The 72,089-nt window shown below is 38.3% G+C and overlaps 1 protein-coding gene and 2 pseudogenes across 2 annotated transcripts; all 3 read right to left on the minus strand.

Annotated features, from left to right (window-relative positions):
• Window positions 1-983: 983 nt before the first annotated feature.
• On the minus strand, window positions 984-1,921 carry LOC140609988 (olfactory receptor 6C2-like; annotated as a pseudogene).
• Window positions 1,922-19,305: 17,384 nt separating this feature from the next.
• LOC140609994 (olfactory receptor 6C1) lies at window positions 19,306-23,550 on the minus strand. 2 transcript variants are annotated; one of them, XM_072785415.1, is made up of 2 exons: window positions 23,351-23,550; window positions 19,306-20,281 (listed from the first exon to the last, which is right to left on the minus strand). In XM_072785415.1, exon 2 carries the CDS (start codon window positions 20,242-20,244, stop codon window positions 19,306-19,308), a length of 939 nt encoding a protein of 312 aa, XP_072641516.1. In that variant the 5' UTR covers window positions 20,245-20,281; window positions 23,351-23,550. The 2 variants fall into 2 exon arrangements, with proteins under 2 accessions (XP_072641516.1, XP_072641505.1); XM_072785404.1 differs by having other exon boundaries at window positions 23,323-23,550.
• Window positions 23,551-55,653: 32,103 nt separating this feature from the next.
• On the minus strand, window positions 55,654-56,888 carry LOC140609223 (olfactory receptor 6C2-like; annotated as a pseudogene).
• Window positions 56,889-72,089: the final 15,201 nt, after the last annotated feature.

A 72,089-nucleotide genomic window follows, 5' to 3' on the forward strand; every position in this document is an offset into this window, starting at 1 on the left:
TCTAGATACCTTGCTCCCTCACCTTATTCCTTCCTGAAATCAGAAGGGATGAGGAAAGTTAAAAGATTTGTCTGAATTGGTGGTAGTAAAAGCCTGCCTGCAACCTGAACTGTATGATTCCTGGTACAGCATATGTCTTCCTAGGTCATCATATAAACAGAAAATTATGAGGGAAGAAGGAGGTTGGGGGAATAAGGCACTAAACTGAAAGGCAAAAATTGGGCACTTAAAATTATTTTCTATTCATTGGCTAAATTTGTAAGTTTTTGTGATGGAACTTGGATTTTTTGTGCCTAGAAAAATAATTATAGTGAATAACTTGGATAGGAGAATAGAATGCAAGTATAAGCTCTCACTTATATTTTATCTGTCCCATTTATCTTTTTAAGCCTGCTAAGCAGACATTCCAAATATGGGAACAAATGCACAAACACATACACAGAGACATACAGATAAGAATATGAAATTCTATTTAGAAAAAGGTTGGGGTTTATAAAAAGAACTTGTACAATTTTTAAGCAAATGATATTAAAGGAAACTTTTAGCCTACATTTATATCTCCCTGAAGAGTGGGAGAGAAAGAATAATGAGTTTTATCCAATAGAGTGATTGTAGGGACATTCTTGTAGATATAGATAATCATACTGAAGTTCCTGGGAATTGTGGGACTCAGATCATGACATATCAGTGCAAGAGGGGTAGTTGAATGCTAATATGGTAGTAGATTGATACTGTCTAAATTTATTAGTTCTGTAAGTAATAACAAGTGTGTTTTTATAAGTATTTACTGGATATTTATTCCCATGTATTTCTGGGAATAGATTGAGCTAATTATATCTGGGAATATATATATATCAGTAGTGAGCACTAGGTATAATAGAATGGAGTTGTGATATATGTAAATCTATGAACAATATATAATTAGGGAAAAAATGGAGATCAGCAATTCTTTTATAATTTGTCATTCTGTCCTCACTAGTCTTTTAATTCTTTGAGATAGATGCAACTCTTTTGATCATGTCTTTGAAAGCTTGTACCACTTGCTTGTTCCTCAGAGTATAAATAAAGGGATTCATCACTGGGGCAACTGAAGTGGTAAGCACTGACACCACCTTATTAATAGCAACCCCTTCTTTTTCATGAGGTTTGATATAGATAAAGATGCAGCTTCCATAAGTAATAGAAACCACAATTATATGGGAAGAACAAGTAGAAAAAGCCTTTTTCCTTTGCTGGACAGAAGGAAATCTGAGAATGGTCCTAATGATGTATGTGTAGGACAGAATTACACACACCAAGGTGAAAATGAGGTCAACACAGCCAGGACCAAGACAAATCGCTCGATAAACTCTGTGTCTGAGCAGGTAATCTTCAGGATGGGAGCAGCATCACAGCCAAAGTGATCTATGACATTGGAGTCACAAAACTCGAGCTTGAAGCCCATGATATAGGGTGGGAGGACGATGAGCAGAGCTAACATATAACATCCAATAAGGAACTTGATGCAGACCCTGTTGTTCATGATGGTCATGTAATGCAGGGGTTTGCAGATGGCCACATAGCGGTCATAGGACATGGCTGTGAGGAGGAAAAATTCAGTCACACCCAATATGACAACAAAAAATAATTGAGTGGCACATGCATCGTAGGTAACGGTATTGTCCCCAGATGCCATTGTGTAGAGGAATCTAGGAATGCAGACAGTGGTAAAGAACACTTCCAAGATGGAGAAATTCTGGAGGAAAAAATACATGGGTGTTTTAAGGTGGGAATCCACCAACGTGAGGCTGATAATGGTCAGATTCCCTACAACACTCAACAAGTAGGTTAGAAATAGAAAAATAAAAAGCAGAATCTGTAGATGTGGGTCATTTGTTAATCCCACCAAGATGAATGTTGTTATTGCTGTATAATTTTTCATCACCGATTCCTGACTATGGCCTTGTCTGTGTGTAAAAATAAGAGAGACATTAGGTCAGAGAGACTGTCAGCTCAAGTTAGCAGTGGGTTGAGGTGAAGATGTTAGATAAGCCAAGATTTGATTTTGTCACCTGTTAATGAATGTTATTGCTGTGGTAGTTGATTGATAAACACTTCTACTGGACTTTCACGGTTGAACATTATACTGGATACCAGCCAGAAGGCTCTTATTAAAGATTTTTAATATCGTGATGTAGTATTAAGACAATAGTAAAAGGATTCTTTGACAACCCCAGAAATGAGGTTATTTTATGTTATCTATGTTAATGAACAGAAAAGCCCTATCGTAAAAATATTCATGGTTTGTAATTTCATGACAATAACTCAAGGTTTGCTTGTCATTTTGGTTGCATGTGAAGCGAACAGGACTGCCAATAGTTAAGGTTGTGAAGTTAAATTTTTTGTCCTCTCAGTCTCTGCTTGCTACTCACTGTGATAATCCACATTCTCCTCTAAAGTACTTCATGCCCTTCTGCTTTCTTCTCTTCATACATTACACAAAAACACTCTTGCAAGTCCATTCTAAAGACAGAACCAGAGTGATCTTTTAAAACCATGCATGAGGGGCACCTGACTGGCTCAGTAAGTAAAGTAGGACTCTTGATCTTGAGACTGTGAGTTCAAATTCTACATTGTAGAGCTCACTTAAGAAAAAAAAAACCAAACAAACAAACCAGGAATTAGATCCATTTCTGTGTTTAAAGCCACTGAATAGGATTTCATTTCCTGTGGAATAAAATTCAATCCCCTTAGTCTGTTTTATATGGTTCTTTATGATTTCATGGCTGTATAATTCTAATTCATCTCTTGCTTATCCCGCTGTATTGGTCTTCAGTTCCTTGAAGATGTCAAGTTTTTCCCACTCCAGGGCTTTTGCAATGCATTTTCTTTGCTTACATTCTTGCATAGCTGAATCTTATTTTTCAGGTGCCAACTTAAACATAACCCCTTCAAAGATACCTCCCTGGAAAATCCTATCTACGTTCTCTCATCCCTACTGTGAAAAGAAATGATCTGTTTATTTCATTTTGAGTATTTACCATAATTGGTAATTACAGATTCTTCTACTTTTTAGCTCAATAGCAATGGCTATTTCCTGTGAAATGAAAATATTAGTGTATGTTTTTCACAGGTTAGAATAAAGATTAAACAAACTAATTCCTTTAGGCTGTTAGCTTCATGCCTGATTCTTTTGTTTCTTCTCCTAGGATCTGCTCCCTTCGTGAAGGATTTCACACATTTTTCCATACTTTATTTTACCTTCCTTAGATTTGCCCCCTCCTCCATATTCCACATATGTATTTTAAGTTTTCTACTGTCCTCAAAGTTAGATACAAAATTATAAGGTTCTCTTAAATTCTAAAAAGAGTAGTATTTGTTGACAGGTCTATTCAAAATGGGTGAACAACCACATACAATGTGGAACTTGTTTCTGAATCTTTTTTGCATTTTCTAATGTGATTCTTTGCCCAAATATCTTAATTCAAACATTGGTCTTTGGGATATTCTCTTCCAATCTGCTCAGTAACCACAGCTTTCATAGTCTCTTCTGAACTTGTCTTAGGGCTCTCTTGTTTCATCACATAGGATTACTTTAGAATACTTCCCTTAAATTCTGTCTACTAATTTATAAAAAATCTCTTTTATGCCCTGGACATGTGCCCTGTCTCTCCTAGAACAAGAAAGAAACAAACAGGTAGGAACAAGAGAGAAAACAATCTTAGCCAAATGGGTTTAGGTTACTATAAATAAAATAATCAAGTACTTAAGAGAACTATATAAATGAAGAGAGAAAGCTCAGTAAAGATGATTTTAGCCAATCCCCTAACTTTATAGATGGAACTCAGAGGTTCTGCAGTCACTAGGCTTGTCAGGAACAAAGTCTAAGGAAGAATCCACATTTCTTAAATCCTAATTCCACGCTTTTCCTCTCACTCTGCCAAGTTAGGGGCGAGTTTCAGGAATTTTTTTGTGGGGGTTCCTGGTTTTCATTTGCCCATCAGGAAGTTTGCCACTTCTGTGTTTCTTCATCTTCTAAAGATACCCAGTCCATTGCAACTAGTCTCTTAGTCTCTGTATTACTTCAGGGTAAACTTCCTATCAGAGCTGTAGGAAAAGTACATTCACTTAAGGTGTTAGAGGCTGATAATAATATTTATGTTATTCATACCAGACACATTTATGTTTTCTTTTTTTTAATTTATGTTTTCAATTGAAGAACACATTCTAATGAGAAATTTCCTGGGATAAGAATAGATTTTCATGTGAGATGGTAGGACAAAGAATCCCTTTTTGGTTGTATTTAATTTAATTCACAAACCTGTCTACGATTACGATGATCATAGGTAACATTTATAAGGCAGTTACTAAATGTCAAATACTATGTTAAATACTTACATGACTTCCTTTAATTCTCAAAGCAATTCTCTAAGGCTAGTTGTTATTAAACTTTCATTTCAAAATTGAGGAAACTGAGTCCAGAAATATTAAGAATTGTGCCTGAGATCATTGACTTAGGATGGAGCGAAGCAGGAATATGAATATAAGCAGTCTGACTGCAGAAACTAAGCTCATAAGCACTACAGAACACAGCCTTCTCAACTATTTATTTGATTAATTTATTTTTCCCCTTTATCTTTTGAGAAAATGACCAATATCTTCTTGGTGATACTATCTGTCAAGTAACTTCCTCATGGAACTAGATAAATCAATGCCCAGGGCTGCCTTATTTCTGAGTTAGGGGCTGTAGTAGAGAGATAGCCTTCAATCATAATAATTACATTTGTAGCACCTGAAATGTTTCCCAATGCAGTCACTGTCTCTAAGGTTTCCAATTTCTGTTATTGCTGGGGTGGAACAGGCTCTTCCCAGGAGACCTCAGTGTGGAATATGAATGTTCCAAATTGGCTCCTGGCTGTTTCAACATATTTCCCACAATGATATTGAGGTGAGCTTTTCCTGAGAGTGGGGAAATATGTATCTTTCCTTCTGTTGAGGATGCAATGTCCATTTCCAACATGTGCCCAGATCACACTTTAGAGCTTTCTGACTCTGGATTTATGGACAGGAATCTGATCTGGGTGTGAATAAATGGCTGATCTATCAGCTACTTCCCTCCCAGGTACTGTAGGGGAGGATCACTCAGGGAATGACCAGAGAAGACTAAATGTCAATGTTGAGACAACCCTATTATCCTTTCTTGTCTTCTGATCCAGATTCCACAAGCTCACATATGGTGCTACCAAGCTCTCTTCAAATTGACCTAACTCCCATGCACCCATAACATTCTAACTTCTGTCCTTACAAAAGTCCAATATCTGTTAGTGTTTTTAGTTTCATCTGGAACATACTGGGTAAACTGATACAGAATAGCATATGAAAGGTCATTGATATATTGTGTTGTCTTAATAACAACAGAATGTTTTACCCTTTCCAGTATGCTTTGTGATACTGCTCATTAAGTATAGGGAATTATCTCTAGTTGTAGATACAAAAGCCATGTAGCAAAAAAGTAAACATTAGGGAGTCAGTTTTTGCTCAATTGAGAGAACAGAAACATTTTCCTAGGATCTTAAACATGAGAGACTATATTCTAAAAATTTACTGTCTTTTCTTTAAAACTTCTGAGGATATGTTACTAAAGTCTTATTAAACTTTAAATGTCACTAGTTAGAGAATAAAGTAATACTGGAGATAACCATTGATTCCTACTGTGAAACATTATTCATAATTATTTAGGATCTGGGCTTTGTAACACACAGGTCAAAATCCTGTACTTTGAACTATGTGGGTTCTGGATGGTAAACAACTGACTTGACTAAATAAATCACACTCACCTTTCAGATGGCTGTTCATAGCTTCTGTGTACAATTTAACCACAAAGATCTTTAGAGTAACTCAGAGCAGGGCATGAGTTTGGTAGTGATGGATCCTACAATATTTTTCATGTACTCACACACTTGCACGCACTGGCAAGTCTGTGAGTGTGCAGAGGTCATTTAGGTTCGCATTGCCCACAATTTCCCAGAGGTCTTTTTAAAAAATGTCCTTTACCTTCTGTAATCTTATAAGGATATCAACTAAAAAAATAACTCCTGACTTTAATTCTAGGAAAAGTATTCATATAACCTTCAGGGTCAAAAGAATTAAAGACTGTTATAATGGTGACAAACTCTTTGGTTTGGGCAAAGCTGATGTCTTGACTTTGCAGGAAAACAGATCTCCCTGCAAATTACATACTAATAAGAATGGTATAAGTCATATCTTATACCATTCTGTTTGGTCCTCAACAGGTATGCAGAGATCATTGGTTAAACAAACAAAAGAATCCCTTGGGATCCTAGGTTCAAAAACTGCTAATTAAACTATAGTATAATGAACTTTAATGAACTTTGTGAGAACAAAAACAGCTATCAATTGGGACTATTGTCCTCGGAGAAAGGAAGATGCAACAATATAATCAGAAACAGGTCTTGTGCTAAACAGTGTGTCAGATGACAAATCACAGCGTGGTTTCTTTCCTTGATTTTGGGCACCCCTTCACCTCATGTATGTCTTGCCCAATCATGTGATTCATTATTATAGGTACCTACGAGATTGCATACTCACTTTACCACTGTTTGCAATTAACTTTAATATTCGATTTTTATTATTATTTTTAAACAACTAACCTGGGTGGAAAAGAGCAAAGCTAATTATTTCAGGTCTACTTGGACACTCCAAGATTCACTTCCACTCATAGCTTGCTAAATATTATCATAAATGCATGTTGAATTTTTTTTTTCAGGAGGTGTAAGTGAATTTTTATCAGGAAAGGAAGCTGCCAACTTAACAGCAAATGAAGAATGAATAAAGAAAATTCTTGTTGTCACAGATACACAAGACCTCCATCATATATGATATGGGAGGCATTTTAATTTAGGACCCATAGCACAGAAATGCCAAATACTTATCGATTCAGTCTAATATTTCTGGATTCCTACCAAAAAGGAATACATTAAGAGCATGGAAAAGTTGCTTACTGAAAGAAAACCCCTGAAGAAGAGCAAGGGAGGGAATGTAGAAATTAAGAAATTGTGTGGAACACTTTTTAAAATGTAATGAACTACGTTTCATATCTTCACAGTAATACAAAACACAGTTGCTTACAGAACTGGTTCAGATTACTTAAATACCATATACATTTTTAGGCCTCTACATAAGTGTTTGGAAGTTACTTATTATATGAAATGAAACTTATATGAAATAAAACAATTAGTGCTACAGGGTGCCTGGGTGGCTCAGTGCGTTAAAACTCTGCCTTCAGGGCAGCCCTGGTGGCGCAGTGGTTTAGCGCTGCCTGCAGCCCAGGGAATGATCCTGGAGACCCTGGATCGAGTACTACGTCAGGCTCTTTGCAAGGAGCCTGCTTCTCACTCTGTCTGTGTCTCTGCCTCTCTCATTCTGTCTCTATGAATAAATAAATAAAATCTTTTTTAAATATAAATTTATTTTTTATTGGTGTTCAATTTGCCTGCCAACATACAGAATAACACCCAGAGCTCATCCCGTCAAGTGCCCCCCTCAGTGCCCGTTACCCAGTCACCCCCACCCCCCGCCCTCCTCCCTTCCACCACCACTAGTTTGTTTCCCAGAGTTAGGAGTCTTTATGTCCTGTCTCCCTTTCTGATATTTCCCACACATTTCTTCTCCCTTCCCTTCTATTCCCTTTCCCTATTATTCATATTCCCCAAATGAATGAGAACATATAATGTTTGTCCTTCTCCGATTGACTTTCTTCTTTTTTTAATAAATTAAATTTATTGGTGTTCAATTTACCAACATACAGAATAACACCCAGTGCTCATCTCGTCGTGTCCCCCTCGGTGCCCTTCACCCACTCACCCCCACCCCCTGCCCTCCTCCCTTCCACCACCCGTAGTTCGTTTCCCAGAGTTAGGAGTCTTTATGTTCTGTCTCCCTTTCTGTTATTTCCCACACATTTCTTCTCCCTTCCCTTATATTCCCTTTCACTATTATTTATATTCCCCAAATGAATGAGAACATACACTGTTTGTCCTTCTCCGATTGACTTACTTCACTCAGCATAATACCCTCCAGTTCCATCCACGTTGAAGCAAATGGTGGGTATTTGTCATTTCTAATAGCTGAGTAATATTCCATTGTATACATAGACCACATCTTCTTTATCCATTCATCTTACGATGGACACCGAGGCTCCTTTCACAGTTTGGCTATTGTGGACATTGCTGCTAGAAACATTGGGGTGCAGGTGTCCCGGCGTTTCATTGCATCTGCATCTTTGGGGTAAATCGCCAGCAGTGCAATTGCTGGGTCTTAGGGCAGGTCTATTTTTAACTCTTGGAGGAACCTCCTCACAGTTTTCCAGAGTGGCTGCACCAGTTCACATTCCCACCAACAGTGTAGGAGGGTTCCCTTTTCACCCCACCCTCACCAACATTTGTGGTTTCCTGCCTTGTTAATTTTTCCCATTCTCACTGGTGTGAGGTGGTATCTCATTGTGGTTTTGATTTGTATTTCCCTGATGACAAGTGATGCAGAGCATTTTCTCATGTGCTTGTTGGCCATGTCTATGTCTTCCTCTGTGAGATTTCTCTTCATGTCTTTTGCCCATTTCATGATTGGATGGTTTGTTTCTTTGGTGTTGAGTTTAAGAAGTTCTTTATAGATCTTGGAAACTAGCCCTTTATCTGATAGGTCATTTGCAAAAATCTTCTCCCATTCTGTAGGTTGTCTTTTAGTTTTGTTGACTATATCCTTTGCTGTGCAAAAGCTTCTTATCTTGATGAAGTCTGAATAATTCATTTTTGCTTTTGTTTCTTTTGCCTTCGTGGATGTATCTTGCAAGAAGTTACTGTGGCCGAGTTCAAAAAGCGTGTTGCCTGTGTCCTCCTCTAGGATTTTGATGGAATCTTGTTTCACATTTAGATCTTTCATCCATTTTGAGTTTATCTTTGTGTATGGTGCAAGGGAGTGGTCTACTTTCATTCTTCTGCATGTGGATGTCCAATTTTCCCAGCACCATTTATTGAAGAGACTGTCTTTCTTCCAGTGGATAGTCTTTCCTCCTTTGTCGAATATTAGTTGATCATAAAGTTGAGGGGCCCCTTCTGGATTCTCTCTTCTACTCCATTGATCTATGTGTCTGTTTTTGTGCCAGTACCACACTGTCTTTCTGACCACAGCTTTGTAGTACAACCTGAAGTCTGGCATTGTGATGTCCCCAGCTATTGTTTTCTTTTTTAAAATTCCCCTGACGGGATCCCTGGGTGGCGCAGCGGTTTAGCGCCTGCCTTTGGCCCAGGGCACGATCCTGGAGAACCGGGATCGAATCCCACATCGGGCTCCCTGTGCATGGAGCCTGCTTCTCCCTCTGCCTATGTCTCTGCCTCTCTCTCTCTCTCTGTGTGACTATCATAAATAAATAAAAATTAAAAAAAAAATAAAATAAAATTCCCCTGGCTATTTGGGGTCTTTTCTTATTCCACACAAATCTTAAAATAATTTGATCTAACTCTCTGAAGAAAGTCCATGGTATTTTGATAGGGTTTTGATGCCTTTAATGTCTTTTTATTGTCTGATTGCTGAAGCTAGGACTTCCAGTACTACGTTGAATAGCAGTACTGAGAGTGGACATCCCTGTCTTGTTTCTGATTTTAGGGAAAGGCTCCCAGTGCTTCCCCATTGAGAATTATATTTGTTGTGGGTTTTCGTAGGTGGCTTTTAAGATGTTGAGGAATGTTCCCTCTATCCCTACACTCTGAAAAGTTTTGATGAGGAATGGATGCTGTATTTTGTCAAATGCTTTCTTTATCTAATGAGAGGATCATATAGTTCTTGGGTTTTCTCTTGCTGATATGATGAATCACATTGATTGTTTTACAAGTGTTGAACCAGCCTTGTGTCCCGGGGATAAATCCTACTTGGTCATGGTGAATAATTTTCTTAATGTATTGTTGGATCCTATTGGCTAGTATCTTGTTGAGAATTTTTGCATCCATGTTCTTCAGGGATATTGCTCTATAATTCTCCTTTTTGGTGAGGTCTTTGTCTGGATTTGGATTTAAGGTGATGCTGGCCTCATAGAACGAATTTGAAGTACTCCATCTCTTTCTATCGTTCCAAACAGCTTTAGTAGAATAGGTATGGTTTCTTCTTTAAACGCTTGATAGAAATCCCCTAGGAAGCCATCTGGACCTGGTCTCTTGTGTCTTGGGAAGTTTTTGATGACTGCTTCAATTTCCTCCCTGGTTATTGGCCTCTTCAGGGTTTCTATTTCTTCCTCTTCCAGTGTTGGTAGTTTATGGTTTTCCAGGAATCTGTCCATTTCTACTAGATTGCCTGATTTATTGGCGTATAGGTGTTCATAATATGTTTTTAAAAATGTTTGAATTTCCTTGGTGTTGGTAGTGATCTCTCCTTTCTCATTTATGATTTTATTAATTTGAGTCTTCTCTCTCTTCTTTTTAATAAGTCTGGCTAATGGTTTATCTATCTTATTAATTCTTTCAAAGAACCAACTCCTTCACAGATAACATGATACTGCTGTACATAGAAAACCCAAAAGACTCCACCCCATGATTGCTAGAACTCATACACCAATTTGGCAGCGTGGCAGGATAGAAAATCAATGCTCAGAATTCAATGGCATTTTTATACACTAACAATGAGACTGAAGAAAGAGAAATTAAGGAGTCAATCCCATTTACAATTGCACCCAAAAGCATAAGATACCTAGGAATAAAACTAACCAAACAGGTAAAGGATCTATACCCTAAAAACTATAGAACGCTTCTGAAAGATTGAGGAAGACACAAAGAGATGGAAAAATATTCCATTCTCATGGATTGGAAGAATTAATATTGTGAAAATGTCAATGTTACCCAGGGCAATTTACACGTTTAATGCAATCCCTATCAAAATACCACGGACTTTCTTCAGAGCACTGGAACAAATCATCTTAAGATTTGTGTGGAATCAAAAAAGACCCCGAATAGCCAGGGGAATTTTAAAGAAGAAAACTATATCTGGGGGCATCACAATGCCAGATTTCAGGTTGTACTACAAAGCTGTGGTCATGAAGACAGTGTGGTACTGGCACAAAAACAGACACATAGATCAATGGAACAGAATAGAGAACCCAGAATTGGACCATCAACTTTATGGTCAACTAATATTCGATAAAGGAGGAAAGACTATCCACTGGAAGAAAGACAGCCTCTTCAATAAATGGTGCTGGGAAAATTGGACATCCACATGCAGAAGAAGGAAACTAGACCACTCTCTTTCACCATACACAAATATAAACTCAAAACGGATGAAAGATCTAAATGTGAGACTATATTCCATCAAAATCCTAGAGGAGAACACAGGCAACACCCTTTTTGAACTCGGCCACAGTAACTTCTTGCAAGATACATCCACGAAGGCAAAAGAAACAAAAGCAAAAATGAATTATTCAGACTTCATCAAGATAAGAAGCTTTTGCACAGCAAAGGATATAGTCAACAAAACTAAAAGACAACCTACAGAATGGGAGAAGATTTTTGCAAATGACCTATCGGATAAAGGGCTAGTTTCCAAGATCTATAAAGAACTTCTTAAACTCAACACCAAAGAAACAAACAATCCAATCATGAAATGGGCAAAAGGCATGAAGAGAAATCTCACAGAGGAAGACATAGACATGGCCAACAAGCACATGAGATAATGCTCTGCATCAAATGCCATCAGGGAAATACAAATCAAAACCACAATGAGATACCACCTCACACCAGTGAGAATGGGAAAAATTAACAAGGCAGGAAACCATAAATGTTGGAGAGGTTGGGGAGATAAGGGAACCCTCTTAAACTGTCGGTGGGAATGTGAACTGGTGCAGCCACTCTGGAAAACTGTGTGGAGGTTCCTCAAAGAGTTAAAAATAGACCTGTCCTGCGACCCAGCAATTGAACTCTTGGGGATTTACCCCTAAGATACAGACAGATGCAATGAAACGCTGGGACACCTGTACCCCGATGTTTCTTGCAGCAATGTGCACAATAGCCAAACTGTGGAAGGAGCCTCGGTGTCCATCGAAAGATGAATGGATAAAGAAGATGTGGTTTATGTATACAATGGAATATTACTCAGCCATTAGAAACGACAAATACCCACCATTTGCTTCAATGCGGATGGAATGGAGGGTATTATGCTGAGTGAAGTAAGTCAATTAGAGAAGGACAAACATTATATGTTCTCATTCATTTGGGGAATATAAATAATAGGGAAAGGGAATAGAAGGGAAGGGAGAAGAAATGTGTGGGAAATATCAGAAAGGGGGACAGAACATAAAGACTCCTAACTCTGGGAAACGAACTAGGGGTGGTGGAAGGGAGGAGGGCGGGGGGTGGATGTGAGTGGGTGACGGGCACTGAGGGGGGCACTTGTCAGGATGAGCACTGGGTGTTATTCTGTATGTTGGTAAATTGAACGCCAGTAAAAAATAAATTTATTATAAAAAATTGAACACCAATAAAAATACATTTATTATTAAAAAATATAAAAATAAAAATAGAATAAAATAAAGCCAAGTACTTTTTCCATAAGAAAAAAGAAAAAAAACAGAAAGGCAAAATATTTATTCAATCTGAAGAGATACCAGAGTATTATACTGAGTGAAATAAGTCAATTGGAGAAGGACCAACATTATATGGTCTCATTCATTTGAGGAATATAAATAACAGTGAACGGAAATAAAGGGGAAAGGAGAAAAATGAATGAAAAATATCAGAAAGGGAGACAGAACATGAGAGATTCCTAACTCTGGGAAACATACTAGGGGTGGTGGAAGGGGAGGTGGGCGGGGGGTGGGGGTGACTGGGTGGCGGGTACTGAAGTGGGCACTGGATGGGATGAGCACTGGGTGTTATTCTATATGCTGGCAAATTGAACACCAATAAAAAATAAATTTATTAAAATAAATATATAAATAAGTTAATTAATTAAAAGAAACAAAACCGAAGAACATATGGGAGAGGGGAGAAAGATAAAAGAGAGAGAGAGACAAACCATAAGCGACAGAGAAGAAACTTAGGGTTAATGGGAGGATTAGGGTGGGAGATGATAGAGATGGGTAATGGATTTTAGGAGGGCGCTTGTTATGAGGAGGCACTGGGTGTCATATGTAAGTAATGAATCACTGAATTCTACTCCTGAAACCAGTATTGCAGTATATTAACTAATTAGATTTAAAAATTTTTTGAAAGGAAAACATTATTAAAAAAACAGGTAAAATTTTTAAGTGTAATTATGTCTTTTTCTGAGTTTGTACTTGCTTAGCATCTCCTCGTAATGCTAGATTCTGATACATATATGTCAGAACCAGGCTAAGAATGGTGAATGTACACAAAGGACAAATTTAAACTTAACTACCTGAGGTGAGATAATTACAGAGGTTCTAAATGATACATGGTCAGCTTCATGAAGCAGAACAAGATGGTCCTTCTGCTGCCAAGGGAATCTAGGTGGTGCTTTCATGTTCAGGTACTCAGAATCATCTGAATCCACAGAGATGCCTTCCTTCCAATGATCAGTTCCCATTTTTCCCAGTCAGTGTTCTAACATTAACGTAAGACATGTGAAGAAGTTGTGAATTAAATCAACTGGATATTTAAGGAACAGGATTTAATATTTGCAGGATCAGAATTTAATATTGGTGACGTCATCTCTTCATTTATGATGCTAGATAGGATTTCTTCTCTACCAATGCCAATGGTTCTTGGTCACACCACTTAGAAGAATGAAGAGGTAGACCAGATAGAGTGATGGGCAGCAAAGCAGAATTTATTGAGTGATAGTACAAAGCTCCCAAAGAGGGAGGGGACCTGAGAGGGTTACTATCAGAGTCTCTAAGTCTAGGGGTTTTATGGGTTTGTTGGTGAGCTGATTCAATATAATTAACCCTCCATGAGCTTGTCATCCAATCAGGTCGTGGTTATCTACCTATCACATGGGGAAGAGTGAAGCACTCTTTCCAGGGAGGTGTAGAATCCTTTTAAGGGTGGTTTTCTCCTAGGGTCCCTTGTCCATGCCTGCTTTTCTTCCAACTATCCTTCATCAATGAGAAGATTGAAGCAAAATTACATTTTTTTCTTTAAGCTGTCTAAGGGATTTAGAAGCAGCCAGCTCCTACATAAGCCTTGTATTCAGTATTCAATTTTATTCAACTTTGCTTTTAGTAGGCATTTATTCTTGGTGATTTCTGCATTGTTAATGTGTCCATGTGGACTACCAGTGTTTCAGTGTCTAATGGAATCGTTGCTGACTTCAAATCAAGCCAGGTTAATAAATTGGCTCAAAATTCTTATTTCTTTGAGAGCTGTTACCTGGATAGGCTTTGTATATATATACAACTGCAGTTGTAGAGAACAGAATTTATTATAGCTAGTTAAATGTAAATCAATTTAATGTAATGTACAAATTAAGGAATTATCAAGAGAGTTAAAGGCAGATTTTAGGAAGAGCTTCCTGGAGTGATCTCAAAGCTGCTTTACAAAATTGAGTCCTCATGAGAACTGATCCTCAGGAATCTAGGGCTATTGTTACAAAATTTATGGTCATTGGAATCTGCTGTGATCTACACCACCAATGTAGATGCTTAACTATAGCAATGTTTAAAGTTTGTATCTTTTATGAATGCATCTGGTTGGCAGAACTAAAATTTACATTTATAATTCTAGCTTTATGGACAATGGAAAATGTAGTCTTTGCAGTCTTCGTATATAGACACATAATTGACGGAATTTGGTAGATGCAAAATGTGTAAGTCCATAATAAAATATTTTTAGAGTAGTGATGTGTAAAAAAGAAATAATCATTATTGTCATCCCCAATTTATGGATGAGGGAGTACCACATGATGTACTATACAAGGACATTTGTCCTACAGACAATGTTGTGATACATAAAGCCAAATTGTTTTTGAGTAAACTGCATGTCGTTGGCTGTATGACATTCAAGTAAAGCTGATATTATTTAAGATCATAGTAATAGTTTTAATTTATTAAGCATTTATAGGGTACCAGGCATATTTGTAAGTCTTTTGCAAGCCTTATATAAATCAATATTTACAACTACTCTCTGAAGAAATTCCTATTATCCTCCCTAATTTTTATATTAGGAAGCTGACTCATGGAGAGTTTAGCTAATTTTTCCAAGGTCACACAAATAGAACTGTGTTTCTGGGGATTATATAAAGTGAAAGATGGAGTACATGAGTTGTTACTGAGACTTGAAAGGATCTGTCTCAAGGAAGCCATTGATATGTGCCAAGTAAATGGCATTGTTGTGTACCATTGTGATATTTCACTATCGTCTATATGAAAACATCTCAAATTAAGAAAACATTGAAAGTGTGTTATCTATAGGAGTCTAATCATAGGGTTCCATCTGGTACCTTAATGATTAAAATATAAGATTTTTCCCCATATATGTCCGCAGGGGAGATGCTGGGAGGTAGATCTAAATAGAAAAGAGAGGTTCTTTCTGTTGAGTAAGGAGTTTAAAGGTTCTGCTATTGTTACAAGGGTTATAGAGATTTTTGTCTATGATTCTGAAAAAGAAGGGGTTCTAGAAAACCCAGGCATAGAAACTTACTTAAACAAAATATCAGGACAGAATAATTATAATTATTCAAGGCAAGAGATAAAAATAGTTTAGATAGGAATAAGCATTTTGAGACCTCCATCCTTTGTTGACTAATTTAACAAATATTTTAGTTAATGGCTACACTACAATAAGCCTTTGGTATGCAATAATGAACAAAGTATTCCTTTCACTAGAAAAATACTCATAGTCCATTAATATAGTCAAGAAAGATGAAATTCCTTTATATTGCAAAAACTTCTAATTATATGATAAGCATACTGTACTATGAGGCTCATGTGATCCTATATGACTGTAAATTATAGCATTGTGGGCAATGCAATCTTTATGGAGTTACTTACAGGAAAAGCGGGTGAGTTTCTATCTCACAAAGCACTGCACTTCATTTGAAATATCCTTTTTTAAAGATTTTATTTATTTATTTATTCATGAGAGAGAGAGAGAGACAGCGACAGAGACAGAGACACAGGCAGAGGGAGAAGCAGGCTCCATGTAGTGAGCCCCACGCGGGACTCGATGCTGGGTCTCCAGGATCATGCTGAAGGTGGCGCTAAACTGCTGAGCCACCTGGACTGCCTGTGAAATATCTTATTAGATATGTTTCCTCTCCATATCTTTCCTCAAACTTCTAGATGCTGAATTGTCTCTCTCTTTCCTCCTTGATCACTCTCTCACTCACTTTCTACCTTTACTGTTTTATTCCTAGTTCCTAATAGCTCTCTAGCTTTTCTCTAGGCCTCCTAATAATTTACTTTTGAGGAAGACTAATTACAACTGTTAGGCTCTTATCCACAAGCTAGTAGGACATCTGCTTTTTAATAATGTGCCAATTACCTCCATGTATTCTGAGGTTGATGAGTGCCTATTTTTTAGGTCTATGAACTATTGTTCATATTGTTGCTACCAGGTTTCACTCTCCTCAGACAGTGGAGGACAGGTTTCAGTTACAAATAAAGTTTTGTTGTAACATACTCATAATAAAAAAAAAAGTTTATTAAATCAAATTGTTAGGGGATCCAAATATATTAAGATTTTCTCTAAATCGACTCCTAGCTCTGGGAAATGAACAAAGGGTTGTAGAAGGGGAGGTGGGAGGGGGATAGGGTGGCTGGGTGATGGGCACTGGGGGGAGCACTTGACAGGATGAGCACTGGGTGTTATACTATATGTTGGCAAATAAAACTCCAATAAAAATTTTACAAAAATAAATAAAATAACATAAAATAAAGATTTTCTCTAAGTCCTGAACTCACAACATATTTTTGAATAATTCCAGTATGTATTGCTAATTATTTTCAATGGTATATTATTATCCTCTATAGGTAAGCCCCACCACCCAAGATGTCTGACTGGCCTCCCATTTACTGACTACCATCATCTGAGTTATTATTCTATTTGAATTTATAATATCAGAAGTGTATCAGTTGACAGATGAGGTTGGCACCTCATATATTACTAGGTGTAACCCAAATAATTATAGGAATCTTTTTGGGTGGAAAAAAATAAGGTTTTGCATCATAAGAATTCCTATCATTAGAAAGTTCAATATGCAAACCTTAACAAAACGTGTTGTCATTTTTTTTACATGCTAGATTTAAAAAAAATTTAAATTGCTGTGTAACTGACATATAACACTATTAGTTTCAGGTGTACAACATAATGATTTGATATTTGTATATACTGCAAAATAGTCACCACAATAAATCTAATTAATGCCTATCAAAAAAAGCGTTAACTTCATGAAAAGTCAGTACACATCAAGTAAATTGATTTTTACATAGTTGTCAAAAGACCTAATGTAAAATAAAAGAAAATGAACACCAAATGCTTTAGAAAACATTCAATTATTTCTTTGTCATACAAAATGTCTGGTTGTGATAAAATGCTCATTTTATTTGAAGAGTTTTAAAAGCTAGCTCAGTGTTATGTACATTATTGTATGTGTTTATGTTGTAAAATATTTAGTCAGTGCTCTGATTGCTAGGGCACCAGACCATTCTAAATTATGCAAACGTATTTATTTATTCAAAAATATTTGTCTAATACCCACTACAAGGCAGACACACGTTCTAAATGAGGAGGATTAGTGACTTCTGGTAAATGTTCAACACTGCCTCTCAGGGGGGTGGAGGTGAGGGACTGATCTATAGAGCTTATCTGTTTCTAAGATGTCACTTCTCTCAAACGGCAAGTTTCAAGCTACTGATGGGAACTTTCTGAATACAGAATGGAGAAGGCACAGCACAACTGGCTCTTGGGAAGTATAGAGGCAGGCCCCTGCACACCACTGCTGGGAGCACATCATTTTATCTGCAAAGGAGGCCAGAGGTCCCTGCTCTCATGGGGTGAGAGATATGAGAGGATATAGACAATAAGCAATGAACATGATTGATTAGCAAATTATGAGTCTTTTATAAATTAATAACTATGTTGTAAAGGGGAGAAAATTGAATAACCTTGGAAGAGGGGAGCTTCTGTAATTTTAAGTAGTGTCATTGAGGGAGGCCTTATTGAGGTGAGGTGTGGATATCTGGGAGAGGAGTGTGTTGGACTTAAGAACCATTTAGTGTAAATACACTAAGGTCTTAGGAGGAAAATCATGTTATTTGAAAGAAAGATTTATTGGTATCTTCCTTTATAATACTATTAAGTGTATTGGTTTTTGTCCTGTGGAACCTCCAGTAAAGGACTGAAGAAATGCAGTTATAGTGGGCTTGTACTGAATTTTGTTGCAATGATTTTTCTACAAACAAAGCATAGTATGAAACAAGGTTTTGTGTCATTTTCACATAAATGAGCTGTACATGTAAGCTGTTAGATCAAAATGGCCAGAAAAAGTAAGAGAATGTTATAGCTCTTAGTCATTATTATCCAAAAGATCAGTTTAACATCAAGCATTTATTCAAATATACCACAGTAAATTTGTGGTCATATCTAGTACCTAGGAATATATATTTCTTCAGGCTTTTTTAAAGAACTGGTATGGAGTATGTGGTAATTATGGAGTTTCAAGAAGTAGGGACTACTTCAAGTTTAAGCTGAGAAATTATATGGCACAGTAAAATTTTAAATTGGGTACCTGAGAAATATTTTGAGATTTCTCAAAAAAAGTAATTATATAATTTTTTTAGTTACACATTTTTTACACGGTTACTAAGTGTGCTCTTATATGGAGAAGATAGTGTCTGTAATACTCCAGTAAGACTAAGCTATATTTATTGTCTTTGTATGGTAAATAAATAATAATGTTAAACATGACAATATTTTCTGAATTCCATGAAAGAGTGTTTCCTGGTGAAATTATAAACAGTTTTAACCCATTGATCTTGTGGTGTTTTTGTCTTTCTTTGATTTTCTAAGCATTACTGTGAAAAAAGTGGAATTTAAAGATATTTAGAAGAGGGAAATGAGGCCAACCTCATAGTTATAGAGTGGAAAGACTAGTTTAAAGGAAGGGAAGTGCAATGAAAAGGGATTGGAATTTAAATGGAAAAAATATCTATGAATTCAAATATCCTCAGCAAACTGCTAGCAATAGAAATATAAGCAATGAAATAGAACTCTAGTGAGGCTACATGGGCATTGTTAGACTTTGAGAACTCTGTTTTTTGTTTACTTGTTCTTCATTATGCCTCTAATTTATGACAGCGCTTTTATTTTTTCATTTGCTTGAGAAAAATACAATCTTCCTTGCCCTGTCCAGGAAGGCTCGCTTGACTTGCTGGTTCCTTAGGCTGTAAATAAAGGGGTTCAGCATGGGGGCTACCGAGGTGTTTAGCACAGCAACTCCCTTGCTCAGAGACACTCTGTCTTTTGCTGCTGGGTTAATATACATGAAAATGCAGCTGCCATAGGAGATAGAGATGACAATCATGTGGGAAGAACAGGTGGAAAAGGCCTTTGTCCTCTGACTAGTAGAAGGAATCTTCAAAATTGTTCTGAGGATATATATGTAGGACAGAATTATTATCACCAATGTGAACATTAACGTAAAAACAGCACAGGAAAAACCCACTATCTCTAAGAATCTAGTGTCTGAACAAGAAAGATGTAGTAAGGGGAAATAGTCACAGGTAAAATGGTCTATAACATTGGACTTACAATAATCAAGCTGTATGAACAGCATGAGTGATGGGAATATGATTAAGAATGAAGCCGACCAAGAAGCAAAGACAAGGAGTATGCAGACTCTGGGATTCATGATGGTCATGTAATGCAGAGGTTTGCAGATGGCAATGTATCGGTCATAGGACATGGCAGCCAGCAGGTAAAATTCAGTGACTCCCAACAGAATGAAAAAAAATAACTGAGCCATACAATCATTAAAGGAAACAGTTTTATCTCCTGTAATCAGGGTGCTCAGGAACTTGGGTATGCTCACAGTTGTGAATGAAATCTCAAGTAAGGAGAAGTTTCTGAGGAAGAAATACATGGGGGTCTGGAGGTGGGAATCCAGCAGGGTGAGGGTGATAATGGTCAGGTTCCCAGTGATGCTGAGCATGTAGGTGATAAGCAGAAAGACAAAGATCACCTCCTGAAGCTGTGGGTCATCTGACAATCCCAGGAGGATAAAATCTGTTAGTTCTGTGTGGTTTCTCATTTTTCAGTTGCTTATTTGTGGTTCTCCTGCCAGATTTCTAGAAGAAAACACAAGGAATAAACTCGAAGAGTTAATTAACAAAGGTCTAAGTGTAGAGCCAGAATCTGGCTGAATTGGTGTGTCATTTTATGTAGAGGGAAAATTTTATGAATCTTCAATGGATTTTTCCCAGCCCATCATACATCTGTGCTGAAATCCCCTGGGAACTACTCCACTACATTGTGTATGTGTGCAAGTGACAGCAGATTGTGATCTTTAAAGGCATTGCAACACAGTCCTGTGCCTGGAAGTCATAGGAGGCTTAAAAGAAACACTTTTCTTTATTTATTGAAGTGATGTTGAGTTTGTAGTTGCATCACAAATGCCAATCAGGCAAAATTCTTTATGGAATGCTGAATTCCTAGCTGCACAGCTACTAGGTTGTGTCTATTAAATTTCATTAAATTTAAGTTTCATTAAATTTCTTATATTTCATTCTTTTAATTAACTTTACTTCTGCTCAAAACAATACTCTTCCTTTATCAGGGTTTGCTTTTCCTAGGAAGTACTGGTTCTTCATAACATCTAGGAGCTTCAAAATGCATTTTTATCAAATAAACAATATTTGATTTCAATCCCAAAATTGACATTTCTGCATTAAATTTCCTGGCTTCTACTGGCTTTGGAGAACCTGGTTTAAAAAGGTATATTATCACTCCATTATCATAAAGGATGAAATGATGCCATTTACAACCTAAAAATAATTATGCTAACTGAAATAAGTCAGTCAGAGAAAGACAAATAGCATACAATTGCATTCATATGGATTTTAAGAAACCAAACAAACTGGCAAAGGGTAAGGGGAATGAGAGAAGCAAACCAAGAAACATACTCTTAACTATAGAGAATAAACTAATAAAAACCTGAGGAAGGTGAGGGGGGGATGGGTAAAACAGGAGATGGGGATGAAGGAGGGCATCTGTGATGAGTATCAGGCATTGTATCCAAGTGTTGAGCCACTATGTTCTACAACTGAAACTAATACTGTGTTAACAAGCAGGAATTTAAATAAAACTTTTTTTTTAAAACAAAGGTATATTATTACTCTTCCATAGGTAATTATGTGTCAATGCACTGCATTTTTAACCTTATTTCAACTTTTTTGCATATTCTTGATTTCTCTTAACTTTCCAATCAATTTTAATAGCTTCTGAAAAATAATAACTTGACTGACACTCTTTAAACCTTTGAGGGAATGAATGAAAAGCTGTGAAGAAAGGTATTAATATATATAGAAAGTTCATGTGAGCATCACTGAAAAGGAGTACTTAAAGTCTAATTTTCAAGGATCAGCAAAAATTGGCTTAAAGAGTCTACCAAGAGATGGTGCAATATAACTGACTCAGAAGAAGTATACTATCCTATTTATAAAGACAATCAATGGATGTATTGACAATCAATGGACTGTATTCATTTACCAACATCAACTAAACCTGGTGTGTGTTATTCATTCATTCATTCATTCATTCATTCATTCAGCAGCCTCTGAGGAGAAAAAAAACCTCAATGTTTAATTAGGTGCATATGATTCCTCAAGCCTGAAGCCATCCAAGGAAGTATTCATGCAGAGTATGAAAGGTATCTCTAACATTTAGCTCATCTTTTTATTTATGAATGTAGATCCATATTTCCCCCTGGAAGAACATGGTTTAGGTTAAACTTAAATTATCTTTCAATCATTTCATCAAAATCAAGAACTCCTTCTAAGGACTCCTGAGACAGACCCTTTGAACTATTCAAAATGTCAGCTAGCAATAATAGTTCATATTTGTCAAATAAGATGGCCACAAAGTACCTTCAAGGTTTCCTTCTGAAATTATCCCATGTCATGCCCCTTTAAAATTGTTACCATCAGGTTAGTATTAACAACGATGGTTCAGATAAACTAGATACTGATGACTTCTTGATGCCCAAGATGAGAAAGGGACTCTGTATAAAAGAATACATTAAGTTTGAAGCACCAAAGGATGTTCTTTTAAGACACTGAGATGAGAGCCTTAGACTGACTGCATTTATTTCTGGTGCATTTTGCTGTTGTTGTTAATGTCTTGGGTGCCCTGGATGGACCTGTCTCTTAGTAGAGTCTAATCGTTTCAACTCTATGTTTACTAATTTCATTCTTCTTCAGTTAAACCTCATTAAATATCATTAGGGGGACTTTACACATCATATCTTCCAAGCCATGTCCTTTATTGATCACCTCACTGTTTCTACTTTATTTTATTATTTTTTAATTTATATTTTTATTGGTGTTCAATTTGCCAATAAATAGAATAACACCCAGTGCTCATCCCATCAAGTGCCCCCCTCAGTGCCCGTCACTCAGTCACCTCCACCCCCCGCCCACCTCCCCTTCCACACCACTAGTTCGTTTCCCAGAGTTGGGGGTCTCTCATGTTCTGTCTTCCTTTCTGATATTTCCCACTCGTTTTTACTTTAAATAGTTGTTCAGGGTTTAGGATAATACATTAGAGGGAAGGAAAGTTTTTTTAATTCAGTATTGTGGGTAAAATCTAGTTTGGCTTCATAATTACTTTAAATTTACTTGAAACTGCTCAGTCTTTCTGAACTTTGGGCCATGACACAGGTTTTCTTTAGCAGCTTCTCTTTTCCTGAGTGAAGCAAAGACTCCTCTAGAGAACCCACCAAGTGGCTGGAAGGATTGTATCTCTAGCAGTTTATGGCAATTATCAATTCCTACCCTCCAAGTTTCAGTTCTTTATTTAGTCATCTGTAATCAAGGAAAAAAGTAAAGCACATAACCTGAATATAAGATGATGCTATCAAAACAGTATCAGTTTCTTATTTATGACACTCTAAGGTAGATTACTATCACAGAAAGTATATAGGCTCTGTGGTTAGAGAAATATGGGTTAAAAATACAAATGGGCCACTTAATAGATTTGTGACTTTGAATGGTCCTTTATTTTCTTAAGTATCAGTCTTCTTTGTTTACCATGGATGTGAAATTCAAGGGCATTTTGGGAATTAATTGAAATAGTATAAATGAAAGTGCTATATAAGCCATGTGGCACTTACTATGCTTTTCGAAGAGCTGGTTTTTTACCTTATTTTCTTTTAGTGTGAACTGATTTCCAATTTGGGGCAGAATATTCATGGTTACTGTGATTAAGCAAAGGCATTATTTTTCCCAATGACATACTAAAGATTTGTATATTCTATCTCATTCAGTCTTTATGACACAACTATGGAACTTTATCTTTATTCCCAAATGAAGCACTGGAGTCAGTTTGGTTTTGTACCTTAGATATATTCATATAAGTAATAAGTGTTCAATGTAGCCAGGAATTACCTAGAGTTAGTCTATTCTCTAAAAGAAAGTACTACCTAGCCTATATTCAGTTAGAAACACAGGCACACAAATGGAAATTTCCTGCTTTTCACTTAACAGAGAAGGAAAAAAATGATGTAATAAAACAAAATATACTACTATCTATATTCAGTGGCAAAATAGAACTCCAATATACCCTATTTAATCTAATTAAAAATTGAGCTGATAAGCAATGAAACAATGATAAGGTTTGGGAGACTCCATTGCCTCCTATATTTCTGACTTACCTCTAATTTTCATACAGGATCACTAACAAATAGAATGGCTGGAATAGAAAACATAAGAGCAGTTGCTACTGTTGTATGCAGGGAAACCAGCATTCTGGACATAATTCCTCTCGGTGAACCCCTTTTCTTTCTATGTTAAGGTTTTTTTCCTTAAAATTTCCATTTTATCTAGAGGGAATATATTTCTTTGTGTACAGAGCATGAGAAAGGAGAAATTATATGAAGAAGAAAAAATATCAGAAGGTGTTTTAAGCAATGTGGTATGGTTTCTGCACAAATAAAATGTAGCATCAGCCACATGTCTTATCTATTCACTTTGCTGCTGGCTCACAGGGAATAATTCAGTGAATCAAAATTGCCAGAACAGGACTACACACAAAACACCAAGGAATATAAAACATCATACACATTAGTAATGAATTTGAAAAGGAAGCTTAGGGGACAGTGTCCAAAGAGACAGGAAAAAAAAAGCTAGCAAATAACCACACTAGGTAAAGTTTGTTTCCCTTGACATTATTTTTCAGAGATTAAAAACTGAACATCTAGTTCCTAATGCACATTGCTACTGACAGCATATTTAATCTATGCCATTTTTAAAAACTTGAAAATTCTCTTTATAGTGCTAAGTCCATTCCTTACTCCATATATTTAATCTTCCTTCCCATAAGAATTTTTGGTTCACTAATACTGCTAATACTTTATACTATTTTGTCTTCTCACTCTTTGCTCACCAACAGTGACAGCTAAAGCGTTTCTTGCTTTGATTGATAAAAGTTCCAATATATATGCCAAGTATAATATTAGTAATTATTACACTCCCTGAATGTACTATAATAATATAACCATGCCCAAATTCTATCATCTGAGTGTAAAACACCAATAAAATTGTGCATGACCTATGTAAAAGCTATAAATATTTGCCAGTTCTCACAGTTTTAAATATGCATGAAATAAAGGCAAGTTTTTGTTTCTTTGTTGTGGTTTTCTTTTTTTTAAAAAATAAATTTATTTTTTATTGGTGTTCAACTTACCAACATACAGAATAACACCCAGTGCTCATCCCATCAAGTGCCACCTCAGTGCCCATAATCCATTTCCCCCCCGCCCCCCGCGCCCTCCTCCCCTTCCACCACCCCTAGTTCGTTTCCCAGAGTTAGGAGTCTTTATGTTCTGTCCCCCTTTCTGATATTTCCCACACATTTCTTCTCCCTTCCCTTATATTCCCTTTCACTATTATTTATATTCCCCAAACGAATGAGATCATACACTGTTTGTCCTTCTCTGATTGACTTACTTCACTCAGCAAAACCCTCCAGTTCCATCCACGTTGAAGAAAATGGTGGGTATTTGTCGTTTCTAATGGCTGAGTAATATTCCATTGTATACATAAACCACATCTTCTTTATCCATTCATCTTTCGATGGACACTGAGGATCCTTCCACAGTTTGGCTATTGTGGACATTGCTGCTATAAACATCGGGGAGCAGGGGTCCCGGCTTTTCATTGCATCTGCATCTTTGGGGTAGATCCCCAGCAGTGCAATTGCTGGGGCGTAGGGCAGGTCTATTTTTAACTCATTGAGGAACCTCCACACAGTTTTCCAGAGTGGCTGCACCAGTTCACAACCCACCAACAGTGGAAGGGGGCTCCCTTTTCTCCGCATCTTCTCCAACATTTGTGGTTTCCTGCCTTGCCAATTTTTCCCATTCTCACTGGTGTGAGGTGATCTCATTGTGGTTTTGATTTGTATTTCCCTGATGGCAAGTGATACAGAATATTTTCTCATGTGTGTGTTGGCCATGTCTATGTCTTCCTCTGTGAGATTTCTGTTCATGTCTTTTGCCCATTTCCTGATTGAATTGTCTGTTTCTTTGCTGTTGAGTTTAATAAGTTCTTTATAGATCTTGGGAACTAGCCCTTTATCTGATATGTCATTTGCAAATATCTTCTCCCATTCTGTAGGTTGTCTTTGAGTTTTGTTGACTGTATCCTTTGCTGTGCAAAAGCTTCTTATCTTGATGAAGTCCCAATAGTTCATTTTTGCTTTTATTTCTTTTGCCTTCGTGGATGTATCTTGCAAGAAGTTACTGTGGCCGAGTTCAAAACAGGTGTTGCCTGTGTTCTCCTCTAGGATTTTGATGAAATCGTGTCTCACATTTAGATCTTTCATCCATTTTGAATTTATCTTTGTGTATGGTGCAAAAGAGTGGTCTAGTTTCATTCTTCTGCATGTGGATGTCCAATTTTCCCAGCACCACATACTGAAGACACTTTCTTCCAGTAGATAGTCTTTCCTCCTTTATCAAATATTAGTTGACCATAAAGTTGAGGGTCCACTTCTGCGTTCTCTATTCTGTTCCATTGATCTATGTGTCTGTTTTTGTGCCAGGACCACACTGTCTTGATGACCACAGCTTTGTAGAACAACCTGAAATCTGGCATTCTGATGCCCTCAGATATGGTTTTCTTTTTTAAAATTCCCCTATCTATTCGGGGTCTTTTCTGATTCCACACAAATCTTAAAATAATTTTTTCTAACTCTCTGAAGAAAGTCTATGGTATTTTGATAGGGATTGCATTAAAAGTGTAAAATGCCCTGGATAACAGTGACATCTTCACAATATTAATTCTGCCAATCCTTGAGCATGGAGAATTTTTCCATCTCTTTGTGTCTTTCTCAATTTCTTTCAGAAGTGTTCTATAGTTTTTAGGGTATGGTTCCTTTACGTCTTTGGTTAAGTTTATTCCTAGGTATCTTATGCTTTTGGGTGCAATTGTCAATGGGAATGACTCCTTCATTTCTCTTTCTTCAGTCTCATTCTTAGTGTATAGAAATGCCACTGAATTCTGGGCATTGATTTTGTATCTTGCCACGCTGCCAAATTGCCATATGAGTTCTAGGAGTCTTGGGGTGGAAGCCTTTGTGTTTTCTATGTAGAGTATCATGTCATCGGCAAAGAGGGAGAGTTTGAATTCTTTGCCAATTCGAATGCCTTTAATGTCTTTTTGTTGTCTGATTGCTGAGGCTAGGACTTCCAGTGCTATGTTGAATAGTAGTGGTGAGCCCGGACACCCATGTCTTGTTCCTGATCTTAGGGGAAAGGCTCCCAGTGCTTCCCCGTTGAGAATGACATTTGCTGTGGGCTTTTCTTAGATGCCTTTTAAGATGTCGAGGAATGTTCCCTCTATCCCTACACTCTGAAGAGTTTTGATCAGGAATGGATGATGTATTTTGTCAAATGCTTTCTCTGCATCTAATGAGAGGATCATATGGTTCTTGGTTTTTCTCTTGCTGATATGATGAATCATTTTGATTGTTTTACAAGTGTTGAACCAGCCTTGTGTCACGGAAATAAATCCTACTTGGTCATGTTGAATAATTTTCTTAATGTATTGTTGTATCCTATTGGCTAGTATCTTTTTGAGAATTTTTGCATCCGTGTTCATCAGAGATTTTGTTCTGTAATTCTCCTTTAGGTGCGGTCTTTGTCTGGTATTGGAATTAAGGTGATGCTGGCCTCATAGAACGAATTTGGAAGTACTCCATCTCTTTCTATCTTTCCAAACAGCTTTAGTAGAATAGATATGTTTTCTTCTTTAATCTTTTGATAGAATTCCCCTGAGAAGCCGTCTGGCCCTGGCCTTTTGTGTCTTGGGAGGTTTTTGATGACTGCCTCAATCTCTTCCCTGGTTGTTGGCCTGTTCAGGTTTTCTATTTCTTCCTGTTCCAGTTTTGGTATTTTTTGGCTTTCCAGAAATATGTCCATTTCCCCTGGATTGCCTAATTTATTGGTGTATAGCTGTTCATAATATATTTTTAAAATCGTATGTATTTCCTTGGTGTTGTAGTGATCTCTCCTTTCTCATTCATGATTTTATTAATTTGAGTGTTTTTTCTCTTTTTTAAATAAGGATGGCTGATGGTTTATATATCTTATTAATTCTTTCAAAGAACCAACTCCTGGTTTTGTTGATCTGTTCCACAGTTCTTCTGGTATCGATTTCGTTGAGTTCTGCTGGAATCTTTATTAACTCTCTTCTTCTGCTGGGTGTAAGATCTATTTGCTGTTTTTTTCTAGCTCCTTTAGGTGTAAGGTTAGCTTTTGTATTTGAGTTCTTTCCCGTGTTTGAATGGATGCTTGTATTGCGATGTATTTCCCCCTCAGGACTGCTTTTGCTGCATCCCAAAGATTTTGAATGGTTGTGTCTTCATTGTCATTAGTTTCCATGAATCTTTTTATTTCTTCCTTAATTTCCTGGTTCACTCTTTCATCTTTAGCAGCATGGTCCTTAACCTCCACGCGTTTGAGGTCCTTCCAAACTTCTTGTTGTGATTTAGTTCTAATTTCAAGGCATCCTAATCTTTTGGTATCGGTTCAGACCTGATTTGTGACCCAGTATGTGGTCTATACTGGAGAAAGTTCCATGTGCACTTGAGAAGAATGTGTATTTAGTTGAGTTTGGATGTAAAGTTCTGTAGATATCTGTGAAATCCATCTGGTCCAGTGTATCATTTACAGCTCTCGTTTCTTTGGAGATGTTGTGCTTAGAAGACCTATCGAGTATAGAAAGAGCTAGATTGAAATCACCAAGTATAAGGGTATTATTATCTAAGTATTTCTTCACTTTGGTTATTAATTGATTGACATATTTGGCAGCTCCCACATTCGGGGCATATATATTGAGGATTGTTAAGTCCTCTTGTTGGATAGATCCTTTAAGTGTGATACAGTGTCCCTCTTCATCTCTCACTACAGTCTTCGGGGTAAATTTTAGTTTATCTGATATAAGGATGGCTACCCCTGCTTTCTTTTGAGGACCATTTGAATGGTAAATGGTTCTCCAAACTTTTATTTTCAGGTTGTAGGTGTCCTTCTGTCTAAAATGAGTCTCTTGTAGACAGCAAATAGATGGGTCCTGCTTTTTTATCCAGTCTGAAACCCTGTGCCTTTTGATGGGGTCATTAAGCCCGTTCACATTCAGAGTTACTATTGAAAGATATGAGTTTAGTGTCATCTTGATATCTATTCAGTCCGTTTTTGTGGATTGTTGCACTGAACTTCTTCCTAAAGGGGAGTTTTAAGAGTCCCCCTTAAAATTTCTTGCAGAGCTGGTTTGGAGGTCACATATTCTTTCAGTTCCTGCCTGTCTTGGAAGCTCTTTATCTCTCCTTCCATTTTGAATGAGAGCCTTGCTGGATAAAGTATTCTTGGTTGCATGTTCTTCTCATTTAGGACCCTGAATATATCCTGCCAGCCCTTTCTGGCCTGCCAGGTCTCTGTGGAGAGGTCTGCTGTTACCCTAATATTCCTCACTATAAAAGTCAGGGATTTCTTGTCTTTTGCTGCTTTAAGGATCTTTATCTTTGGAATTTGCAAGCTTCACTATTAAATGTCGAGGTGTTGAATGGTTTTTATTGATTTTAGGGGGGGGATCTATTTCCTGGATCTGAATGCCTGTTTCCCTTCCCACTTTAGGAAAGTTTTTAGCTATGATTTGTTCAAATACATATTCTGGCCCTCTGTCCCTTTCCGTGCCCTTGGGAACCCCTATTAAATGTAGGTTTTTCTTCCTCAGGCTGTCATTTATTTCCCTTAATCTATCTTCATGGTCTTTTAATTGTTTGTCTCTTTTTTTCCTCAGTTTCACTCTTTGCCGTCAACTTGTCTTCTATGTCACTCACTCATTCTTCCACCTTGTTAACCCTAGTCGTTAGGACTTCTAGTTTGGATTGCATCTCATTCAATTGATTTTTAATTTCTGCCTGATTGTATCTAAATTCTGCAATCAGGAAGTCTCTTGAGTCCTTTATGCTTTTTTCTAGAGCCACCAGTAGCTGTATAATAGTGCTTCTGAATTGGCTTTCTGACATTGAATTGTAATCCAGATTTTGTAACTCTGTGGGAGAGGACTGTTTCTGATTCTTTCTTTTGAGGTGAGGTTTTCTTTCTAGTCATTTTGCTCAGTGCAGAGTAGCCAAAAACAAGTTGTATTGGGAAAAGGAGAAAAAGAGAGGAGAGAAAGAAGGAAAGAAAAGAGAAAAAGAAAAAAAGAAAAAAGGAAGAAAAAAAAGAAAGAGAAGGAAAAGAGAAAGAAAAAGAAAGAAAGGAAAAAAAGGTGGGGGAAGCAAACAGAAATCAAAAAGAAAAAAAAACAAAACAACACGGGGAGTATCTTCTGATACTTTAAGTCCCTTGACTTCCCCTGGAACTTGTCTGTCTAGCTGGTCTTCTGGGGGAGAGGCCTCTTGTGCTGATTTTCAGGTGTTAGCATTGGGGGAGCTGCTTTGCCCCCAGCCTGGTTCAGGGCTCCGTGGTGGTTGTTTTCCCTGTGAGGCCCCAGGAGGAACAACCGCAGTGTTGGCGGCCAGCTCTGGAGCCCTGGATTCAGCTCCCGCAGTAAGTATGGAGCTCTCAGCCTGCAGGGGCCTGGATGCTGCGGGGGCGGGGCCGCTGATCTGCTCAGCTCGGGGCAGAAGCGTCCTTGCTGTCCTGGACCCTCCCGGCCTTTGCCTGTACCAGGGGAAGGCCGGATCCTGGGCTGTGTCCCGGCGCCCTGTGCTCCCGGTCTGTGGTGTTGGATTCGCGCTCCCGCCGCGCAGCCCCCTCCGCGGAGCCGCCGCCCGAGCCCTTCCGAGCTGCTCCGGGTCCCGCCGTGCGTGCTGCAGCCCTTAGGGAGCTCGGCACGCTCTCCCCGGGGCGCAGTTGCTCTGTTACTGTCCCAGGGAGCCCGAGGGCATCCCCGCCCTCCTGGGGTCCTGCTCCAACTCCCTGCGAGTGCCTTTCCACCCAGGAAGATTGGAGAAGCTCCTGCTTTTCTGGGACGGGGCTTTCCTGTCCTGGGGACACTCGCCCCGGCCTTAGCCTGGCTCCTCGCGGGGCCCCTCCCCCTTGGAGGCCTTTTGTTTCTTTATTTCTTTTTCCCCGTCTTCCTACCTTGATAGAAGCGCGAACTCTTCTCACTGTAGCATTCCAGCTGGTCTGTCTTTAAATCTCAGGCCGATTTCGTAGATTTTCAGGATGATTTGAAGGTTATCTGGGTAATTTGGTGGGGACAGGTCATTTGGGAACCCTACTCTTCTGCAATCATGCCCCTCCCTCCAATTTCTTTCAGAATTGTTCTGTAATTGATGCAGGGAAACCCCGGGACACCTGCACCTCGATGTTTCTAGCAGCAGTGTTTACAATAGCCAAACTGTGGAAGGAGCCTCAGTGTTCATTGAAAGATGAATGGATAAAGAAGATGTGGTTTATGTATACAATGGAATATTCCTCAGCCATTAGAAACAACAAATACCCACCAATTGCTTCGAGGTAGATGGAACTGGAGGGTATTATTCTGAGTGATATAAATCAGTCAGAGAAGGACAAAATTATATGATCTCATTCATTTGGGGAATATAAAAAACAATGAAAGAGAATAAAGGGGAAAGGAGAGAAAATGAGTGGGAAATATCAGAAAAGGAGACAGGACACGAGAGACCCCTAACTCTGGGAAATGAACTAGAGGTGGTGAAAAGGGAGGTGGGCGGGGAGTTGGGGTGACAGGGTGACGGGAACTGAGGGGGGCACTTGATGGGATGAGCACTGTGTGTTATTCTATATGTTGGCCTTTGAACTCCAACAAAAAGAAATTAAAAAAAGAAGTGTTCTGTATTTTAGGGTATAGATCCTTTGCCTCCTTGGTTAGGTGTTCCTAACCAAAGGATTATTCCTAGGTATCTTATGGTTTTGGGTGCAACTGTAAATGGATTTGACTCAGTAATTTCTCTTTCTTCAGTCTCATTGTTAGTATATAGAAGTGCCACTGACTTCTGGGCATTGATTTTGTATCCTGCCACACTGCCAAATTGCCGTATGAGTTCTAGCAATCTTGGGCTGGAGTCTTTTGGGTTTTCTACGTACAGTATCATGTCTTCTGTGAAGAGGGAGACTTTGACTTCTTCTTTGCCTATTTGAATGCCTTTTATTTCTTTTTGTTGCCTGATCGCTGAGGCCAGGACTTCCAGTACTATGTTGAATAGCAGTGGTGAGAGTGGACATACCTGTTGTGTTCCTGATCTTAGGGGAAAGGTTCTCAGTGATTCCCCATTGAGAATATTTGTTGTGGCCTTTTGTAGATGGCTTTTTTTTGGTATATTTTTTATTGGTGTTCGATTTGCCAACATATAGCATAACATCCAGATGACGTCTAGTGCCCCCCTCAATGCCCGTCACGCAGTCACCTCATCTTCCCACCCACCCCCCTTTCCACCACCCCTTGCTTGTTTCCCAGAGTTAGGTGTCTCTCATGTTCTGTCACCCTCCCTGATATTTCCCACTCATTTTCTCTCCTTTCCTCTCTATTCCCTTTCACCATATTTCATATTCCCCAAATGGATGAAACCATATGTTTGTCCTTCTCTGATTGACTTTCTTCAGCACAGTACTCTCCAGTTCCTGTAGATGGATTTAAGATTCTGAGGAATGTCCCCTCCATCCCTACATTCTGAAGAGTTTTGATCAGGAATGGATGCTGTATTTTGTCAAGTGCTTTCTCTGCATCTATTGAGAGGATCATATGGTTCTTGTTTTTTCTCTTGCTGATATGATCTATCACTTTGATTGCTTTACAAGTGTTGAACCAGCCTTGCTTTCAGGGGATAAATCTCACTTGGTCATGGTGAATAATCTTCTTAATGGACTATTGGATCCTATTGGGTAGTATCTTGTTGAGAATTTTTGCATCTGTGTTTATCAGGGGTTTTGGTCTAAAATGCTCCTTTTTGGTGGGGTCTTTGTCTGGATTTGGAATTAAGGTGATGCTGGCCTTATAGAACGAGTTTGTAAGTATTCTATCCCTTTCTATATCTTTCACAATAGCTATAGTAGAATAGGTATGGTTTCTTCTTTAAACGTTTGATAGAATTCCCCCTGGGAAGTTATCTGGTCCTGGACTTTTGTGTTTTGGGAGGTTTTTGGTGACTGCTTCAATTTCATCCCTGGTTATTGGCCTGTTCAGGTTTTTTATTTTTTCGTGTTCCAGTTTTTGTATTTTGTGGTTTTCCAGAAATGCGTCCATTTCTTTAGATTGCCTAATTTATAGGCGTATAGCTGCTCATAATATGTTTTTAAAATCGTTTGTATTTCCTTGATATTGGTGGTGATCTCTCCTTTTTCAATTGTGATTTTATTAATTTGAGTCTTTTCTCTTTTTATTAATTGGAGTCTATTCTCTTTTGTTTTTAATAAGGCTGGCTAATGGTTTTTCTATCTTCTTTCAAAGAACCAACTCCTGGTTTTGTTGATCTGTTCCACAGATCTTCTGGTCTCTATTGCATTGAGTTCTGCTCGGATCTTTATTAACTCTCCTTTTTTGCTTGGTGTAGGTTTTATTTGCTGTTCTTTCTCCAGGTCATTTAGGTTCAAAATCAGCCTGCGTATTTGAGTTTTTTTCCATTTTTTGAGAGATACTTGTATTGCCATGAATTTCCCCCTCGGGCCTGCTTTTGCTTTATCCCATAGATTTAGGATGGTTTTATTTTCTTTCTCATTAGTTTCCATGAATCTTTTTAATTCTTCTCTAATTTCCTGGTTGACCCATTCCTCTTTCAGCAGAATGCTCTTTAACCTCCACGTGTTTGAGTTTCTTCCATCTTATTCCTTGTGATTGAGCTCAAGTTTCAAAACATTATGGTCTGAAAATATGCAGGGGACAATCCCAATGTTTGGTATCGGTTAAGACCTGGTTTGTGACACATTATGTGGTCTATTCTGGAGAAAGTTCCATGTGCACTTGAGAAGAATGTGTATTCAGTTGCGTTTGGATGTAAAGTTCTGTAAATGTCTTTGAAATCCATCTGGTCTAGTGTATCATTTAAAGCTTTTGTTCCTTGGAGTGATAGTGCTTAGAATATCTGTCATTTACAGAAAGCACCATGTTGAAGTCTCCCAGTATAAGTGTATTATTATCTAAGTACGTCTTAACTTTGAATATTAATTGATTGATATACTTGGCAGTTCCCACATTAGGGGCATAAATATTCATGATTGTTAGGTCTTCTTGTTGGATAGATCCTTTAAGTATGATATCGTGTCCTTTTTCATCTCTTACTACAGCCATTGGGATAAACTTTAATTTATCTGATATGAGGTATTTCCCACACATTTCTTCTCCCTTCCCTTATATTCCCTTTCACTATCATTTATATTCCCCAAATGAATGAGAACATAACACCAATATCTGATATGAGGATTGATATCCCAGCTTTCCTTTGAGGACCATTTGAATGGTAAATGGTTCTCCAAACTTTCATTTTCAGGCTATAGGTGTCCTTAGGTCTAAAATGAGTCTCTTGTAGACAGCAAATAGATGGGTCTTGCTGTTTTATCCAGTCTGAAACCGTGCGCCTTTTGATGGAATCATTAACCCCATTCATGTTCTGGGTTACTATTGAAAGATATGAATTTAGTGTCATCATAATATCTATTCAGCCCCTGTTTTTGTGGATTATTTCTTTGGGCTTCCTCTTTCTTTTACAGGGTCCCCCTTAATATTACTTGGAGAGCTGGTTTGGTGGTCACATATTCTTTCAGTTTCTGCCTCTCTTGGAAGCTCTTTATCTCTCCTTCTATTCTGAATGAGAGCCTTGTTGGATAAAGTATTCTTGGCTGCATGTTCTTCTCATTTAGGACCCTGAATAGATCCTGCCAGCCCTTTCTGGCCTGCCAGGTCTCTGTGGAGAGGTCTCCTGTTAATCTAATATTTTTCCCCATAAAAGTAAGAGATTTCTTGTCTCTTGCTGCTTTAATGATCTTCTTCTTCTTCTTCTTTTTTTTTTTACAGTGGGAAGTCCTGCAATTTTTAATTTTTTTAATTTTTTAATTTTTTTAATAAAATAATTTTTATTGGTGTTCAATTTACCAACATACAGAATAACACCCAGTGCTCATCCCGTCAAGTGTCCCCTCAGTGCCCGTCACCCACTCACACCCACCCCCCGCCCTCCTCCCCTTCCACCACCCCCAGTTCGTTTCCCAGAGTTAGGAGTCTTTATGTTCTGTCTACCTTTCTGATATTTCGCACACATTTCTTCTCCCTTCCCTTGTATTTTCTTTCACTATTATTTATATTCCCCAAATGAATGAGAACATACACTGTCCTTCTCCGATTGACTTACTTCACTCTGCATAATACCCTCCAGTTCCATTCACTTTGAAGCAAATGGTGGGTATTTGTTGTTTCTAATGGCTGAGTAATATTCCATTGTATACATAAACCACATCTTCTTTATCCATTCATCTTTCAATGGACACCGAGGCTCCTTCCACAGTTTGGCTATTATGGACATTGCTGCTATAAACATTGGGGTGTAGCTGTCCCGGCATTTCATTGCATCTGAATCTTTGGGGTAAATCCCCAACAGTGCAATTGCTGGGTCGTAGGGCAGGTATATTTTTAACTCTTTGAGGAACCTCCACACAGTTTTCCAGAGTGGCTGAACCAGTACACATTCCCACCAACAGTGTAAGAGGGTTCCCTTTTCTCCGCATCCTCTCTAACATTTGTGGTTTCCTGCCTTGTTAATTTTCCCCAGTCTCACTGGTGTGAGGTAGTATCTCATTGTGGTTTTGATTTGTATTTCCTGATGGCAAGTGATGCAGAGCATTTTCTCATGTGCATGTTGGCCATGTCTAGGTTTTCCTCTGTGAGATTTCTGTTCATGTCTTTTGCCCATTTCATGATTGGATTGTTTGTTTCTTTGGTGTTGAGTTTTTTAAGTTCTTTATAGGTCTTGGAAACTAGCCCTTTATCTGATACGTCATTTGGAAATATCTTCTCCCATTCTGTAGGTTGTCTTTTAGTTTTGTTGACTATATCCTTTGCTGTGCAAAAGCTTCTTATCTTGATGAAGTCCCAATAGTTCATTTTTGCTTTTTTTTCTTTTGCCTTCATGGATGTATCTTTCAATAAGTTACTGTGGCCGAGTTCAAAACAGGTGTTGCTTGTGTTCTCCTCTAGGATTTTGATGAAATCTTGTCTCACATTTAGATCTTTCATCCGTTTTGAGTTTATCTTTGTGTATGGTGAAAGAGAGTGGTCTAGTTTCCTTCTTCTGCATGTGTATGTCCAATTTTCCCAGCACCATTTATTGAAAAGACTGTCTTTCTTCCAATGGATAGTCTTTCCTCGTTTATCGAATATTATTTGGCCATAATGTTCAGGGTCCACTTCTGGGTTCTCTATTCTGTTCCATTGATCTATGTGTCTGTTTTTGTGCCAGTACCACACTGTCCGGATGACCACAGCTTTGTAGTACAACCTGAAATCTGGCACTGTGATGCCCCCAGATATGGTTTTCTTTTTTAAAATTCCCCTTGCTATTCGGGGTCTTTTCTGATTCCACACAAATCTTAAAATAATTTGTTCTAACTCTCTGAAGAAAGTCCATGGTATTTTGAAGGGATTGCATTAAATGTGTAATTGCCCAGGGTAACATTGACATTTTCACAATGTTAATTCTTCCAATCCATGAGCATGGAATATTTTTCCATCTCTTTGTGTCTTCCTCAATTTCTTTCAGAAGTGTTCTATAGTTTTTAGGGTATAGATCCTTTACCTCTTTGGTGAGGTTTATTCCTAGGTATCTTATGCTTTTGGGTGCAATTGTAAATGGGATTGACTCCTTAATTTCTCTTTCTTCAGTCTCATTGTTAGTGTATAGAAATGCCATTGATTTCTGGCCTTGATTTTTCATCCAAACTCAACTGAATACACATTCTTCTCAAGTGCACATGGAGCTTTCTCCAGAATAGACCACATACTGGGTCACAAATCGGGTCTGAACGGATACCAAAAGATTGGGATCGTCCCCTGCATATTCTCAGACCATAATGCCTTGGAATTAGAACTAAATCACAACAAGAAGTTTGGAAGGACTTCAAACATGTGGAGGTTGAGGACCATCCTGCTAAAAGATGTAAGGGTCAACCAGGAAATTAAGGAAGAATTAAAAAGATTCATGGAAACTAATGAGAATGAAGATACAACCGTTCACAATCTTTGGGATGCAGCAAAAGCAGTCTTAAGGGGGAAATACATTGCAATACAAGCATCCATTCAAAAACTGGAAAGAACTCAAATTCAAAAGCTAACCTTACACATAAGGGACCTAGAGAAAAAACAGCAGATTGACCCCACGCCCAGTAGAAGAAGAGAATTAATTAAAATTCGAGCAGAACTTAACCAAATCGAGACCAGAAGAACTGTGGAACAGATCAACAGAACCAGGAGTTGGTTCTTTGAAAGAATTAATAAGATATATAAACCATTAGCCAGCCTTATTAGAAAGAAGAGAGAGGAGCCTCAAATTAATAAAGTCATGAATGAGAAAGGAGAGATCACTACCAACACCAAGGAAATACAAATGATTTTAAAAACATTATGAACAGCTATACGCCAATAAATTAGGCAATATAGAAGAAATGGACGCATTCCTGGAAAGCCACAAACTACCAAAACTGGAACAGGAAGAAATAGAAAACCTGAACAGGCCAATAACCAGGGAGGAAATTGAAGCAGTCATTGAAAACCTCCCAAGACACAAGAGTCCAGGGCCAGATGTCTTCCCAGGGGAATTCTATCAAACGGTTAAAGAAGAAATCATACCTATTCTACTAAAGGTATTCGGCAAGATAGAAAGAGGTGGAGTACTTCCAAATTCGTTCTATGAGGCCAGCATCACCTTAATTCCAAAACCAGACAAAGACCCCACCAAAAAGGAGAATTACAGACCAATATCCCTGATGAACATGGATGCAAAAATTCTCAACAAGATACTAGCCAATAGGATCCAACAGCACATTAAGAAAATTATTCACCATGACCAAGTAGGATTTATCTCCGGGACACAAGGCTGGTTCAACACTCGTAAAACAATCAATGTGATTAATCATATCAGCAAGAGGAAGACCAAGAACCATATGATCCTCTCATTAGATGCAGAGAAAGCATTTGACAAAATACAGCATCCATTCCTGATCAAAACTCTTCAGAGTGTAGGGATAGGGGGAACTTTTTCGACATCTTAAAATCCATCTATGAAAAGCCCACAGCAAATATCATTCTCAATGGGGAAGCACTGGGAGCCTTTCCCATAAGATCAGGAACAAGACAGGGATGTCCACTCTCACCACTGCTATTCAACATAGTACTGGAAGTCCTAGCCTCAGCAATCAGGCAACAAAAAGACATTAAAGGCATTCGAATTGGCAAAGAAGAAGTCAAACTCTCCCTCTTTGCCGATGACATGATACTCTATATAGAAAACCCAAAAGCCTCCACCCTGATAGAACTCATACAGCAATTTGGTAGCGTGGCAAGATACATGATCTTCTTTTTATGTTTGGAATTTTCAAGTTTCACTATTAAACGTCGAGGTGTTGATCAGTTCTTATTGATTTTATCAGGGACGTCTTTATCTCCTGGATCTGAATGCCTGTTTCTCTCCCCAAATTAGGGACTTTCTCAGCTGTGATTTGTTCAAATATTCTTTCTGGCCCTCTGTGTCTCTTGGCCCTCTCTGGAACCCCAATATACATAGATTTTAATTCTGAAGTTATCATTTTCCTTAACCTTATCTCATGGTCTTTCCCTTTTTCCTCATCTTCCTTCCTTGCCATCAACTTGTCTTCTTTGTCACTCACTGTTTCTTCCACCTCATTAACCCTCGTCATTAGGACCTCAAGTTTGGATTGCATCTCATTTAATTGATTTTTCATTTTTGCCTGAGTAGATCTAACTTCTGCATTCATGAAGTCTCTTGAACTTTTATGCTTTTTTTCCAGAGCCACCAGTAGGTTTATAATTGTGCTTCTGAATTGTCTTTCTGACATTGAATTGTAATCCAAATTCTGTAACTCTGTGGAAGAGAGAGTACTGTTTCTGATTTTTTCTTTTGTGGTGTGTTCTTTTTTCTAGTCATTTTGCTCATTGCAGAGTGGCTGTATGAGCAGGTGCATGAAGAATACTAACCACAACCTAAGTAAATTTCACCCTAGATGATTCTGATGGGGTCAGAGACCAGAAGTTACAAACAACGATTAGAATGAAATAAAACAAAAGGAGTACTAAAGTGAAAAACAAATTTTAAAAGAAAGTAGTCAAAAAGAAAAGGCAAAGAATCAGATAAAAGAAGAAAAAAAAAAGACAAAGTAGAGAAAAAAGCAAAAGTAAATAGGAGAAAAAAGGAACATCAAAAAAAGGAGGAGAAAAAAATGGGGGGAGTCGGAGATGTTGGTGGTGACGAAGTTGTAGTTGAGGGAGAACGTAGTGTACCTGAGGTGTCCTAGAGGGTGACCCTCTTGTTCTTAGTATATTAAATTCTGTATGTTAGAAGATGTTCAGTCCCAAATTTATATAAACCAGAAATACTTGTAGAAAGCCTCACCACTGACCACAAAAACGTGAACAAGATAAAATAGGCAGGCAGAATGGGAATGAGGAGACAATGTAATCTCACAGAATGAACCAGCATGGTATACCACTTGGGTCTGGGTGCATGCTGGTTTGGTTTTAGAAGGTATCAACTTCCCTCATTATAGAACAAAACGAGGCAGAGAAAATAAAGAACAGATAACAAACAAAACAAATGTCGTATATGTCCCATCATTAAGTTGAGTATGTTGATGGGAATCTAGAATTGCAAAATATAGCTAGGACTTGTAATTCTAGAAATATGAATGTGAAAAAGGAAGAAACTTAAAAATGAAGAGGTGGTAAAATATTGCAGTTAAGGTGGGAAAAGAGAAAAAATAATTGGAAATTTATAGTGCGATATAAAAATGAGGTGTACTGGAAAAAGGAAAAAAGAAAAAAACAAAGGAGGGGTACCCTCTAGTTCTGTATACTGTAAATCCCTTGACTTCTCATGGAGCTTTCCAGCGTCTTGGCCCAGAACTTGCTCTTCCTTGTGCTTCCAGCTGGTCTTCTGTGGGAGGGGCCTGCTGTGCTGATTGTCAGGTGTGTGCACCTGGGGGAGCTGCCCTGCCCCCTGCCAGGTGCCGGGCTGATGGGAGCTGTTGACCCCATGAGATGATGCCTCTGCTCCCTGGTGGCCCCGCCTCTCAAAGCACCAGGGGACTCCAGGAGGAACAACACTTACTGCAGCCAGGTCCCCAGCTCTGGAGTCAACTCCCACAGTTAACTACCCCAGCTCCCAATCCCCACTGGCCTAGGTGGTTCTGGGGAGGGGGGCCCTGACCTGCACAGCCTGGGGCGCCTGGGACAGAAGCGTCCTGGCTGTCCTGTGCCCTCCCCGCCCCCGCCTGTCTCGGGGGAGCACAGGATCGGGGGCTGTTTTCCCTGGCACCCTGGACTCCGGGGCCTGTGCTGCTGGAATCACGCTCCCAGGTCTCGGCTCCTGAAGACAGCAGGGCGCAGCGCTCTCCACCAGGAGCCCCCTCCTGACCCCCCTCCGCCCGGAGCCCCCTTCTCCCCGGGGCCCAGCCCAGTGGGCGCTCCAGCCCTTCCCCGAGCTCGGCCCACAGGCTGCGGCCCACAGGCTGTGGCGCGCTCTCCCCGGGCGCCCCTCCTCCGTTAGTGACCCCTGGAGACCCGAGGCCTCACTGCCCCTCCTGCGGTCCTGCCCGAATCCCTGCTGAGCGCCTTTCTGCCCGGGAAGGATCCCGCCTCTCTGGGGCGGGGCTCTCCTGTCCCCAGGCTCCCGCCCCCCTTGCCAGGCTCCTCGGGGGCTCCTCCCCCACTGGATTCTTGTTTATGTTTTTCAGTCTTCCTACCTTGTTAGAGCCAAAACCCTTCTCTCTGTAGCATCTTGCTGTTCTCTCTTTAAATGTCAGGTGATTTGTAGGTGTTCAGGATGGTTTGAAAGTTATCCAGCTAAGTTGGGGGGACCCGGTGGGTGGAGGACCCTGCTCCTCCGGCATCTTGCCTTGCCTCAACCACACAAAGGTTTTAAAAAAAGTTTAAAACATGTATTTAAACATCATCACTCTTTTCCATTAGATTTTCTGGATTTGAATCAGTGTGAAAAGGTCTTCCAGGTTCCTTTGAGTTAAGTGTGGCTTGTGTTTGTGTGGTAGATAGTGGGGTATGGTTAGGGGGAGTTGTAAAGGTATTGCCTCCTTCCTTCATTGTCCCTTACAGACTCTGGAACATTGTACAAACCACTGGTACCATGGAGCTCTGGGTTTAAGAGCATGTCTTTGACTATAGCTGCACTGTAGAAATATCTAAATCTTGTGGTTGGAGTTAATGTATTGGTTAGGCATAGAGATTACATTGGAAAGTTAAACAGTATAGATTTCTTAACATACTGCGTAAGTACTTCCAGTGAGATATCACTTATAAGTACAGCCAAATGAAATGTCTGAGAACATTCTGTAGTTGATGCTAGAGAGAGAAGAATAAAACTTGAATCTACTAATATGTAATTTACAGATATAGTTTCGGTAAATAAGAAACTTATGTAAAAACTACATCCTCAAGATCCAAAAAAGCTTATTTTTAATTTAATTTTTAAAAAGATATACGAGATGGAAGCCACAGTGTATTTTAAATAGTTATTTGTTTATTTACTTATTTAAGTATAATTGACACACAATGTCACATTAGCTTCAGGTGTACAACATTTGACAGGTTTATACATTTTGCTATGTTTACCACAACTCTCCTACCATCTGTCATGATACATCACTATTTCAATATCATTGACTATATTCCTTATGCTGTGCCTTTGATCCCCATGAGTTATTCATTTATGCTATAGCTGGAAGCCTGTATCTCCCACTTCCCTTTGCCCATTTTGCTCAGTCCCTTCCCTCACTCTGGCAATGATCACTTTGTCTTCTGTATTTAAGGGTCTGATCCTGTGCTTTGTTTGTTTATTCATTCATTTGTTTATTTATTTTTTAGATTTCACTTATGAGTGAAATCATACAGCATTTATCTTTCTTAGTCAACTTATTTCACTTAGCATAATACCCTCAAGGTCCATCCATATTGTCTCAAATGGCATGATCTCATTCTTTTTAATGGATCTGTAATATTCCATTGCATGGGTATATATATATATATATATATATATATATATATATATATCACCTCATCTTTATCCATTTGCATTTGTCTATGGATGAACACTTAGGTTGTTTCCATATCTTGGCTACTGTAAATAATAATGAAGTAAACAAAGGGGGTACACTTATCTCCTAGAATTAGTTTTTTTGTTGTTGTTGTTTTCTTTGGGTAAATACCCAATAGTGGAGTTACTGAATTATTTGATATTATTGAATTATTTAATATTTCTATTCATAATTTTTTGAGGAACTTCCATGCTGTTTTTCACAGTGGCTGTCCCAATTTACATTCCTACCAACACTGTATGAAGATTTCTTTTTCTCCACATCCTTGTCAACACTTACTATTTCTTGTCTTTTTGATTTAGTTATTCTAATAGGTATAAGGTGATGTTTCATTGTGCTTTTGATTTGCATTTCTCTGATGATTAGTGATGTTGAACATCTTTTCATGTGTTCATTGGCCAAGAAAAGCCATTTTGATTCAAGGATCCATAATCATTGTGAAAGTGTTCAGCCTCAGAATTATCTAGAAGAACTTAGTAACTACTTATTGACTCTTTAAAGTTTGGAGGAATTTATCTCTGAAATTATCTCAGCAGGCCTGTTGCATTTGGAATGATACCTCTTTCTCAACTTTCTCTATTTCTTCCATGGAATTCAGCTTACATTTTTCTCTGCCTCACTGGTCAATTTTTTTAAAATTTTTATTTATGATAGTCACAGAGAGAGAGAGAGAGAGAGAGAGAGAGGCAGAGAGAGAAGCAGGCTCCATGCACTGGGAGCCCGACGTGGGATTCGATCCCGGGTCTCCAGGATCGCGCCCTGGGCCAAAGGCAGGCGCCAAACCGCTGCGCCAATCAGGGATCCCACTGGTCAATTTTAATAAATTATGTATTCTTAGAAAATTATTTCATTCAATTATTCAAATTAATGTGCATATAGTTTGATTTTTTGAATTATTTGACTCTTTTGATTATTTGAATGTCAAAAAATTTATGGTTATATCTCCAAATCAATTATTATTTTAGCTATTTATTCATAAATAAAGCACGCATGAAATATTTTTGCAGTTTTTTTATTTTTATTTTTTTTAATTTTTGCAGTTTTAAAAAGACAATTGTAAAGCTAGCACCCAATGTAACTACAATTTAGGTTCTGAAATGGATCATTACCATAACCTTAGAAAAGTCCCACTTACCTCTCTGCATCACACTTACCTTTCTCCTCATCTCTAGTACACTCCTATTTCCATGACCATTTTCTTATTTTTCATTGTAGATTTACCGTTAGTAAATGCAATATTAATTATATTGTCTAGTTTATCTTAAAAATACTTTTCTATGGTTGGAATTGTTATATACTTTCTTCTTTGTCTTACTTTAGCAATAACCACATGAATGAATCTCATAAACATAACGGTAAATGTAGTTCAAAGACTACAGTATTCCAATGTATGAATATGAATATGACAACTTTAGTAATCTATTTGTTGTTGACTGATGGACATGTGTTGTGTTTCTAGTTTTTCACTACTATGAACAGTAATATAAATATTTTTATTCCTGTAACCTGGTGTATATATGCAAGAGTTTCCCTAAGTTACATTCCTAGAAATGACTTTTCTTGACTCTGAATAATAATTAAGGTAGTTGTAATGACATGTAATGATATACTTATAAAGGTTTTTCTTAATTTATCTAAGTTCAAAAGAAACAAGAGGGTAAAGTATAAGAACTGAAATCTAAAATGATGATAAGATTCCTAAAATGTATATGTAAATTCAAAGAACTTGGCATCACCAAAATTCTTTCGAAAAAGAACACAGTTGGAGGTTTTACAGTATCTAATTTCTTTTTTTTTTTTTTTTTTTTTTTTTGTTTTGTTTTTTATTTTTATTTTTTTTTTTTTATTTATTTATTTTTTATTGGTGTTCAATTTACTAACATACAGAATAACACCCAGTGCCCGTCACCCATTCACTCCCACCCCCCGCCCTCCTCCCCTTCTACCACCCCTAGTTCGTTTCCCAGAGTTAGCAGTCTTTACGTTCTGTCTCCCTTTCTGATATTTCCCACACATTTCTTCTCCCTTCCCTTATTTTCCCTTTCACTATTATTTATATTCCCCAAATGAATGAGAACATATAATGTTTGTCCTTCTCCGACTGACTTACTTCACTCAGCATAATACCCTCCAGTTCCATCCACGTTGAAGCAAATGGTGGGTATTTGTCATTTCTAATAGCTGAGTAATATTCCATTGTATACATAAACCACATCTTCTTTATCCATTCATCTTTCGTTGGACACCGAGGCTTCTTCCACAGTTTGGCTATCGTGGCCATTGCTGCTAGAAACATCGGGGTGCAGGTGTCCCGGCGTTTCATTGCATTTGTCTCTTTGGGGAAAATCCCCAACAGTGCAATTGCTGGGTCGTAGGGCAGGTATATTTTTAACTGTTTGAGGAACCTCCACACAGTTTTCCAGAGTGGCTGCACCAGTTCACATTCCCACCAACAGTGTAAGAGGGTTCCCTTTTCTCCGCATCCTCTCCAACATTTGTTGTTTCCTGCCTTGTTAATTTTCCCCATTCTCACTGGTGTGAGGTGGTATCTCATTGTAGTTTTGATTTGTATTTCCCTGATGGCAAGTGATGCAGAGCATTTTCTCATGTGCATGTTGGCCATGTCTATGTCTTCCTCTGTGAGGTTTCTGTTCATGTCTTTTGCCCATTTCATGATTGGATTGTTTGTTTCTTTGGTGTTGGGTTTAATAAGTTCTTTATAGATCTTGGAAACTAGCCCTTTATCTGATATGTCATTTGCAAATATCTTCTCCCATTCTGTAGGTTGTCTTTGAGTTTTGTTGACTGTATCCTTTGCTGTGCAAAAGCTTCTTATCTTGATGAAGTCCCAATAGTTCATTTTTGCTTTTGTTTCTTTTGCCTTCGTGGATGTATCTTGCAAGAAGTTACTATGGCCGAGTTCAAAAAGGGTGTTGCCTGTGTTCTTCTCTAGGATTTTGATGGAATCTTGTCTCACATTTAGATCTTTCATCCATTTTGAGTTTATCTTTGTGTATGGTGAAAGAGAGTGGTCTAGTTTCATTCTTCTGCATGTGGATGTCCAATTTTCCCAGCACCATTTATTGAAGAGACTGTCTTTCTTCCAATGGATAGTCTTTCCTCCTTTATCGAATATTAGTTGCCCATAAAGTTCAGGGTCCACTTCTGGATTCTCTATTCTGTTCTCACCACTGCTGTTCAACATAGTACTGGAAGTCCTAGCCTCAGCAATCAGACAACAAAAAGACATTAAAGGCATTCAAATTGGCAAAGAAGAAGTCAAACTCTCCCTCTTTGCCGATGACATGATACTCTACATAGAAAACCCAAAAGTCTCCACCCCAAGATTGCTAGAACTCATACAGCAATTCGGTAGCGTGGCAGGATACAAAATCAATGCCCAGAAGTCAGTGGCATTTCTATACACTAACAATGAGACTGAAGAAAGAGAAATTAAGGAGTCAATCCCATTTACAATTGCACCCAAAAGCATAAGATACCTAGGAATAAACCTCACCAAAGATGTAAAGGATCTATACCCTCAAAACTATAGAACACTTCTGAAAGAAATTGAGGAAGACACAAAGAGATGGAAAAATATTCCATGCTCATGGATTGGCAGAATTAATATTGTGAAAATGTCAATGTTACCCAGGGCAATATACACGTTTAATGCAATCCCTATCAAAATACCATGGACTTTCTTCAGAGAGTTAGAACAAATTATTTTAAGATTTGTGTGGAATCAGAAAAGACCCCGAATAGCCAGGGGAATTTTAAAAAAGAAAACCATATCTGGGGGCATCACAATGCCAGATTTCAGGTTGTACTACAAAGCTGTGGTCATCAAGACAGTGTGGTACTGGCACAAAAACAGTATCTAATTTCAAAACTTACTATAAAGTCACAGTAATCAAGGCAGTGTAGAATTGGTATACATACCAATAAAACAGGGCTGAGAGTATAGAAATCACCCCTTGCATTTATGATCAATTAATTTTCAATAAGATGCCAAGACAGTGAGTAGCGGAAAGGATAATCTTCAATAGATAGTGCTAGAATAATTGGATAATTGAGCAAAATGAGCTTAGATTCCTATCTCATGCCATATACAAAAATTAACTCAAAAATGGATCAAAGACCTAATATAAGAGCTAAGAAACATTAGGAGAAATATAAGTTAAGAAAACATTTCATTTTTTAAATTTATTTATTTTTTGGTGTTCAATTTGTCAACATACAGAATAACACCCAGTGCTCATCCCGTCAAGTGCCCCCCTCAGTGCCCGCCACCCAGTCACCCCCACCCCCCACCCACCTCCCCTTCCACAACCCCTAGTTCATTTCCCAGAGTTAGGAGTCTTTCATGTTTTGTCTCCCTTTCTGATATTTCCCACTTATTTTTTCTCCTTTCCCCTTTATTCCCTTTCACTATTTTTATATTCCCCAAATGAACGAGACCATATAATTTTTGTCCTTCTCTGACTGGGTATTTGTCGTTTCTAATGGCTGAGTAATATTACATTGTATACATAAACCACATCTTCTTTATCCATTCATCTTTTGATGGACACTGAGGTTCCTTCCACCGTTTGGCTATTGTGGACATTGCTGCTAGAAACATCAGGGAGCAGGTGTCCTGGCGTTCCATTTCATATGTATCTTTGGGGTAAATTCCCAGAAGTGCAATTGCTGGGTCGTAGGGCAGGTCTATTTTTAACTCTTTGAGGAACCTCCACACAGTTTTCCAGAGTGGCTGCACCAGTTCACATTCTCACCAACAGTGTAAGAAGGTTCCCTTTTCTCCACATCCTCTCCAACATTTGTGGTTTCCTGCCTTGTTAATTTCCCCCATTCTCACTGGTGTGAGGTGGTATCTCATTGTGGTTTTGATTTGTATTTCCGTGATGGCAAGTGATGCAGAGCATTTCCTCAGGTGCTTGTTGGCCATGTCTATGTCTTCCTCTGTGAGATTTCTGTTCATGTCTTTTGCCCATTTCATGATTGGATTGTTTGTTTCTTTGGTGTTGAGTTTAATAAGTTCTTTATAGATTTTGGAAACTAGCCCTTTATCTGATACGTCATTTGAGAATATCTTCTCCCATTCTGTAGGTTGTCTTTTAGTCTTGTTGACTGTATCCTTTGCTGTGCAAAAGCTTCTTATCTTGATGAAGTCCCAATAGTTCATTTTTGCTTTTGTTTCTTTTGCCTTCGTGGATATATCTTGCAAGAAGTTACTGTGGCCGAGTTCAAAAAGGGTGTTGCCTGTGTTCTCCTTTAGGATTTTGATGGAATCTTGTCTCACATTTAGATCTTTCATCCGTTTTGAGTTTATCTTTGTGTATGGTGAAAGAGAGTGGTCTAGTTTCATTCTTCTGCATGTGGATGTCCAATTTTCCCAGCACCATTTATTGAAGAGACTGTCTTTCTTCCAGTGGATAGTCTTTCCTCCTTTATCGAATATTAGTTGACCATAAAGTTGAGAGTCCACTTCTGGATTCTCTATTTTGTTCCATTGATCTATGTGTCTGTTTTTGTGCCAGTACCACACTGTCCGGATGACCACAGCTTTGTAGTACAACCTAAAATCTGGCATTGTGATGCCCCCAGCTATGGTTTTCTTCTTTAAAATTCCCCTGGCTGTTCGAGATCTTTTCTGATTCCACACAAATCTTAAAATAATTTGTTCCAACTACCTGAAGAAAGTCCATGGTATTTTGATAGGGATTGCATTAAACATGTAAATGCCCTGGGTAACATTGACATTTTCACAATATTAATTCTTCCAATCCGTGAGCATGGAATATTTTTCCATATCTTTGTGTCTTCCTCAATTTCTTTCAAAAGTGTTTTATCGTTTTTAGGGTATAGATCCTTTACCTCTTTGGTTAGGTTATTCCTAAGTATCTTATGCTTTTGGGTGCAATTGGCAAAGAAGAAGTCAAACTCTCTGTCTTTGCCAATGACATGATACTCTACATAGAAAACCCAAAAGACTCCACAGAAGATTGCTAGAACTCATACAGGAATTTGGCAGTGTGGCAGGATACAAAATCAATGCCCAGAAGTCAGTGGCATTTCTATACACTAACAATGAGACTGAAGAAAGAGAAATTAAGAAAACATTTCTTATATATGACACTAAAAGCATATTTATTAATGAAGAATCGAAAAAATAGACTTCATCAAAATTAAACATTTAGCAGTTTTGAAAGTCCCCCTTTAAAAAATTTTTATAAAAGATTTTGTAAAAGAAAATAAATAAAAAATAAAAAGATTTTGTTTATTTATCCATGAGACACACACACACACACACACACACACAGAGGCAAAGACACAGGCAGAGCAAGAAGCAGGCTCCATGCAGGGAGCCCGACGTGGGACGTGATCCCGGGCCTCCAGGACCAAGCCATGGGCCGACGGCAGGCGCCAAACCACTGAGCCACCCAGGCATCCTCTAGAGTCTCCTTTAGAAAATGAATAACAGCCAACAATCAAGCCACTGACTGGGAGAAAATGTTTACAAATCGTACATCTGATAAATGACCTGTATCACAATATATACAATTCAATTAAGAAGATAAGCAACCGGGGGGAGGAGCAAGATGGCGGAAGAGCAGGGTCCCCAAATCACCTGTCTCCACCAAACTACCTAGAAAACCTTCAAATTATCCTGAAAATCTATGAATTCGGCCTGAGATTTAAAGAGAGACCAGCTGGAATGCTACAGTGAGAAGAGTTCGCGCTTCTATCAAGGTAGGAAGACGGGGAAAAAGAAGTAAAGGAACAAAGGCCTCCAAGGGGGAGGAGACCCGCGAGGAGCCGGGCTGAGGCCGGGGCGAGTGTCCCCAGGACAGGAGAGCCCCGTCCCGGAGGAGCAGGAGCTGCACCGACCTTCCCGGGCGGAAAGGGGCTCGCAGGGAGTTGGAGCAGGACCCAGGAGGGAGGGGATGCCCTGGGGCTCCCCGGGACAGTAACAGACACCTGCGCGCCCAGGAGAGTGCGCCGAGCTCCCTAAGGGCTGCAGCGCGCACGGCGGGACCCGGAGCAGCTCGGAGGGGCTCGGGCAGAGGAAGAGACTCCGTGCAGAGGGGCCTGCGCGGTTCCAGGAGCAGCTCGGAAGGGCTCGGGCGGCGGCTCCGCGGAGGGGGTTGCGCGGCCCGGGAGCGCGAATCCACCAGCGCAGGCTCCGGAGCACAGGGCGCCCGACACAGCCCAGGATCCGGCCTCCCCCGGGACAGGCAGAGGCCGGGAGGGCCCAGGACAGCGAGGACGCTCCTGCCCCAGCTGAGCAGATCAGCGGCCCCGCCCCGGAGCCTCCAGGCCCTGCAGACGGAGTTCCTGCCGGAGCTGAATCCAGGTTTCCAGAGCTGCCCCGCCACTGGGGCTGTTCCTCCTGCGGCCTCACGGGGTAAACAACCCCCACTGAGCCCTGCACCAGGCAGGGGCACACCAGCTCCCCCAACTGCTAACACCTGAAAATCAGCACAACAGGCCCCTCCCCCAGAACACCAGCTAGACGGACAACTTCCAGGAGAAGCCAAGGGACTTAAAGAACACAGAATCAGAAGATACTCCCCTGTGGTTCTTTTTTTTGTTTTTGTTTTTGTTTTTGTTTTTGTTTTGTTTTTGTTTTTTGTTTTTTTTTTGTTTTGTTTTGTTTTTGTTTTGTTTTGTTTTGTTTTGTTTTGCTTTTTGATTTGTTTCCTTCCCCACCCCCCCTTTTTTCTCCTTTCTTTTTCTCTTTTTCTTCTTTTTTTTTCTTTCGTTTTTTTCTCTTCCCTTTTTTTTCTCTTTCTCTTTTCTTTCCTTCTTTCTCTCCTCTCTTTTTCTCTTTTTCCCAATACAACTTGCTTTTGGCCACTCTGCACTGAGCAAAATGACTAGAAGGAAAACCTCACCTCAAAAGAAAGAATCAGTAACAGTCCTCTCTCCCACAGAGTTACAAAATCTGGATTACAATTCAATGTCAGAAAGCCAATTCAGAAGCACTATTATACAGCTACTGGTGGCTCTAGAAAAAAGTATAAAGGACTCAAGAGACTTCATGACTGCAGAATTTAGAGCTAATCAGGCAGAAATTAAAAATCAATTGAATGAGATGCAATCCAAACTAGAAGTCCTAACGACAAGGGTTAACGAGGTGGAAGAACGAGTGAGTGACCTAGAAGACAAGTTGATAGCAAAGAGGGAAACTGAGGAAAAAAGAGACAAACAATTAAAAGACCATGAAGATAGATTAAGGGAAATAAACGACAGCCCGAGGAAGAAAAACCTACGTTTAATTGGGGTTCCCGAGGGCGCCGAAAGGGCCAGAGGGCCAGAATATGTATTTGAACAAATTCTAGCTGAAAACTTTCCTAATCTGGGAAGGGAAACAGGCATTCAGATCCAGGAAATAGAGAGATCCCCCCCTAAAATCAATAAAAACCGTTCAACACCTCGACATTTAATTGTGAAGCTTGCAAATTCCAAAGATAAGGAGAAGATCCTTAAAGCAGCAAGAGACAAGAAATCCCTGACTTTTATGGGGAGGAGTATTAGGGTAACAGCAGACATCTCCACAGAGACCTGGCAGGCCAGAAAGGGCTGGCAGGATATATTCAGGGTCCTAAATGAGTAGAACATGCAACCAAGAATACTTTATCCAGCAAGGCTCTCATTCAAAATGGAAGGAGAGATAAAGAGCTTCCAAGACAGGCAGGAACTGAAAGAATATGTGACCTCCAAACCAGCTCTGCAAGAAATTTTAAGGGGGACTCTTAAAATTCCCCTTTAAGAAGAAATTCAGTGGAACAGTCCACAAAAACAAAGACTGAATAGATATCATGATGACACTAAACTCATATCTCTCAATAGTAACTCTGAATGTGAACGGGCTTAATGACCCCATCAAAAGGCGCAGGGTTTCAGACTGGATAAAAAAGCAGGACCCATCTATTTGCTGTCTACAAGAGACTCATTTTAGACAGAAGGACACCTACAGCCTGAAAATAAAAGGTTGGAGAACCATTTACCATTCGAATGGTCCTCAAAAGAAAGCAGGGGTAGCCATCCTTATATCAGATAAACTAAAATTTACCCCGAAGACTGTAGTGAGAGATGAAGAGGGACACTATATCATACTTAAAGGATCCATTCAACAAGAGGACTTAACAATCCTCAATATATATGCTCCGAATGTGGGAGCTGCCAAATATGTCAATCAATTATTAACCAAAGTGAAGAAATACTTAGATAATAATACACTTATACTTGGTGACTTCAATCTAGCTCTTTCTATACTCGATAGGTCTTCTAAGCACAACATCTCCAAAGAAACGAGAGCTTTAAATGATACACTGGACCAGATGGATTTCACAGATATCTACAGAACTTTACATCCAAACTCAACTGAATACACATTCTTCTCAAGCGCACATGGAACTTTCTCCAGAATAGACCACATACTGGGTCACAAATCGGGTCTGAACCGATACCAAAAGATTGGGATTGTCCCCTGCATATTCTCGGACCATAATGCCTTGAAATTAGAACTAAATCACAACAAGAAGTTTGGAAAGACCTCAAACACGTGGAGGTTAAGGACCATCCTGCTAAAAGATGTAAGGGTCAACCAGGAAATTAAGGAAGAATTAAAAAGATTCATGGAAACTAATGAGAATGAAGATACAACCGTTCAAAATCTTTGGGATGCAGCAAAAGCAGTCCTAAGGGGTAAATACATCGCAATACAAGCATCCATTCAAAAACTGGAAAGAACTCAAATACAAAAGCTAACCTTACACATAAAGGAGCTAGAGAAAAAACAGCAAATAGATCCTACACCCAAGAGAAGAAGGGAGTTAATAAAGATTCGAGCAGAACTCAACGAAATCGAGACCAGAAGAACTGTGGAACAGATCAACAGAACCAGGAGTTGGTTCTTTGAAAGAATTAATAAGATAGATAAACCATTAGCCAGCCTTATTAAAAAGAAGAGAGAGAAGACTCAAATTAATAAAATCATGAATGAGAAAGGAGAGATCACTACCAACACCAAGGAAATACAAACGATTTTAAAAACATATTATGAACAGCTATACGCCAATAAATTAGGCAATCTAGAAGAAATGGACGCATTCTTGGAAAGCCACAAACTACCAAAACTGGAACAGGAAGAAATAGAAAACCTGAACAGGCCAATAACCAGGGTGGAAATTGAAGCAGTCATCAAAAACCTCCCAAGACACAAGAGTCCAGGGCCAGATGGCTTCCCAGGGGAATTTTATCAAACGTTTAAAGAAGAAATCATACCTATTCTCCTAAAGCTGTTTGGAAAGATAGAAAGAGATGGAGTACTTCCAAATTCGTTCTATGAAGCCAGCATCACCTTAATTCCAAAGCCAGACAAAGACCCCACCAAAAAGGAGAATTACAGACCAATATCCCTGATGAACATGGATGCAAAAATTCTCAACAAGATACTGGCCAATAGGATCCAACAGTACATTAAGAAAATTGTTCACCATGACCAAGTAGGATTTATCCCTGGGACACAAGGCTGGTTCAACACCCGTAACCAATCAATGTGATTCATCATATCAGCAAGAGAAAAACCAAGAACCATATGATCCTCTCATTGGATGCAGAGAAAGCATTTGACAAAATACAGCATCCATTCCTGATCAAAACTCTTCAGAGTGTAGGGATAGAGGGAACATTCCTCGACATCTTCAAAGCCATCTATGAAAAGCCCACAGCAAATATCATTCTCAATGGGGAAGCACTAGGAGCCTTTCCCCTAAGATCAGGAACAAGACAGGGATGTCCACTCTCACCACTGCTGTTCAACATAGTACTGGAAGTCCTAGCCTCGGCAATCAGACAACAAAAAGACATTAAAGGCATTCAAATTGGCAAAGAAGAAGTCAAACTCTCCCTCTTCGCCGATGACATGATACTCTACATAGAAAACCCAAAAGTCTCCACCCCAAGATTGCTAGAACTCATACAGCATTTCGGTAGCGTGGCAGGATACAAAATCAATGCCCAGAAGTCAGTGGCATTTCTATACACTAACAATGAGACTGAAGAAAGAGAAATTAAGGAGTCAATCCCATTTACAATTGCACCCAAAAACCTAGGAATAAACCTAACCAAAGATGTAAAGGATCTATACCCTCAAAACTATAGAACACTTCTGAAAGAAATTGAGGAAGACACAAAGAGATGGAAAAATATTCCATGCTCATGGATTGGAAGAATTAATATTGTGAAAATGTCAGTGTTACCCAGGGCAATATACACGTTTAATGCAATCCCTATCAAAATACCATGGACTTTCTTCAGAGAGTTAGAACAAATTATTTTAAGATTTGTGTGGAACCAGAAAAGACCCCCAATAGCCAAAGGAATTTTAAAGAAGAAAACCATATCTGGGGGCATCACAATGCCAGATTTCAGGTTGTACTACAAAGCTGTGGTCATCAAGACAGTGTGGTACTGGCACAAAAACAGACACATAGATCAGTGGAACAGAATAGAGAATCCAGAAGTGGACCCTGAACTTTATGGGCAAGTAATATTCGATAAAGGAGGAAAGACTATCCATTGGAAGAAAGACAGTCTCTTCAATAAATGGTGCTGGGAAAATTGGACATCCACATGCAGGAGAATGAAACTAGACCACTCTCTTTCACCATACACAAAGATAAACTCAAAATGGATGAAAGATCTAAATGTGAGACAAGATTCCATCAAAATCCTAGAGAAGAACACAGGCAACACCCTTTTTGAACTCGGCCATAGTAACTTCTTGCAAGATACATCCACGAAGGCAAAAGAAACAAAAGCAAAAATGAACTATTGGGACTTCATCAAGATAAGAAGCTTTTGCACAGCAAAGGATACAGTCAACAAAACTCAAAGACAACCTACAGAATGGGAGAAGATATTTGCAAATGACATATCAGATAAAGGGCTAGTTTCCAAGATCTATAAAGAACTTATTAAACTCAACACCAAAGAAACAAACAATCCAATCATGAAATGGGCAAAAGACATGAACAGAAATCTCACAGAGGAAGACATAGACATGGCCAACATGCATATGAGAAAATGTTCTGCATCACTTGCCATCAGGGAAATACAAATCAAAACTACAATGAGATACCACCTCAAACCAGTGAGAATGGGGAAAATTAACAAGGCAGGAAACAACAAATGTTGGAGAGGATGCGGAGAAAAGGGAACCCTCTTACACTGTTGGTGGGAATGTGAACTGGTGCAGCCACTCTGGAAAACTGTGTGGAGGTTCCTCAAACAGTTAAAAATATACCTGCCCTACGACCCAGCAATTGCACTGTTGGGGATTTACCCCAAAGATACAAATGCAATGAAACGCCGGGACACCTGCACCCCGATGTTTATAGCAGCAATGGCCACGATAGCCAAACTGTGGAAGGAGCCTCGGTGTCCAACAAAAGATGAATGGATAAAGAAGATGTGGTTTATGTATACAATGGAATATTACTCAGCTATTAGAAATGACAAATACCCACCATTTGCTTCAACGGGGATGGAACTGGAGGGTATTATGCTGAGTGAAGTAAGCCAGTCGGAGAAGGACAAACATTATATGTTCTCATTCATTTGGGGAATATAAATAATAGTGAAAGGGAATATAAGTGAAGGGAGAAGAAATGTGTGGGAAATATCAGAAAGGGAGACAGAACGTAAAGACTGCTAACTCTGGGAAGCGAACTAGGGGTGGTAGAAGGGGAGGAGGGCGGGGGGTGGGAGTGAATGGGTGACGGGCACTGGGTGTTATTCTGTATGTTAGTAAATTGAACACCAATAAAAAATAAATTAAAAAAAAAAAGAAGATAAGCAACCGAATTAAAAAATGGGCAAATGATTTGAATAGAAATTTTATTAAAGAAGATATACAAATGGATAATAAGCATCTGAAACTCAATATCATTTGTCTTGAGGTAAATGCAAATTAAACTTGCAATCAGGGGGCACCTGGGTGGCTCAGTGGTTGAGCATCTGCCTTCCGCTCGGGGCATGATCCCAGGGCCCTGGCATTGGGTCCTGCATCGGGCTCCCTGCAGGGAGCCTGCTTCTCCCTCTGCCTGTGTCTCTGCCTTTCTCTCTGTGTCTCTCATGAATAAATAAAATCTTAAAAAAAACTTACAATCAGGTGCTTCTACATATCTCTAAAAATAGCCATAATAAACAAAAGTCAAAATTAAGCATTTGTGATTGTGTGAAGAATTTGGACCCTTCATACCTTGCTATGAAGGAATTACTGGTGGAAATATGAAATGGCAGAAATTTGGAAAACAGCTTGGTCGATACCAGATAACTCAACAATTCCACTTGTAGGTACAAAGAAATGAAAATGTTTGTCTCATAGTGACATGGAAACAATTTGAATCTCCATCAATTAGTAAGTGAATAAGCACACATGTGGTATATCCATATAATGGAAAACTATTTACTCGAAAAAGGAATAGTGAGAAGCGCTACAACAGGGATGAACCTTAGAAACATTATGCTAAATGAAGGAAGATAGATAACAAAATACTACGTAATATATGTTTCCATTTATATAAAGTGTCCTGAAAAGGCAATTTTATAGACAGAAAACAGATTAGTGGTAGCACCAGGGATTAGAAGTGATGATTGACTGACAGTTGTCATCAGGGAACTGTTTGGATTGATGGAAGTGTGCTGAAACTGGATCATGGTGGTGGTTGTGAAACTCTATTACTTTTCTAGAATTTATTCAGTAGTAGACTTAAAATTGAAGACTTCTATAGTGGTTAAATTCTATCTCAATAAGACTGTTAAAAGTGGGTATGTGGAGGTTTTTTTTTTTTTTTTTACATGTTGATCTTTTAAATCACTAGTCCTTTAATTCTTTGAGATAGATGCAGCCCTTTTGATTCTTTGAAAGAATCACTTGCTTGTTCCTCAGAGTATAAATAAAGGGATTCATCACTGGGGCAACTGAGGTGGTAAGCACTGACACCACCTTATTAATAGCAACCCCTTCTTTTGCATGAGGTTTGATATAGATAAAGATGCAGCTTCCATAAGTAATAGAAACCACAATTATATGGGAAGAACAAGTAGTAAAAGCCTTTTTCCTTTGCTGGACAGAAGGAAATCTGAGAATTGTCCTGATGATGTATGTGTAGGACAAAATTACACACACCAAGGTGAAAATGAGTGTCAACACAGCCAGGACCAAGACAAATCGCTCGATAAACTCTGTGTCTGAGCAGGTAATCTTCAGGATGGGAGCAGCATCACAGCCAAAGTGATCTATGACATTGGAGTCACAAAACTCGAGCTTGAAGCCCATGATATAGGGTGGGAGGACGATGAGCAGAACTAACATATAACATCCAATAAGGAACTTGATGCAGACCCTGTTGTTCATGATGGTCATGTAATGCAGGGGTTTGCAGATGGCCACATAGCGGTTATAGGACATGGCTGTGAGGAGGCAAATTTCAGTCACACCCAAGACAATAACAAAAAATAATTGAGTGGCACAAGGATTATAGCTAACTGTATTGTTAATCAAGGGTATACACATATATCAGAATACAGACAGTGGTAACAGAGACTTCTAGATATGAGAAATTCCAGAGAAAAAAGTACATAGTAGTTTTCAGACAAGAATCTACAAATGTGAGGGTGATGATGGTTAAGTTTCCAATTACACTCAGCAGATAGGTGATGAACAAAAAGACAAAAAGCAGAATCTGTAGATTCGAGTCATCTGTCAGTCCTACCAGGATAAACGTTGTTCGCACTGTATACTTTTTTGTCACCGACCTCCGACTTTTGCATATTCTGTTGGTAATAATGAGACAGAAATTGGACATGAGTAGAGTTCAAATGGTTTGAAAATGTGGGTAGAGTGAGGATGCCAGGCAAACCAATATTATTTCATTTGACAGTAGGATTGCTTTGGTGGCTTGTGCTACTCTGAGATTCAGACAGGAGTGTGACCAGAATGCTGGTATTAAACATTCTTACCATTATATCAATGATGTCTCTGGCATAAGGACTTCTAGATTAGAAAAACAACCAACTCCCCAACCTCCTGCAAAAAATAAGCAAGCAAGCAAACAAACAAAACCCCTGGGAATGAACCTCTTTCAGATGAAATCAGCTATGTAGAAAACAAAAACAATCACAGAAACACTATCACAAATCATATAATGGTAGCAGAAGAACAGCATATCTACATTGGTTTGGGTATGGACTCTGAAGCTTGATTTTCTGGGTTCAAATTATGATTCATTCAGCATATGACTTTAGGCAAATTCTTTTTTTTTATTTTTAATTTATTTTTTATTGGTGTTCAATTTACTAACATACAGAATAACCCCCAGTGCCCGTCACCCATTCACTCCCACCCCCCGCCCTTCTCCCCTTCCACCACCCCTAGTTCGTTTCCCAGAGTTAGCAGTCTTTACATTCTGTCTCCCTTTCTGATATTTCCCACACATTTCTTCTCCCTTCCCTTATATTCCCTTTCACTATTATTTATATTCCCCAAATGAATGAGAACATATAATGTTTGTCCTTCACCGACTGACTTACTTCACTCAGCATAATACCCTCCAGTTCCATCCACGTTGAAGCAAATGGTGGGTATTTGTCATTTCTAATAGCTGAGTAATATTCCATTGTATACATAAACCACATCTTCTTTATGACTTTAGGCAAATTCTTAATCTCTGCACTTTGGGGTGCTTTGATGGCTCAGTTGGTTAAGTGTCTGACTCTTGATTTTGGCTCAGGTAATGAGCTCAGTGTTGTGAGATCGAGCCCCACATCAGCTCAGGGCTGGGTATGGAGTTTGCTTAGGATTCTCTCTCTGTCCCTCCCTTGGTGCCTCACATACTCTCTTTCCCTGTCTTTCTCTCGCTTTCAAAAAATAAATTAATAAATAAACATTAATCTTTGTGCTTCAATTTCTTCATATGTGCACCATGGAGAATAATTGAACTTATTTCATAGGTTTGTTAAAAGGAACTAATGAGCTAATACATTTAAACCACTTGGAAAATTGGCATGTAATAAGCACAGTATAAGGGATTCTATTGTTTTTATTATTATATACATGGTTTTAGAATTATTGGTGATAAGCCTTCTGGTCATGAATACTACAAAACTTTTTTCAGTGGAATGTAAATAGAGTTGGTTATAATGATAGATGTGAAGTTCCTAAAGCTCCTCTTCAAGCTTCTCTATTAGTCTGTCTTTCCTGAGCTCCTTAGGCAAATATGATCATTTAAAATAACTACTGCCTTGATAAACTTTTCACTTTCAAAACTGGAAAACAAAACAAAACAAAGCATCATCTACATAACAATGAGGGTGCTATTTTATTAGCTATCATTTTCTATTTCAAACACTTTAATGACTTCTGTCTGAACTTGGAATGAAGCTCAAATTCTCTACTATGGCCTGCAAATTCCCACATGCTGTATGCATTGCCCTGCATATTTCTCCCATCTCAGCTTTTTCTACTTTATATCTCATTAAGCAAGTCCCATTTTTAGTGGCCTTTTTCAGTTCTGCCAACTTCATGTGTCTGTTTTCCATATATTTTTTTTTAGGTCTCACTGACACTATACCCTCTTCAAGAGGAAGTCTTAGTGCTCTCTAAACAAACATGTGAATTTGGGGCTTTTAGTAATGCACCACTTTACTCTTTGTAATTACCTATTTTCTTTTTAACTTGTTAATCTCTGTCCCCTTACTAGACTACAAGGCCATGAAGGTCATGTTTGTTTTGTTCACTATGCTCAATGGCGTGTCCAGGAATGTGTTTGGTACTCAGCAGGAGTTTAATAAATGTTCTTCGGTAAATAAGTAGGACCAAGCATTTTATACATGAAAATAATTTGCTGATTATACTTTAGCTGAAACATCATTCATTCATTTCTAGTTATTGCTTATCTTTGATAATAGGTCTCAAAACCCATGAAAACTGTTTTTGACATCAGATATGATGTCTGACAGAAGACCTTATCTTGACATAAGGTAAAAAGATCATTTTTACCAGTACATCCCCTGAACTGACTCCTGGCCTGTTTACTTATGCCAAAGATTATATCAGACAATATTTTTTGCATTATTTTGGATTAGTATGCAGAATCATTTTGTGGAAATGAGAGGCTAAAGGATTGAATTCCATAGGGTCCATTCTAGCTCCTGACAGCCATACCTCTAATTCTCCACTAGGAGGTTGATTGAGGCTGCTGGAAACTTAATTCCTGGATAAACACAATACAGTTGCCAGGGTTATTTTCTAAATGGTAGTGGTGAAGGGTTAGGATTTGAGAATCAGTCAGATTAGGGTGCAAACAAAGGTTCTGAAGTACTCCACTTCCTTCAGTTTCATCATACATAAAAAATGCAGATATTTACACCTTTTTCTTCATTGAGTTGTGGTAAGGATTAAGTAAGATTAAACACAAAGTTCTTAGCATAGCTTTAGGGATATTATTAATATTAAATAAACGCTGAATTTTTTTTGCTCTTTCTTCTTTTTACCTTAACAGGAGTTATTTCTCACATGGTGCTTGATGTTTTTTCCTCTTTGGTTAGATGAACTTTGGATCCCTTTCTACTCTTTTCCTCTGCAACCTTCTTAATATCTCTCCAAGACTCCCATAAAGTCTTGGAGAGATTTGTACCAGCTTGATATTATGAAGATTTCTGGAATCTCATGAGTAGTGTTTCCTTGGCAAGTCTACTAATTAATAGGGTTCTTACTGGCAGTAATATACTGTATGTTCTCTTCTTTCCAAGTCCATTTAGTATTTGTCATTTACTCTTTGCGATTTATAGAATAGCATGCTGATGATATTTCTAATTTATCCACCTCTTTTTTATTTGAACTTACTCCCCAACTGCACATAACCTTCAAATTCTCTTCTGGGCTGGTCTTGACTGACTGACTTTTCAAAAACTTGTGCCATTTCAGAATAACTGTATTCAAAGTACCCTATATCCATCTTTTCCACTTCTATTTGTGTTCTCCTGTGTCCCCTCCCTCCCTCCCTCCCTCCTTTCCTTCCTTCCTTCCTTCCTTCCTTCCTTCCTTCCTTCCTTCCTTCCTTCCTTCCTTCCTTCTTCTTTTTAGAGTGGGAGAGAGAGAAGGAAAGGAGGGAGAGGGACAGAGAATACCAAACAGGCTCCACGCTCAGTGTGGAGCTAGGTGCGGGGCTTGATCTCACAACCCCAAGATCATGACCTGCGTGGAAATCAAGAGTTGGACGCTTAACTGACTGAGCCACCCAGGTGCCCTACTCTTTCCTTCTCTTTAAAAAATTTTTTTCAGTATAGCTGACACACAATGTTACATTAGTTTTAGAAGTACAACACGGTAATTCAACTTCTCTATATATTCTGCTATGCTCACCACTAGTGTAGCTAACATCTGTTACCATACAGCATGATTGTTGACTATATTCCTTGTGCTGTGTATTTTGTTCCCATGATTTATTCATTCCATAACTGGAAGCCTTATCTCCCACTCCCCTTCACTTATTTTGCCTATCCTTCCACACTTTTTCCCTTTCTTTCTCTCTCTCTCTCTCTTTTTAAAAAGAATTTATTTATTTATTCATGAGAGACACAGAGAAAGAGGCAGAGACACAGGCAGAGGGAGAGCAGGCTTCATGCAGGCAGCCTGATGTGGGACTCGATCTCAGTCTGGGATCATGCCCTGAGTGGAAGGCAGACGCTCAACCACTCAGCTACTCAGGCATCCCCTTACTTCTTTCTTAAAAAAAGATAAATAGGGGGATCCCTGGGTGGCGCAGCGGTTTAGCTCCTGCCTTTGGCCCAGGGCGCGATCCTGGAGACCCGGGATCGAATCCCATGTCAGGCTCCCGGTGCATGGAGCCTGCTTCTCCCTCTGCCTGTGTCTCTGCCTCTCTCTCTCTCTCTGTGTGTGACTATCATAAATAAATGAAAAAAAAATTTAAAAAAAAAATAAAAATTAAAATTAAAAAAAAAAAAAAAGATAAATAGGGATCCCTGGGTGGCGCAGCGGTTTGGCGCCTGCCTTTGGCCCAGGGCGCGATCCTGGAGACCCGGGATCGAATCCCACGTCAGGCTCCCGGTGCATGGAGCCTGCTTCTCCCTCTGCCTGTGTCTCTGCCTCTCTCTCTCTCTCTGTGACTATCCTAAATAAATAAATAAAATAAAATAAAATAAAAAAAGATAAATAAAACTTTAGATTGATGGATACCAGTCCCCTTTATATATTATTACCTGTGGATTATGAACAGCTTAAATGCAGCTGATATTGTTGGCATTTTGTTCAATCCCCTAATTTTGAGGTTGAGAAGTTGTTAAGTTATTATTATATTAATATATATGATATATATATATAATATAACATAGATTATTGCTGGCTGGCTTATTAATGACAGGAAAATGAATTTGTGTCCTGAATCCCAATTATATATATCTATTTAATTATATGGATGTGAGAAGAAAATTTCAGGAGTCTATTTTTCTGGTCTCCAGATTTTCAAACTCTAATGTGTTCTCCAGCTTCTTCAGTAAGTAGTCCACTTTTTTTTCTGTCCCAGGGTCTCTACCATTCTTTTGGAAAACCTAGTAAGTAAACAATTTGCTATATGAAAGGTTAAATACTTAAGTAAATGTGGTTATAACCTTCTTGTTACTGTAGAATTAGAAAATGGATCAATGCTAAGCTTTCTAAAGCTGGCAATAATTTTGAACTATCAATTCTAGAGATATTTTTAATTGAAAAAGACTTCTGATGATGAAATTCAATCACATAAGAGATGCTTCTGGGTATGGAAATCCATTTTTCTCTCTTCAAATTAATTTTCAAATCTTGCTAGGATAACAGCTAACATTTCTAGAACATTTATTAAGTGACAGATATTGTGCTAAATGTTTTATGTGGTTTATCGCAATTAATCTTCACAGCAACTCTCTGAGTTATGTCGTATTATAATCTACATTTTATAGATGAGGAGCTTGAGGCTCATAAGTTCTAGGTATCACCTAAGGTACCATCTGGGGTATTATCCGATCCACCTAGGGTAAAGTAGGGATATGGAAACAAGTGGTTTGACTTCAGAGACTTAGCTTCTAAATATTTCAAAATAATGCCTTTTAATTTGTTTACTTTACTCAAGTATAAGCTTATCATGATTGGACAAATGGAGAGGACATGGATAATTGACTTCTCCTTGCTTTTGTGCTCCCTGACCCCCACCTTTTTTTTGGAAGAGATAATCTTTTATATGATGCCACCTCTGCTTCCCTAACCACAGTTAACTATTTCAGTTAGTTAACTATTTGTACCAGAATTAGAGGCAATAGTAGGAAGACAATTGCTCTTCAACAATCTAAAATTAATCACATTATAGCTAACCAAACATTTCCCATCTGTATTCATTGTCTCTAGGGCTCCTGATTTCTCTCTTTATTTAAATGGAACAGGATGCTCCCAGAAGACTCCAATTAGTTTTTTGCAAGAATGGTTTTCACCTGGTGGTTGGAAAATATTTCTGAGAAATTGCCTTGAAGTGTATTTCCCTTGAGTCTAAGGAAACATGGTTTTTCCCTTCCCAGTGAGGGATGGACCATGTGCTTTTGCATTGTATAGCTCTCTCCTGGTTTTCAGATAATATTACAGGGAAGTACAACAGTCTCTGACTCTTGCTATCTGCTACAAGGCACCATCCCAAGGAAAACAGAGTCACTCAGATCCTGATCACAGGATACCAAATGTTAAAGGTGATAGGTCAAGTCTCTGGACCCCAGCTGTCTTTCTATCCTATCTACCTAATTCCATCTCTTACTTTTGATATAGGTTTCAAATGCCTTCAATTGATATCTGACTGAGTACTTATTACCCCGGGCTATGCTTTGGGCCCTAAAATTTTTCTTAGTTTTTTCTAAGATTTTTCTAAAATTTTTCTTAGTTTTCAGTATTTAATATTTCTTCATATCCCAATGTCACCATTGAACAATAGCATATAATAGCATATAAATGTCTTAATGTGTTGATTGACCACTAACTTAATGTGTTTACACACATGGGGACCGACATGTTGTAAAACATAAAGCACATGAAAGAAGGTTATATTCTCAGCCTGGAGATTAAAACTTTGTGTTATAGAATATTGGAGGAGACATTTTTATTGTATTGGATTGAGATAAAGGGCTTCCTCAGTATCTTTCATAGGTGACTTGACTGTATCCTCTATAAATCATCTGTTTCTGTTATTAACCTATGTACCTCCCATGAATGGTATTCAAAGATCTTACAGAAAGTCATGTCACTTACCATAGAACAAGGTAATATCTCAAAATTACTATTGATTCTTCTAGAGTATTGTCAATGTTACTTAGCACCCAAATTTTATTCTATTAGTTCCCAGATGGTGAATATATGTTAAAACCAACTTAATTATATTTACCTCTCTTATGGTCTTTCAAGGCTTCTGAGCATACTTTAACCAACGTCCTTAGTATGACTCAAAGCTTGACAGGAATAATGACTAGAAAGTATTAAGTGTAGGGCTTATCACATTTTTTCTGTATACCCCCACACTAGCTCTCACAAAAATTCTTTAAGTTCTCCTCAGGAACTCATACCCATTAATTCCCAGTCACCTTTTCTCTTAAGAAATTTAAAGGACAAAAATTCCAAATATACAGTTTCATTCTCTCAATAGGAAAAATCTTCATGTATTCTGGTTAAGTGAGTTCTTAACATATAAGAGCTCTCTGCACTCTGGGAAATCACTATTCTAGCTTTTTTGAACAGGGAGACAAGGACTCCCACTAAATTTTACATTTACAAAAATAGCAATAGTTATATCCATTTAGGATGCAACAGCTGTGGAGGGATCAATTAAGTGAACGAAGAAAAGATTCCCTTGAGAGTCCAGGTTCAAAAGTCACTAGTTAATCTACAGTGTAATGAACTAGAATGAATTCTTTTCAATAAAAGCTTTAAGTATCTATCAGAAGGAAGAGTGTCTTTGGAGACAGGAAGATGTAACAATAGGTTACGTGCAAAATAATGAGTCAGATGAACCGTCAGAAGGTTAGATTAGAAGGTTAGATTCTCTCCATATGCCTAGGGATATTTCAGCTGAACTCAAGAAAGAAGCTGCTCAGAATTTGCTGAGGGAATCTGGATTTGGATGAAGTCCTATCACTCTGTGTCATAGTGGAAACAGTTCCCTCCCTCTATCCTAAGCAGCTTTTTCTTCCCGTGACCATTCTTTGTTAAGACATCACAAACAATCAGGGAAATTTGTGTTCAGTTTTTTCTCATTTTTGACTTAAGTTTCAAGATCAGTTGCTGTCCATGTTGGTCAAAGGGCACAAACTTGGAGTTATGTGGGATGAATAAGTCTCGATCTAATGCACATTATATGAACTATAGTTAGTGATACTGTATTGACTCTCAGAAATTTGCTGAGTGCTCTCCGTGTGCATGCACACACATACACACACACCTACTCACACATACAGAATTAATGGTGAGAAGATAGGTTAATTAGCTTGACTGTTGTAATAGTTTCATTATGTGTATGTATACCAAATTATCATATACACCTTAAATATATAAAATTAAATTTAAAAAAGGTCAGCTGCTGTCCAACCCAAAACAAAAATTGATGCAAATAGTATAGGATTATAACTTTATATATATGATTTTGTTTATATATTTAATCAATAGTTTTTATAGAATATTTTTCTCCATTCAGTACACTATTATATATTTGATTGAGGTAAGAATGTAGGAGTATCTAATGTTACATAACATAGTTACATAAAATATAGTTTATATTTTAGCTAGGTAAATAATATTAATTGAGCTCTTCTTTGGCCTAGTTCTGTGCCAAATACTCTTATTGTATTGTCTTTTATAATCTTTATGACATTAGTATGTGGATTATATGACTATCTACATTTTATGGTTAAAAATTGAGAAGTTGAAAATTAAGAAGCTAAATAATTTTCCCAAGGCCATGTATTTGCTAAGAGAGTTTAGACTTGAACTCATGTTTGCCTTATGACAAAGTCCAAGCTTTCTAAGTGCACTATATTATCTCTCTACTTCAAAGAACAAGGGCTTAAAGATAATCTGATTAATGATGGGCAAGAAGGGGGTCATAGTGATTAACATTTTTCCCCATAACTCTAGCAGAAATTTACCTCAAAATAGATGTATACTTTTTGAGGAATTGAATGTATTTCAATGATTAACCCAGAAGGATCAAACTGTTTCTAAATAACTTAATTGCATCATAGAACACAAGAATATTTATAGAAATATTTATAGAAACACAAAAATATTGAAGACCCAACAAGGCAAAAATCACCATGCGTAGAATCCAATAAAAGTTATCAGACATGCAGAGAAGCAAAATGTGTGTGTGTGTATTTTTTATATGCACATATATTCTTATTTTATATATATATAATAATTTTACACACATAAAGCATGAGGAAATAAATTAATTGAAAGTGACCCAACCAGACACCAATGTTAGAATTGCCAAGCAAGAACTTTAAAACAGCTATTATAACTTCACTCTATACATCCAAAAAATTAAGTAGAAACAAGGAAAGTATAAAGACTCAAATCAAACTTAGAGATGAAAACTACAGCATGTGAAATAAAAAATAGACTGGATAGGTTTAAACACAGATTATACTTGCAGAAGAAAATATTGGCAAACTTGAAGGCATACTAATAGAAACTATCCAAAATGAAAGAGAGAAAAAATAATTTTTAGAAAGTAGCATCAGTGAGCTGTGTGACCACTTTGAGTAGCCTAAAACACATGTAATTGGAGCCCTTTGGGGATTGGGTTAAGGGCAGAAAACAATTTTTAAAGAAATAATGGCTGAAAAATTTCCAGATTTTATGAAAACTATAAAACCTTAACCAAGAATGTCAGTGAACACTAAACAGAAGAAGCATAAAGAAAACTCCCCCAAGACACATCATAATCAGATTTGGATCCACAGATACAAAATGAAGCAACTCAGTATTGATAAGTATGTGGGTAAATATACATGACATTTTTTGGTAATTTAAAGATCTCTTTAAAGATAATTGCCCATTTTATTATGCTAAGTGAAATAGGTAAATCAGAGAAGGATAATTAAATGGTTTCACCTATATGTGGAGTCTAATAGCACAGAGGATCATAGGGGAAGGGAGGGAAAACTAAATGGGAAGTCATCAAAGAGGGAGACAAGCCATGAGAGACTCTTAACTATAGGAAACAAATTGATGGTTGCTGGAGAGGAAGTGGGTGGGGAGATGTAATTGGATGGTGGGCATTAAGGAGGGCACGTGATGTGATGAGCACTGGGTGTTATATGCAACTGATGGATTACTGAACTTTACATCTGAAACTAATGATGTATTATATGTTGGCTAATTGAATTTAAAATAAAGAAAAAGAAGGAAAAAGATAATTGTCCATATAAATGAAAATACATTTTTGCGTTTATGTAATATGTACAATAGACTGTGTTACAACAATAGCACATTCATTTTGAGTTTATCTTTGTGTCTTGTGTAAAAGAATGGTCCAGATTCATTCTTCTGCGCGTGGCTGTCCAATTTTCTCAGCACCATTTATTGAAGAGACTGTCCTTTTTCCAGTGGATAGTCCTTCCTGCTTTGTTGAATATTAGTTGACCATAGAGTTGAGGGCCCATTTCCGGGTTCTTTATTCTATTCCACTGATCTGTGTGTCTGTTGTTGTGCCAGTACCACACTGCCTTGATGACCACAGCTTTGTAGTATAACCTAAAATCCGGCATTGTGATGCCCCCCGCTCTGGTTTTCTTTTTCAATATTCCCCTGGCTATATAGGGCCTTTTGTGATTCCACACTAATCTTAAAATGATTTGTTCCAATTCTCTGAAGAAAGTCCATGGTATTTTGATAGGGATTGCATTGGACGTGTAAATTGCCCTGGGTAGCATAGATATTTTCACAATATTAACTCCAAATGGATAAAAGACCTAAATGTGAGACAAGAATCTATCAAATCCTAGAGGAGAACAGAGACAAAATCCCTTTTGAACTTGGCCACAGCAACTTCTTGCAAGATACATCTATGAAGGCAAAGGAAACAAAAGCAAAAATGAACTATTGGGATTTGATCAAGATAAAAACCTTCTGCACAGCAAAAGAAACAGTCAACAAAACTAAAAGACAACCTACAGAATGGGAGATTTGCAAATGACGTATCAGATAAAGGGCTAGTATCCAGGATCTATAAAGAGCTTATTAAACTCAACACCAAAGAAACAAACAATCCAATCATGAGATGGGCAAAAGACATGAACAGAAATCTCACAGAGGAAGACATAGACATGGCCAACAAGCACATGAGGAAATGCTCTGCATCACTTGGCATCACGGAAATATAAATCAAAACCACAATGAGATACCACCTCACACCAGTGAGAATGGGGAAAATTAACAAGGCAGGAAACAAAAAATGTTGGAGAGGATGTGGAGAAAGGGGAACCCTCTTGCACTGCTGGTGGGAATGTGAATTGGTACAGCCTCTCTGAAAAACTATTTGGAGGTTCCTCAAAGAGTTTAAAATAGACCTGCCCTATGACCCAGCAATTGTACTGCTGGGGATTTACCCCAAAGGTACAGATGCAGTGAAATGCCGAGACACCTGCACCACGATGTTTATAGCAGCAATGTCCACAATAGCCAAACTGTGGAAGGAGCCTCGGTGTCCATCGAAAGATGAATGGATAAAGAAGATGTGGTCTACGTATACAATGGGATATTACTCAGCCATTAGAAATGATGAACACCCACCATTTCCTTCTATGTGGATGGAACTAGAGAGTATTATGCTAAGTGAAGTAAGCCAATTGGAGAAGGACAATCATTATATGGTTTCACTCATGTGGGAAATATAAAAAATAGTGAAAGGGATTATAGGGGAAAGGAGAGAAAATGAGTGGGAAAAAATCAGAGAGGGTGACAATCCATGAGAGACTCCTAACTCTGGGAAACAAACAGCATAGTGGAAGGAGAGGTGGGCGGGGGGATGTGGTGACTGGGTGATGGGCACTGAGCGGGGCTCTTGAGGGGTCGAGCACTGGGTGTTATGCTATATGTTGGCAAATCGAACTCCAATAAAAAATTTACAAAAAATATGTAGCAAAAAATGTGTGACAACAGAAGGGGCAAAATGAAAGTATACCATTATAAGATTCTTACACTACATCTGTAATGGTGTTAACATTATTTGAATGTAAACTGTTATAAGTTAAAGATCTATTAACCCTAAAGATGTTTTGACCCTAGAGTAACCATGTAACAAAACAAAAACCTGGAATGCATAATGATAAGTTAAAGAAGCCAGTCTGAAAAGACTACGTACTACATGACTCCAACCAAATGACATTCTGGAAAAGGCAAAACTTTGGAGACATAAAAACAATCGGTCATTACCAGGGATGAGCAAGTAATTTTGGGGCAGTGAAAATAGTGATCAGCACTAAGGCAGGAAAACATAAGAATCATGTCAATTGAACATGAAGCATTAGACTAGTTTTTATTTTCAGATGACATGATCATCAATATAGAAAGTCAATGGGAAACACAAAATTGATGCTAAAACTGTATCTTTGGGGTAAATCCCCAGCAGTGCAATTGCTGGGTTGTAGGGCAGATCTATTTTTAACTCTTTGAGGAACCTCCACACAGTTACCATTTGCTTCGACGTGGATGCAACTGGAGGGTATTATGCTGAGTGAAATAAGTGAATCGGAGGACAAACATTATATGGTCTCATTCATTTGGGGAATATAAAAAATAGTGAAAGGGAATAAAAGGGAAAGGAGAAAAATGAGTGGGAAATATCAGAAAGGGAGACAGAACATGAAAGACTCCTAACTCTGGGAAACGAACTAGGGGTGGTGGAAGGGGAGGTGGGAGGGGAGTGGGGGTGACTGGGTGACGGGCACTGAGGGGGGCACTTGACGGGATGAGCACTGGTTGTTATTCTGTATGTTGGCAAATTTAACACCAATAAAAAATAAATTTATAAAAATAATAAAAAATAAAATAAAACTAATAAGTGAGCTTAGGACAGTGACAAGATACCAGGTCAATTTATAAATATTAATTGAGTTTCTATATACTAATAATGAATAATTGGAATATAAAAATAAAGAATACAGTTTACATAAAAACATGAATTACTTAGGGATAAATCTGACAGAAGTTGTGTGGTTTTTGAATGCTTAAAACTATAAATCAGGGCAGCCCTGGTGGTGCAGTGGTTTAGCTCCTGCCTTCAGCCCAGGGTGTGATCCTGGAGATCCCAGATCCAGTCCCATGTCAGGCTCCCTGCATGGAGCCTGTTTCTCCCTCTGCCTGTGTCTCTCCCTCTCTCTCTGTGTGTCTTTCATGAATAAATAAATAAAATTTAAAAAAATTATAAATCATTGTAGGAGGATTACGGAAGGCCTAAAATGGAGCGAGAACGTATTCATGGATCAGTAGACTTAATAGTGTTAAGATTGCAATCACAATCAAAATTCTAACGGGCTTTCTTTTTCAAGAGAGAATTTAACTAGCTGGCATTTAAAATTTGTGTGTAAAAGCAAAGGACCTAGATAGACAAAACAATGTTGAAGAAAGAAATTTGGAGGGCTTATGATTCTTCATGTTAATTGTCTATTTGTCTCAGGAGCAGTATATTTCCAGTTATCTAGATTTAAACTCTCCAAGTGTTTCTTTTCACTTTATATTAATCAGTCAGTAAGTAACACTAATTATTTCTAATTTTTATATCTGCATTAAACATTTTGCTTAGGTAGAAAGATTTGAAAAAAAAAAAAAAAAAGATTTGCCCAGGAGTTTTGAAGTATATTCTCATTAATTGGTTTAATCTAGTTTTTTTAAAAAAATTATTTATTTATTTATGATAGTCACACAGAGAGAGAGAGAGAGAGAGGCAGAGACACAGGCAGAGGGAGAAGCAGGCTCCATGCACCGGGAGCCCGACATGGGATTCGATCCCGGGTCTCCAGGATCGCGCCCTGGGCCAAAGGCAGGCGCCGAACGCCAGCGCAGCCCAGGGATCCCTAGTTTTTTGTTTTTAAAGAAATACTGTCTGCTTACATTTTGTGTGTGTGTCTGAGTTCTCTTATTTGTAATGCAAGAATGATAATGGTAGTTTGTTCATAATAATGAATAATAACAATATATTGATGATAGTGAGATACAACATATACTGGTTTTGATTCTATTATTACTATCCGTGTTTCTTAGAATAGTGCCTGGGACATAGTAAATAGCATAAATGCAATTAACTATTTCACTTGATTACAGGGAATTCTCTCTTGTATTGAAAGCACAAATGATCTGTGCCACTTATGTGGCATTTCAGTATCTTTTGCCTCATGCAATTTCTTGTATTGTTAACTTTTCATGGCTGTATATTTTATATACTGTTTTGTTGTGGCAGATTTACTCTGTTGTATTTTGTACACTGCATAGAAAAATGTTGGACCTACATTCAAATATTTATTAAACTATATACAAAACATGCGTTGAAGCCCAGAGAATTTCTAGAGCTCCTTCTCAGGAGAAATGACGACTTGAACAAAAGACATTAACTTTCTGGGGAGCTTTTTAAAAAAAAACTTTTTTTAGGTTTTTTAATATCAAAAGTAACAACATTTTTTTTCTCTCTTCAGAGCAGCCTCTTTGGGATCAATTGTACTGACAATACATTCTCTGGGGGTCATGATTCTGAGAGACTAATAAAGATCCTTTATTGCCATCTTCAATAACAAAAGTTCAAGAGATGTTTAAGAGAAGTCATCCCAGGGATACTGGTGAGGGTAGTGAGGAAATTGCAATGGGAGGTCAAACACAGGTCACCAGCAGGTTAAAGAAAAGAATGAGAGAAGCGAAACAGTGGGTTGAATGACGTCCTTGCAGTGAGGAGCCTGCAGGAGAGATCTTTAAATTTTCTTTATGCTAAAAAAATAAAAAATAAAAATAAAAATAAAATTTTCTTTATGCTGAGTGAAATAAGTCAATCGGAGAAGGACAAACATTATATGTTCTCATTCATTTGGGGAACATAAATAATAGTGAAAGGGTATAGGGGAAGGGAGAAGAGGTGTGTGGGAAATATCAGAATGGGAGACAGAACATGAAGACTCCTAACTCTGGGAAACGAACTAGGAGTGGTGGAAGGGGAGGAGGGCGGGGGGTGGGGGTGAATGGGTGACGGGCACTGAGGGGGGCACTTGACGGGATGAGCACTGGGTGTTATTCTGTATGTTGGCAAATTGAACACCAATAAAAAATAAATTTATAAAAAAATAAATTTTCTTTCAAACCCATCACTTAAAACAAAAGAACCCATCAGTTAAGCCATACGTTTTTCAGCATGGAGAAAATATGGTCTCATTCATTTGGGGAATATAAAAAATAGTGAAAGGGAATAAAGGGGAAAGGAGAAAAATGAGTGGGAAATATCAGAAAGGGAGACAGAACATGAGAGACTCCTAACTCTGGGAAACGGGCTAGGGGTGGTGGAAGGGAGGTGGGCAGGGGGTGGGGGTGACTGGGTGACGGGCACTGAGGGGGGCACTTGACAGGATGAGCACTGGGTGTTATTCTATATGTTGACAAATTGAACACCAATAAAAATAAATTTATAAAAAATAGTTGTCATTTAACTTGAGGACTGTATTTATTTTTTAATAGACTTATTTATTTTATTTTTTGTATTTTTTTATTGGAATTCCATTTGCCAACATATAGCATAACACCCAGTGTTCATTCCGTCAAGTGCCCCCCCCCAGTGCCCATCAGTAGACTTAATGTTTTTAGAATAATTTTAGATATGCAGAAAAATTGTATAGGTAGTATAGCTGGTTCCCATATATCATATGCTCAGTTTCCCCTATTATTAACATCTCACATTAATATGATGGATTTGTTACAATTAACGAACCAATGTTGATATATTATTTTA

Source organism: Canis lupus, chromosome 2 (genome assembly GCF_048164855.1).
Source record: "Canis lupus baileyi chromosome 2, mCanLup2.hap1, whole genome shotgun sequence".
NCBI lineage: Eukaryota > Metazoa > Chordata > Mammalia > Carnivora > Canidae > Canis > Canis lupus.

Bases quoted from the DNA above. Each gene is read 5' to 3' on its own strand.
- LOC140609994 (XM_072785415.1), bottom strand. From the start codon at position 20,244: ATGAGAAACCACACAGAACTAACAGATTTTATCCTCCTGGGATTGTCA.